At 44.7% G+C, this 71545-nt stretch overlaps 1 protein-coding gene and 1 non-coding gene across 3 annotated transcripts; one reads left to right on the forward strand and one right to left on the reverse strand.

The window, feature by feature from the left end:
• Positions 1-46356: 46356 nt before the first annotated feature.
• Positions 46357-50101, reverse strand: LOC125999472 (protein EOLA1-like). 2 transcript variants are annotated; one of them, XM_049767535.1, is made up of 3 exons: positions 50013-50101; positions 48092-48362; positions 46357-46985 (listed from the first exon to the last, which is right to left on the reverse strand). In XM_049767535.1, the coding sequence occupies exons 2-3, from the start codon at positions 48339-48341 to the stop codon at positions 46669-46671; spliced, it is 567 nt and encodes a 188-aa protein (XP_049623492.1). In that variant the 5' UTR covers positions 48342-48362; positions 50013-50101; the 3' UTR covers positions 46357-46668. The 2 variants fall into 2 exon arrangements, with proteins under 2 accessions (XP_049623492.1, XP_049623491.1); XM_049767534.1 differs by lacking the exon at positions 50013-50101 and adding an exon at positions 49679-49771.
• An 18395-nt stretch (positions 50102-68496) lies between these two features.
• On the forward strand, positions 68497-68598 carry LOC126000324 (U6 spliceosomal RNA). The gene has a single exon (XR_007492673.1). It is a non-coding gene; the product is annotated as a U6 spliceosomal RNA (small nuclear RNA).
• Positions 68599-71545: the final 2947 nt, after the last annotated feature.

The following is a 71545-nucleotide window of genomic DNA, read 5'->3' on the forward strand; positions in this document are numbered from 1 at the left end:
TGACCTTGACTGTGGACAGCATGATTAAACATGAAGGCCCAATTAGACAGTGTAGGTAAGAATGATTGCAGACTCATTTTAAAGTACAGAGTTTAAGAAAAATGTTCCCAGGTTTTAAATGTTTGCTAAAAATGAAGGAGTTTAAGCAATTAAAAATGATGTGCATGGAAAATGTGTAAGGAAAATAGAATATATATTCTGGAACTATAAAGGATGAGAGCTTCAAATTAAAAGAGATAAATAATTATCTGAAAGTGATGTTGAAATTGAGTGGTCCTAGTTAGAAGAAGACCCATGTGTGTGGCCGAAGTTTGCTGAGCACTTAGAAAGGGCCTCAGATCCTGGTTAACCTTGGCAAAGAAAGTCTTCAGGGGCTTTACATAACCAGGACAAGGCAGAAGAGGATGAGGAGGCAAGGGCGAGAAAGAAGGTCCAGCTGTTGCTGCTTTCATTAGGTCCCCGCTTCTTTGGAACTCACTCCAGGCCAACTCCAACATACCTGAAAGAGGGAGGGCTCCCCAGACAACTGACTGTTACCCCGGAGCTAGACTAAAGATGTGGAAGGCACCAATGTGCACCCCTGGAGAAACTGGGACCATGTCAGAGACTGTCCCAACCTCCCCGAATGTGGTGCCTGGCTGGCAGGCTCAAAAAATGTTCCCTGAGGCCAGCTTTCCAAATGGGGGAGACTCCCTCCTCCTGAAGAGGCCCAAGTACCCCCTTGATTGGCAGGTAGATTTCACAAGATTCCAGATGATAGGAGTACAGTATCTGCTGGTGTTTGTCAACACTTTAACTGGGTACTTGGGCCCTTTCCAGCTTGATTCAAGAAAGCCACATATGTCCACAGACTTCTGTTGAAGTTAAAAGGAAATAATTTCCTGATATCCCCCCGCCAAACTGACTAAGGTCTTCTTTATGGTTGCCTGATTATTTAGGATCTTACAACAACAGTGAGAAGAAGTTATAAGCTGCAACCCCAGATAAATGGAAACGGTGAGAGTTGAAGCAGGCTGTCAAAAAAGTCAGAGCAAACTTTGCTAAAAACAACTCTTACAAGAGCCTTTTAAAAAAATGTACCCTGTGGCCTTCCCCAGAATTTATAATATATCCGATAACCACCTCAGTCTCAGTCCTTTTGAAAGGACATTCAGCAAGCTCGCTCTCATGTGGCCCTTCAGCTGATGGGAACATCAATGACAAGCTAAAATTCTGGTAAACTTGGCTTAAGTTTAGAGGCTCATCTAGAGGAAGGTAGTAAAGTATGACCTGCCCCCACAGATGAAATGGTCACTGTCTGAGTTATTACAGAAGGACAGACTGACTGGAAACTTGAAAGGTGAGTTCACCAGAGGAGTCACCCAAAGGAAAGGGCCCTATCAGGTAGTCTTGGCCACACCAATGGCTGGCAAGCTTCAAGTGGTTCCTAAGTGAATATATCTTTCTAGAATATATCCTCTGGCCCATGAACATCTCAGTTGAAGGTGGAGGAATCTTGACACTCCTGGTAAAGTGTGAAAAACTTCCAATAGTTACTCAGAGAGATCAACTGTTAATGGCATCTTCTTGCTCATTCGCGTGTCTCTTCCTTATCCCTAATATACCCAGGTTTCTTACTCTTGTTTAGTCTTTGAGATGATCATTAATATACATATATAAAACTAACTTTGGCTTCCTTCATGTACCAAAAGACAAAGTGTTCTTAAGACTAAATCAGCTGTAATAAGTATTATAAGTTATTAAGTAATCGTCTAGAATAAAAAGATATCATCAGAAGAACTTTATGTTTTTGAATTCACTAAGTATTCATATCTTAAAAAGCTAAGATTTGAAGTCATAGAATTTTATTCTTTGGACCTCCTAAGTGGTGCTCATGAGGTCCAGGGTCCCTGTTGTTGAAACTTAGTCTTAATACAAAACAAACCCTAATATTTGCAACTTTGCAGTTTTATGGACCTCCCAAGTGGTGCTGAGGAACAGAGTGGGGGAATGGGAGGTGGGTCTTGGTGAGTCTCTACCAAGAAGGTCTAAGATTACTGCAGGGAGCAAGTATGTAACAGTGCTGGGGACTACTTTGGGCATCTTAGCAGTTCTAGGAGCCTCTAGGACCATACCTGGCAGTACTCAGGGGCCACTAGTGCTGCACGCAGAAATGACCAGGGGACCATGTGGTGTCAGGAATCAAACAAGGTTTGGGCACATGTTAGATATGGGCACATGTGTCCTTATTGCTGCTCTCTATCCTGACCCCAGCCATGACTTTTTTTATACCCATGACAGTATACTTCAAGGGCGGAGAAACCCTGTATCTCTTAGGCCAGGGGAATGCCCTTTCTAATCTTCTCAATTTTTACTATACAATGAAAAAAACAGCAGACATTAATTTTTTTTAATTTTTTTGTAATTATTGTTGCTTGTTTTTTTTCTTTTCTTTGCCTTTTATCCCCCGTGCTTTGATTAGTCTTTATTTCAGGACCGTGATTAGTGTTTGGTTGTTGTCTTTATTGCTGTGATGCTTTTCACATTTTTTGTTTGTTTTTGTTTTGTTTGTTTTTTTGGGGGGGTTGGTTTTTCTTGTATTATTTTTATGTTTTCTTTCCTTTTTCCCTTTTTTTTCTTTTTTTTTTTTTGTTTATGGGCCACACCCGGCGTTGCTCAGGGGTTACTCCTGGCTGTCTGCTCAGAAATAGCTCCTGGCAGGGACGGGGGACCATATGGGACACTGGGATTTGAACCAACCACCTTTGGTCCTAGATCGGCTGCTTGCAAGGCAAATGCCGCTGTGCTATCTCTCCGGGCCCTCCCTTTCTTTTCTTAAACTGATATTTATAGTCTCTAGAAGGACTCCTCCCATTTTTTGCTTGTTTGAATTTTTGCTCCCCCTTTTTTCTTTTTCTCTTACTTTCAAACAGAACCACATAACTCGAACCATATTGTTCTGCCTCACAAATTGAGGGGGAAATACTGGAGGGCACCAAGACCAAACAGTCATATGAACATTGAGTAGAAATAAAATATGATCAGACTTGAACACCAAATTCAAAGCCAATTACAACAGAATCAATACCCAATGTACAACAGGCTAGACACAGAAGGGACCACTTACACTAGCAGCCTGGGGGACAAAGGAGAGGCGAATGGGATGCATGCTGGGAACAGGGGTGGAGGGAGGACAACATTGGTGGTGGGAATCCCCCTGATTCAATGTCACTATGTACCTGAAATACTACTGTGAATTATTTATAATCTATTTTGATCAAAATAAAAATTATTACTAAATAAAGACATAAAAAGAAATAAAAATCTTTCTATCTTTAATTAAATAGGTAATAAAATATTATTTCATACTAATTTATTTATTTATTTTTATATAAAAATAAATTTTAATTAAAATGTCAAAACTTGCAATTATTTCCTTGCCAAAATATCCTGAAATCATAAAAGCTAAGAAAAAAGTCTTAACTAATTAAAAGAAAAAGGTATAGTCAATTTGGTGTTTGCCTTACATGATGCTGATCTGGGTTCTGTCCTTGGTACCACTTATGGTCCCCCAAGCACCACCAAGTGTTCTGAATACATATGCAGGAGTAAGCTCTGAGCATCACTGAGTGTGGCTCCAAACCCAAAAAAATGTATAAAAGCTCCTAAGGCACTCCATAAAACTTTTTTCTTTATGCAAAGAAATAAGTGAATTAAGCCAAATTGTTATGTGTAAAACATAGCACAGTAGTGGGGATTTGCCTGTGTGCAGCTGACCCAGGATGGACCTCGTTTCATTTCCCAGCGTCCCAAATGTTTTTTTTTTCTTTTGGTTTTGGTTTTGGTTTTTGGTTTTTGAATCACACAGGGCAGCACTCAGGGGTTACTCCTGGCTTTTTGCTCAGAAATCGCTCCTGGCAGACTCGGGGGACCATATGAGATGCCAGGATTCGAACCACCGTCTTTTTGCATGCGAGGCAAACGCCCTACCTCCATGCTAACTCTTGGGACCCAGGAGCGACTTCTGAGTGCATAGCCAGAAATGACACCTGAGCATCACCAGGTGTGGCTCCCCCAAAAAACAAACCAAACCAAACCAAACAAAAAAAATCTTGGTACAGGATCAGAGAGCTAGCTCAATAAGCAAAATATATACTTGGTATGTTGGAGCTCTGGGTTCTGTCCCAAGCAATCCTTGATTCCCTGAACACAAGCAAAAGCAACAGTTCAGCACTAAGTGTGACCCAACGTCTCTTCCCTCAAATAGTCAACTTCCTGGGAAGCATCACATAAGGAAAAAATATTAAACTTCTTAACATAAATGTGAAATCATAGTTTTCACTTGTGGGCCACATCCAGCAGTACATAGGACTTATTCCTGGCATTGTGCTTACCATCACTTCTGGTGGTCTCATGCAAAAACCATGGCCATGCTTATTAGAATGTAGTCAATTAGCAAATAAATTAATTTTACTAAATTATTCAGTAAAATTATAAAAACAGCAAAAAGTTCCAGTAAGTTATCTTTTGCAGTTACATTATTGTTAAACAGTGTTTAAATTTTTGCCCTTCACCAATGAACCTTAAAAAAACAAAAATTGTTCTTGTGAGTTGCTATTTCTTTCCAAGTTGGCCTTCACAATTTTAATTTTTGATTTATACTACTTAAATAGAAAGGCTGTGTTTTTCTCTAATTTAATAGTCTTGAGGTAGAAAATATCTTATACTTTACAAAAGTACCTCAATAATGGGGCTGAACAATATTCCAAAATTCAAAAAACTCTGTGAATATTGACAACTGACAGTAAGGTTTGTAATGCATTAAAAAGTTAAAATGTGGGGCCAGGAAGATGGTGCTAGAGGTAAGGTGTCTGCCTTACAAGCCGATGGACAGCAGTTTGATCCCCCAGTGTCCCATATGGTCCCCTAAGCCAGGGGCGATTTCTGAGTGCATAGCTAGGAGTAACCCCTGAGCGTCAAATGGGTGTGGCCCAAAAACCAAAAAATAAAAAGTTGAAATGTAATGGGCCTGTTATACTGGCAATCCAGAGGGCAAAGGTAGTGGTATAGGATGCATTCTAGGTCCATTGCTGGAGGGAGTTCGAAACTGGTGGTGGGAATGGCCCTGACTCACTGTATATCTGAAATTCAACTGTCAAGAACTCTGTATATCACAATTGTTTCAATAAACCAAAGTTCAAATGTACATTTCCAGCCATCAATATCTCACTCTACCTGATGCGCTCTTCTCTCCAAACCATCCTCCCTTGCCTACCTCTGGGAAGGGCATTTTACTTTATCATTCTTTCTCTCCTAGAAATGGAAGTAAGCCCTCAGAGTAAAAATTGTTAAACTGGGGGCCGGTGAGGTGGCGCTACAGGTAAGGTGTCTGCCTTGCAAGCGCTAGCCAAGGAAAGGACCACGGTTCGATCCCCCGGCATCCCATATGGTCCCCCCAAGCCAGGGGCGATTTCTGAGCGCGTAGCCAGGAGTAACCCCTGAGCATCTAACGGGTGTGGCCCGAAAAAACAAAAAAAATTGTTAAACTGGTACTAGAAGCTTCATATCTACTCTATATATTTTCTAGGTCTTTTGCTCGTCCATTTCTTTATTCCTTTCTCCAATATTAAGAGATAGTTCTTTAATTTTTTTTCTTTTTGGGCCACACCCTGCAGCTCTCAGTGGTTACCACTAGATATATGAGAAATAGCACTTGGCTAGCTAAGGGGGAACTCATGGGATGACGGAGAACAAAGCCGGGTTTCTCTCAGGAAGGCTGCATGCAAGGCAAACACCCTAATGCTATGCTATCTCTCTGGCCCCAGATTTTTCATTTTAAATTCAAAAACTTGGCAGAGGTAGGGCTGGGCTCAGAAGACTCCAAATGCAAAGACTTCTGTGTGTCTTCGACTGGTACGTTGGGGGCTCTGGGCAGGACAGCTAGCCATTGCCCCTGGGCTGAGCAGTTAGTCTAGGGGACTGAGAACCCCCCACTGTAGGCGGGGCTTAAGGGCCACTCCTAAATAATCAGATCCTGGCTGGACAGGTAGAGAAATTCCTCCCTGTGCATCCACAAACCATAGAGGCAGGGCTGCGCTCAGAAGGCTCCAAATGCAAAGACTTCTGGGTGTCTTCGACTGGTACGTTGGGGGACGCCCCCTGGGCTGAGCACTTAGTCCAGGGGACTGAGAACCCCCCACTGTAGGCGGGGCTTAAGGGCCAGGCCTAATTAATCAGACCCTGGGGGGACAGGTAGAGAAATTCCTCCCTGTGCATCCACAAACCACAGAGGCAGGGCTGGGCTCAGAATGCTCCAAATGCAAAGACTTCTGGGTGTCTTCAACTGGTACGTTGAGGGCTCTGGGCAGGACAGCTAGCCAATGCCCCTGGGCTGAGCACTTAGTCCAGGGGACTTAGAACGCCCCAGTGTAGGCGGGGCTTAAGGGCCACGCCTAATTAATCAGACCCTGGGGGGACAGGTAGAGAAATTCCTCCCTGTGCATCCACAAACCTCAGAGGCAGGGCTGAGCTCAGAAGGCTCCAAATGCAAAGACTTCTGGGGGGCCTTCGACTGGTACGTTGGGGGGCGCCCCCTGGGCTGAGCACTTAGTACAGGGGACTTAGAATGCCCCAGTGTAGGCGGGGCTTAAGGGCCACGCCTAATTAATCAGACCCTGGGGGGACAGGTAGAGAAATTCCTCCCTGTGCATCCACAAACCACAGATGCAGGGCTGCGCTCAGAAGGCTCCAAATGCAAAGACTTCTGGGTGTCTTCGACTGGTACTTTCGGGGACGCCCCCTGGGCTGAGCACTTAGTCCAGGGGACTGAGAACGCCCCAGTGTAGGCGGGGCTTAAGGGCCACGCCTAATCAATCAGACCCTGGGGGGACAGGTAGAGAAATTCCTCCCTGTGCATCCACAAACCACAGAGGCAGGACTTGGCTCAGAAGACTCCAAATGCAAAAACTTCTGGGGTCTTCGACTAGTACGTTGGGGGGCGCCCCCTGTGCTGAGCACTTAGTCCAGGGGACTGAGAACACCCCACTGTGGGCGGGGCTTAAGTGCCATGCCTAATTAATCAGATCCTGGGGGGACAGGTAGAGAAATTCCTCCCTGTGCATCCACAAACCTCAGAGGCAGGGCTGAGCTCAGAAGGCTCCAAATGCAAAGACTTCTGGGTGTCTTCGACTGGTACTTTCGGGGACGCTCCCTGGGCTGAGCACTTAATCCAGGGGACTGAGAACGCCCCAGTGTAGGCGGGGCTTAAGGGCCACTCCTAATTAATCAGACCCTGGGGGGACAGGTAGAGAAATTCCTCCCTGTGCATCCACAAACCACAGAGGCAGGGCTGGGCTCAGAAGACTCCAAATGCAAAGACTTTGGGGGTCTTCGACTGGTACGTTGGGGGGCTCCCCCTGTGCTGAGCACTTAGTCCACGTGACTGAGAGCCCCCACTGTGGGCGGGGCTTAAGTGCCACGCCTAATTAATCAGATCCTGGGGGGACAGGTAGAGAAATTCCTCCCTGTGCATCCACAAACCACAGAGGCAGGGCTGAGCTCAGAAGGCTCCAAATGTAAAAACTTCTGGGTGTCTTAGACTGGTACGTTGGGGGCTCTGGGCAGGACGGCTAGCCATTGCCCCTGGGCTGAGCACTTAGTCCAGGGGACTGAGAACCCCCCACTGTAGGCGGGGCTTAATGGACACACCTAATTAATCAGACCCTGTGGGGACAGGTAGAGAAATTCCTCCCTGTGCATCCACAAACCACAGAGGCAGGGCTGGGCTCAGAAGACTCCAAATGCAAAGACTTTGGGGGTCTTCGACTGGTACGTTGGGGGCTCTGGACAGTACGGCTAGCCATACGCCCCTAGGCTGAGCACTTAGTCCAGGGGACTGAGAACCCCCCACTCTAGGCGGGGCTTAAGGACCAAGCCTGGTTCATTGGGCCCTGGGGGGATGGGAGAGAGAAATTCCTCCCTGTGCATCCACAAATCGCAGAGGCAGGGCTGGGCTCAGAAGGCTCCAATCCAGGACTTCTGGGTGTCTTCGACTGGTAGGAGGAGGGAAACCCCTCCCCTATGTATGTACGACCCCCTGTTTTGTTTGCTATTAGTACTATTTTTCAAAAGTGTTCGTAGTAAATATACTTCTTATAGAATTATCCAAAAACTTTCCTGATCCTAGACTATTCCTAGGAATTAAATCAGGATGTCCAAGATTTTGATAAAACACTCAATTTGACCTTTATTGTCTAGTCTTTTATGTATTGCCTTTCCCCTCACCCCTGTGTCTCTCCTACCTTCTCATACCCAAACCCTCAACCATTATCTTCCCCTTATTCAACCCTCCTTCTCCTCAGTTCCTAATTGGGTAGGTACCAAGACTGACCTTTTGTCCCAACCCCACCATCCAACTCCTCATTGAAAGACACCCTCCTGGTCTCCATGTCATGCCTCTACAAATATCTACAACCAACAGGCCTGTTGACCCATTCTTGGTGGCCCCTCATGCCCTCATCAAACTATGGACTGTTGCATGATACCGGAATCAGCTTCAGCAAAACCCCTAGTTCAAGGACAATATCAGGTTCCGTAATGCTGCAAAACATGTCTCAAACTCAACTATCACCTGTTGTCTTCAAATACCCATGTTTTCTTTCTTTGTTTTCTTTTTAAACCACAAAAGGGTCACATGTATCTCTTTTGTATATCTCAGATGTATTCCCTTAACATCTATAACTCTTTTCGAATATCTTCATATAGTGACAATTTTATCCACTAGATTACTTATTTGATTGTTTGATTTTACCCCTGTGAGATATGTTTTATAAGCAATACTGGTATAAGAGTAACTCTGTATAGATTTCATGTTTATACCAAGTTACGGGAAATGTTGGACTTTATTCTTCGGCCCCCAGATGCACCAACAATATCTGTAGCATTGTTTCTATTTTGCATAGGCACATTAAAATGGGAAAATAATACATATGCAAACAAGTTCTTATCTAATAGAGATGGGAACACAAATTTGGTAATGTAATTAGGCCTTTTACTCTGAACATTGGCATAATGATTTGGCTCAGGCCTCAGAAGAATGGGCATCGCTTACACACAGCTGAACAATGGATACCATCTATGGAAACAACCACAATTGTCTTTAACACTACCAGGATCCAAGCCTCTACCAGAGAAGACCTACCACTGCTTTGGCATTGATTTACTCCAAAGAGTGCTCCCAACACCCAGGCGACTCAGCAATAGTCTGCATGCAGGGCAGATTGCTCTGCATTTAATGATATGCTGAAACTAGAGGATGCTCCACATCAGCCTGACATCGATGAAAGAAATGCACAGAATCCAGAGTCTTTACATATAAGAATCTGATACCAGGGCCCGGAGAGATAGCACAGCGGCGTTTGCCTTGCAAGCAGCCGATCCAGGACCAAAGGTGGTTGGTTCGAATCCCGGTATCCCATATGGTCCCCCGTGCCTGCCAGGAGCTATTTCTGAGCAGACAGCCAGGAGGAACCCCTGAGCACCGCTGGGTGTGGCCCAAAAACCAAAAAAAAAAAAAAGAGAATCTGATACCAACAATAGCTAAAGTGTGAAAAAGTTTCACCGGGATCTTGAGAATGACTGGAGTTGGATAGACTGGTATGCCTGGGACCCATAGTCTTTCTTATGCCAATAAACTTCTGGGGTGAGGCCTTTTTGTAATCAGGTCAAGGATTTTTTTTCCATTTTCTCCATTTTTCTGGACCTATGCAAACATTGGCGATTGCCACTATCACACCTTTACTATATTTTTTTACTCTTATCCTTTAAGGAAAAAATACAACTTACTGAACTTAAAAACAAATTACTGTAGTAGAATGCCTGTCTCGGGCCGGGTGGTGGCGCTAAAGGTTACCTTTAGCTATGTGCCTGCCTTGCCTGCGCTAGCCTTGGACGGACCGCGGTTCGATCCCCCGTGTCCCATATGGTCCCCCAAGCCAGGAGCAACTTCTGAGCACATAGCCAGGAGTAACCCCTGAGCATTACCGGGTGTGACCCAAAAATCAAAAAAAAAAAAAAAAAGAATGCCTGTCTCGAATACAGGCAGGGGATGGGAAGGGGGGAGGGGGGAATGTTGCACTGGTGAAGGGGGGTGTTGTGGTTATGCCTGTAACCCAAATATGATCATGTTACTTAAATAAAAAATATATTTAAAAATGCAAAAACTTTGCTTTACAGTACTATTAATAATGTTTTTTCTTGGACATTCTAATACCACATCTATGTGTTTAATATTAAACAAAGAACCAAGCATCAATGAGTAGAAAAACTATATAGATATTTTCTTGGATGACATCACATAGACCACCAAGTGGCTACACTACACAGGGTATTGTTTTAGAAGAATTGATTGGTGCACCCCCATTGACTATATCAAACCTCTGATTTCAGCAGGATTCAAAACCCATCAAGCAAGATGATTTGTAGGTGTTTCTTCTTAGATTTCTCAGCACAGAAAAAAGCATGTGTTTTCTGGCGCCTAACCCTTGTGTCTGCAATATTAGCCTTCAGTGTCAGGCAACTGATCCATATATTCTATAACAAGTGTGCTTTTTGTGACTCTGTGTAAATCAATAGTTGTCTTAAGTTACAGTAGTTAAACATCCAGAAGGGTCTGCCACTCATCCAGCCTCAGCTAAAGACTCTGTTGTTTTCAAATCAAGAACATGGGCCAGTCAGTGTTAGATCTAGGAAGTCCACACAGAACTCCTTTAGTACAGCTGTGTGCTTCCTTGTCTTTCAGTATATTGTTGCCCTCTCTAATGCCTTTCTTCCTGGCAGCACATAATGGTATAAGAACCCCCACTATGAGATAGGTGCTGAGCATTTGGGGGACTGGCCTGACACCCCATTCAGCATTACTTCCCAATGTGGTCCACTCCTTGCTTATATTCCGCAAGGTCATGTCCCTTGCTTTTGTCTTCTCCATGTGCTCAAATCTCACTTGGTCCTTTCCCCACTGTCCAGTAAGCTATGGAGATTTTGATTTTATCTCAAACTCCCCATCCTACCTCACTCCTTCTTCACATAGATGCCTCCTCCATTCCTCCCTACCCCCATCACAGATCTCACAAAACTATTTGTGACCCAGGTTGTTATTTATTAATTCAACACCCATTTGTAGTAAACATTGGCATCTGAAGTTTGTCAGTCATGCAATTCTAAAAGCCAGTACTCTAGAGTCAGTTTGGGTTCTTTTGCTTCTACTATAACCCATCTGGCTGCTCAGAATCTTCTTGACCTGATGGTATAATGCAGGAGCTCTCTGATCTCTCCCCAGGAAGGCTGAATTGCTCAGCTCTTGAAGTGGGGACACCCTCTGGAGTAGTGGAACTCTCATTCATCCTAGGGCTGGGCCCTGCCTGGAGCAACATTAGACAATTCTGGCACACTAGTGGTCTGCAAATAATGGTTGATTGGATGGAAGAGAGATTACTTTCAGGGGTTCTTTTCACCTTTCCTTGAAAGGACCTCTTAGCTCTCCTCTTTTGTTGGGATACCTGGAACGAAAACAGCACAAGAATAAGGCTCTAGTATGGTCGGACTCCAGGGGCCTCATGATAAGGGTGGTGACTATGGAGGGGGTGGGAGTCAGACAACAACAGGCAGGAATCCAGGGGGTCAGAGCATTACTGAGGAAGACGGGGATCTTGGGTGGCATCATCTCACCTTAACTCTCCTTCTGGGATGGGAAGGACCAGCTGCTCTTCTTCTTTCCTTTTTGGTCTTCGAAGTTGTTGGCTCCATGACTGTGGGCCTTGAGTTTCTTCTGGTACCTTTATTTTCTGGTGGTCTACCCAGGCCTCTGTACCTGCCTATATATACCATCCCAGAACAGTGGGGGTGGGGACATCACAATGCTGTGTGGTCAGCAGAACCACTGAGGTCAGTGCCCTCAGCCAAAGGGAGGGGCTCTGAGGACACAATGCATCATTCTGACATGTCCTGTAGGAGTAAGCAGAGCAATCAGGATATTCTGGTTAGATAGGGGCTATGGTGTATTTCTTGACTACCCCTAAAGAGTATTTTTTTGCTATCAGAGCTTTCACTCTGCTTATTGCCTTATGTCAATTCTGCAATTATGGGTCATATGGGTAGAGGATGTTTCCTTTAAGTCATTTGTCCTAGTAGGTTGAATATCACTCCAATTGGTTGTCAAGCCTCTTGAACACTGCTTAGGGGGTATTGTTCTCCCCGCAAAATATAAAAGTGCTAAAATTGTTTATTCATTTTTATTAAAATGCTTTATTATAAAATGATTATAATCTGAATAGCTGGTATTGTCATGACAAGAGAATACAGTTTCAGAAGAGAAGGGATAGTCTATAAATGAATCCATTTGTGACTAGAGATCAGGAAATAGAGAATATTGTAAGTAAAAGACATTTTTCAATATTTGGGTCTGAGAAATTGGATAAGCACTTGCAAAACAATACATATTTCAGACTCAGAGACAGTAAATAAAGTAAGTTGTTTCCTTTACATGTGGTTTGATTTTTCTGAGCAACACCAAGAGTGATTGCTGAAAACAGATACAGGAATAAGCTCTGAGTACTTCCAGGTATGGCTCCAGAAAATATCAAACAAAAAATAATATGTTATTTTGCATATTCTTTGCCATGTAAAACAACCTAAACTGAACAACAGATTGATATGTCAACACTAAATTTATAAAGTTCCCTGAACAATAGGAAGGGAAAAAGCATAGTTATCATGGCAAGTGTATTGAGGTTGAACCAGCAAGATACAGAACCATTGAGTCTGTAACACTCATAATACATATTGAGCAGCCACACAGGAGATGTTCCAGAGACAAAGACTATCTACCCTGAAAGGAAGTAAGATGAGGTAAACTCTCCAAGAGAGAAGAAACTGGAGATGGGATTCCAGATGCTTATTGGCAGCCAAGTGGGAGTCTGAGGGCTTTTTATATTTTGGGCTCCAAGAGACAATACAAGATCTGTCTTGGTTGGCTGATTGAGCGTGCTGTTGTAGGGCAGATAGGTTATCAATAGGTACCAATGTATCTTTTTGTACAACATCTAATTGTACAATATCTAGAATATTGCATATGTAATAACTTGAATTTGGTTCAGTAGATGTTGGGCTAGCCTGCTATGAAGAAGTCGTGACAAAGGAGTCTTACACCTTGGCCTGCTTTGATCCATTTTTAAAATTTTATTTAAAGACCTTGATCCATTGTTATAACAGTTCATCATTTATTCCAGTGGGAGAGTTATTTAAGCATACCAGGATGTGCTCAGAGCTTATTTCTTCTCTGTGCTCCAGAGTCACTACTAGAGGTGCTTTGGGATCTTACATGGTGCTAGAGATCAAATCTTTGCTGGCTACATTTAAGGTGAGCCACTGCTAGGTCTCTGCCCTCAGCCCATCATTTCTTAATCACAACACAAATGTTCATAAGTCACAATCCAGTAATGAAAACAATTGAGAGTGGATTTAATAAAAATTTAAAACTTCTTTCTTTTAAATGATACCATTAAAGGAGCGCAAAGACAGAACATAGAGTATACACATATACTAATATATACTTGTATATACATATTTTAGAAACCATGTTTGCAAATTCCACCTCTGATATCTCATGTTGTGATTATGCTGGAACTCTGAGATCTTTGTCAGAAGGAACCAATTAATCTAATACAATAGGAAATGACTGAACAGACATTTTTCCAATAGAGATGGCAAAACATCATATCACTAGCACTCAACATGACAAACCACTATGGAAATGGACACACACACAAAGTAAAACATCACTTACTACACACCTCGTGTTAAATTTTCTTAACATGAAGATGACAGGATGAGTGCAGAAACTCACACTCCACTCATGGTGAAAAGATGAGGTGCTACACTACCTAAAAGAGCCTGGCTCTTTCTCACAATGTAAGCACATTCACTCACTCACTCACACACACACACCCTGATGTGGGCCTTAAAATTATAATTATTAATACAAAACATATGAATTCTCATGTCTAGCATGGCAGAAAGCAAACCAGCAGTTCCTAGGCAGGGAGAAAGGGCTAAAAGGAGTAAGATATACAGAGGCTGACAAAGGTGTGTGAGAACCCTTCAGGGAGATGGGTTTACTCACTCTTATGCTGGGAGAGAAATTTCCATGGATGCATTCTCTATTCTAGAAGAATCTGACAATTTGCTATAATTGAGGAAGGTTAATTTTCTGAAAATGCTATTCACTCAGATGATTTCTTGCCACATGGGATGAGTGCAGCATATGAAATGGATCTTGCTAATGGGCATCCTTGATTAGAGCCTATGTAGGATAGAAGTACTCAGCTGTGGGTCACAGAGACCTGGGTTTTTATACCAGGTCAGCATGTGACTAGGCTGCTTACATCTCAGAGCTAGCACTTATTACTTCATTTGTGAGCTGAATAACATTGTCAGCCTCTTAGAGGGAGAGAGAGTGACATGAATTTGTCCATTTAAACTGCTCAACAGTCTGGTAGATAGTAAATCCTCAATTAGAGATTGTTGTTACTTTAAAGCATGCAAAGCTGGAGTGAAAAAGGTAAGGACAGAATTCCCTTGGTATTGTCCTACTTGTTTATACTTATTTTGCTGCGCTTGCTGTTGATTCTAAGTCGTCACTAAAAGATATCACTCAGATTGAGTTAAGGGGCTTACCACCTAAGTTTTCTTCTAAATGTGCTGTGGTTTCAAGTCTTCCTTTCAAATCTTTAATTAATTTTAATTAATGGTTGTGCATGGCATAAGAGAGAGGCCCAGTTTCTTGATCTTGCATGTGACTGTGCTGATTTTCTTTTTCTAACACCATCTGTTGTATTGGAGTGTTTTCTCATTGTGTATCCTGGGATCCACTGTTCGAAACGAAGTAATCATTTTTGTCCTTTAAAAATTATTGCTGAATATCTATCTGTATTTGGCTGAAATGAAGAATGAGGGAGTAGATTAGAGCCATCTATTGGCTATAGAGTGAATGGCTACAGAGTAAATGGTGGTCAAAGAGTATGGTGAATCCCCAGCTATATTCATTAGGCAAACATGTAAATGGTGAAATGAATAGAGGAGTAGCCTTTTAGGTAAGGAGATAAAGGTAAGTAGTTTGGTTTATTTCTGTATCAAGAGACTGAACCTGAGATGGGACATAGCATAATCAAAGGGAGCCTCCCAGAAGATAGGCAAGCTTGGGAGTGTAGAGGGGAATTCTATACTCACCCATATGGGACCTGTGAGGGAGGGCAAGAATGTGGGAGCATTATAAAAGAAGGGACATCAGCGATAGGGGAGAAAAACCACACTGACTGAGGCCAGTCAAGTGGTCAGGCAAGTGAGGAGAGATTCATAGTAGATTCATAGTGGGCATAGCATCTATGAAGTCTTTTTCTGTGGTCCTTCCAGGGAATGATGAAGATGGCAGCAAGAATACTATGGGCCAAAGAGGAAATAGGAACTTTGATAAAACAGGGTAGGATCTGGAATTCAAAGACAGGGGGACCTGGCTAAAAGAATATGAGGCAGACTACCAAGGTTAAACAGAAGCAGTGAAAGGGAGATACGAGACTTAGAAATTTTATGGGAAGCTCTGCAGGAGATTGGGTCTTGGAATTGTGAGATTAGCATCACACCCAATTTGAGAATACTTTGGGGAGCCTTTCAAGGGCCTTTCATGTCACTTTCCCACATTTCTCTAGCATGTGATATTTCATGATCATTTTGATTTGCATTTATCTGATACTAAGTAATAGTAAACACTTTTCTCATTTATATTGCATCAGTCTTTTGGAGGTAGGCTCCCAAGTGGTGCTCAGTAGGCCTATGGTTACCATTTCAGATTCTCACTAACTAGTCTAATAGTCCAATGCAATAATAGCCCAAGGATACCAGGCTGCTTAGGCCCTGTGATGTTGGGACTACCCAGGCCACCTGGTGGTGCTCCTGAAAGTGTTTGGTGCCTTTAGGGATTATGTGGTGTCAAGAATGGATTTGAATGCCTAGCATGCACATTAACCACTGTACTACCTCCCAGCTTCAACCTTTTCATCAGCTCTACACTATTCAGCATACATATATCACACATATTTTCTTAGACTTATACTAAGAATTTCTTTTCATGGTTTTTGGCTCTATTATAAATAAACTTGGTCATCTCCTACTTTCACTTTTAAAAGCTATGGCAGTAGATACAAATCTAATGGGTATTTCTATAAAGTCCTTGTGTCCAATGCTCTTGCTAGATTTACTTATTAGTTCAAGAAGCAATTTTTTTATGTTTTAAGTTCCTAGACATTAATGCCATAGACTAAAAAGGGCCATTTTGTTTTTCCTTTTACTATCCCTGTAATTTAAGTTATTTGCTCTTCTGTTTTACACTGTCCTACAATTTCATAAAGAGCTTGGTAAGAGAGGTCAGGATGGCCTTTTTCAGTCTTAGAGGGAAATCATTTTGTTCTTTACCATTATGTGTGATTTAAATTGTATAGTTTGTTTGGGATATCTTATATTATTTGAAGTGTTTCTTTTGTAATTCTGATTACTTTTTTTTTTACCAAGATTCAATATTTAATATGATTAAATGTCTTTCTTTAATCTGTGGATGTGATTCATTACAGAAATTAAGTTTTGATTCATCAATGAAGTAAGGTAAACCTCTCTTAATAACTGTCTTTTTATGAATTTCTGACTTTAATTTCCTAATATTTTATTCAGAGGTTTTGTACATCTGAAGCTCCACCTTCCTAGTTAACTGAGGCAGACAGAGCAGCAGCAGAATCCTCTTTGTGATTCATTCAGAAGAGGCATTTTCACACCCAGGTCAGTGTACCCAGAGGGAAAAAGAAACACCAGCATAAAGGGAGGGGTCTTCCAGCTGGGCTCTGCCAAGCGCATAGTCCATGAAACTGAGGCAAACAGACAGACCAGCAACGGGGTCTTCTTTGTAAGTTAGACTTTTTGTACTTCTGTCGTGGGAGATATTGGCCTTATTTCGACTTTATTTTCTTTGACTATTTCTGTCAGAGGGTACTGGGTGTGGTGGTGGGTTGTGTGGCTCACGCAGAAAGGTGACTATGACCCCACTGATTCTGAGAATGCTATAGCGGTATGAACAACCCAGACTGGACTACTGGGATGTAGCTGCATCCATTATTTTCTTTTGGAGCTTCTTAGAGGAGTTGGGCTATGTTTTTCTGCTGGGAAAATGTAAGATGTGGATAGAGGCTGCTGAATTTTCAGGTAGTGAGTGGGGGTTAGGCCCAATCCCATTCTGAATATAGATCCAGAGTTTTCAATCCCATAGTTCAGTCAAAATGAGCTATTCTTTTTTAATTTTCAAATATTCCTTATTGTGGGGACGGAGCGATAGCACAGTGGGTAGGCCATTTTCCTTTCACATGGTCCTCCCGGGTTCAATCCACGGCATCCCATATGGTCCCTCCAGCCTGCCAGGAGTGATTTCTGAGCACAGAGCCAGGAGTAACCCCTGGGTATAGCTGGGTGTGGCCTCAAAACAAACAAAAACATTGCTCTTGATATAATGTATATTTTCAATAAATATTTCCTGATTTAAAAAATAAATAAATACTTTAGAAAAAAATCTCACAAGCGACCAAACATTAAACCATAATAAAGACCATATAAAGAAAAGAATTAAACCCAAATTTATCAGAAGGAAATAATAAAGCGGTCTCAACTACAGGCAAGAGGTGGGAAAGGAGGAAGATGGAGGGCATTGGTGGTAGTAATGTTGCACTAGTGAAGGAGGTGTTCTTTTTTTAATAGCTAAAACCTAACTACAAACATGTTTGTAATCAGGATGCTTACATAAAGATAATAATAATAATAATAATAATAATAATAAGAAGAAGAAGAAGAAGAAGAAGAAGAAGAAGAAGAAAAGAAAAAGTCAAGACCCAATAAAAAGGGATTTAAAAAATTTAAGCAAAAAATTTTACATAAACTAAGACATTATAGAGGGCACCATAAAATTGATAAAGAAATATAAAGCATCATAGGAGATGATCATGAATAAACCAAATTGAAAACCTTAGAACAAATGGGTACATATGTAGAAATATACAGTCTTCTGTGGTTGAATCACGAAGAAACAGAAAATATAAACAGATAATAAAATAATTGAGTCAGTAATTAAATAAATATTCAATTAAGTAACATTCTAGACAATATGGCTTCACAAAAAGGTTTTGTCAAATATTATAGAAGTAACACTGACACTTCTCAAATCAGATTAAAATAAAGCAGAGGATCTACCAAAGAAAACATAGATGGTCAAAGGGTACGTGAAAAGTGTTAGATGTGACTAAGTAATCAAATGCATATAAAAAGCACAATAAGATTTTCTCTCAAATCTGTTAAAAAAAATTCAAAAGATACCAAATTATGGCTCATGAAAATGTGGAGTAAAGCAAATTCTTGTGCAGTGTTGGTGGCAATATAAATTGAGGGTACAAGTTTGTGAAATTCACTGAGATGATTAGAGACATTGTTGGGGATGGGACATGGGCATCCTGTTTTGTGAAAGAATTTACTATTATATGTACTGCCAGCAGAAAATGTTCCTCCTTCCTTCCTTTCCTCTTTCCTTCCTTTCTTTTCGTCCTTTCTTTCTCTCTTTTCCTTTCTTCTCTTCTTTCTTTCTTTCTTTCTTTCTTTTCCTTCTTTCTTTCTCTTTTTTTCTTCTTTCTTTCTTTCTTTCTTTCTTTCTTTCTTTCTTTCTTTCTTTCTTTCTTTCTGTCTGTCTGTCTTTCTTTTCCTTTTTTCTTTCTCTTTCTTTCTTTCTTTCTTTCTTTCTTTCTTTCTTTCTTTCTTTCGTTCTTTCTTTCTTTCTTTCTTTCTTTCTTTCTTCCACTCTTTTTCTTTCTTGCTTGCTTGCTTGCTTGCTTTCTTGCTTTTTCTCTTTCTTTCTTTCTTTCTCTCTTTCTTTCTCTCTTTCTTTCTTTCTCTCTCTCTTTCTCCTTCCTTCCTTCCTTCCTTCCTTCCTTCCTTCCTTCCTTCCTTCCTTCCTTCCTTCCTTCCTTCCTTCCTTCCTTCCTTCCTTCCTTCCTTCCTTTTGTTTCGTTTTGTTTTGCTTTGTTTGGGGGCCACACCCAAACTGGAGACAGAGAGCCCAGCTGCCTCCTGAGGGACCCTAGGTAGAGTTCTGGGGTTCCTGTTGCCTTTCCAGTTTCCTCTGAACTCGGGGTCCACATTCCCCTTCTCAGTCCCCCTCTGAGAGGCCAACGAGGGCCAGAGGAGAGGCCAAGGGGGCCACAGGGGAACACTTTCCGGGTCTGAAATTCAGCAGAACTGGCCGGGCAGAAGCGGGGCACCTCTCAGTTCAGCCTGCAGGGGGAGGGGCGTCCTGCTGGGCAGATGCGGCCTCCTCTCAGTTCTGCCTGCAGGGGGCGGGGCCTCCCGCTGGGCAGACAAGGCTTCCTCTCAGTTCCGCATGCAGGGGGCGGGGACTCCCGCTGGGCAGATGAGGCCTCCTCTCAGTTCCACCTGCAGGGGGCGGGGCCTCCTCTCAGTTCCGCCTGCAGGGGGCAGGGCCTCCTCTCAGTTCCGCCTGCAGGGGGCAGGGCCTCCTCTCAGTTCCCTCAGCAGGGGGCGGGGCCTCCTCTCAGTTCCGCCTGCAGGGGGCGGGGCCTCCCGCTGGGCAGATGCGGCCTCCTCTCAGTTCCGCCTGCAGGGGGCAGGGCCTCCTCTCAGTTCCGCCTGCAGGGGGCAGGGCCTCCTCTCAGTTCCGCCTGCAGGGGGCAGGGCCTCCTCTCAGTTCTGCCTGCAGGGGGCAGGGCCTCCTCTCAGTTCCCTCAGCAGGGGGCGGGGCCTCCTCTCAGTTCCGCCTGCAGGGGGCGGGGCCTCCCGCTGGGCAGATGCGGCCTCCTCTCAGTTCCGCCTGCAGGGGGCAGGGCCTCCTCTCAGTTCCGCCTGCAGGGGGCAGGGCCTCCTCTCAGTTCCGCCTGCAGGGGGCAGGGCCTCCTCTCAGTTCTGCCTGCAGGGGGCGGGGCCTCCCGCTGGGCAGATGCAGCCTCCTCTCAGTTCCGCCTGCAGGGGGCAGGGCCTCCTCTCAGTACCGCCTGCAGGGGGCAGGGCCTCCTCTCAGTTCCGCCTGCAGGGGGCAGGGCCTCCTCTCAGTTCTGCCTGCAGGGGGCGGGGCCTCCTGCTGGGCAGATGCAGCCTCCTCTCAGTTCCGCCTGCAGGGGGCAGGGCCTCCTCTCAGTTCCGCCTGCAGGGGACGGGGCCTCCACTGGGCGGGTATCTGTGTGAACAGGAGAGCTGTCACAGGCGTGAGGCCGGAGTCTCGAGGGCGGACACGGGGGTCCTGCTCCAGGGAGTCAGCAGCCAAGGTAAGGCTCTGAGGCAGGACAGAAGGGCCCAGAGAGCCCACAGAGTGACCCAGAACACCCCAAGGGGGGCCGGGCAGGGGTGTAGGGCACACGGTCCCCTCCCCACCTCAGAGTCACCTCAGAGAATCAGCTCGTGTCTGAAAGGAGGCCCTTCCTTCTTCTAGGGCTCAGAGGCAAGTTTCTGGAGGAGCCCTGAGCAGAGGAACTGTACCCCGAGCCCACCTCAGAATGCGCCCTCCGTGGCCCGGAGGGAAGGGAGGGAGCCCAGGTCCCCGCCCCTGCTGTGAGGGCCACAGCGCGGGACCCACTCGCTGAGGTAACTGGGACCCTCAGACGCCCCTCCGCTGTGCATGTCCCTTCCCACGGTGGGAGCTCGGGGTGTTGTGATGGAGGAGCAGTGCTTGGGGTTGCTGGAGAGGAGGCACAGTTGCTTTTCTGGGGGGCGGGGGTTCACCTCGAGTTTGCTTCCTTCCACCTCGTGACTCAGGCATGTCACCGACTGCCCCTCTGTGGGCTTCAGGCTCTTCCAGTGTCTCCCCCCACACACACACCAGTGACGCCTGCCCTCTCCCCCCCCCCCCTGCCTGATGCTGCTGCCCTGGCCTCCACAGTAACCACTTCAGCTACTGCTTAGAGTTTGGCCACAGGATTAAACTGGAGTCTCTCGCGTGGAATCTCGTCGTCGCCTTCCTTTGGTCGCCTGTTTGGTCACTGCTGTCTCAAGGCTGGCTCTGTGGACGCTTGTGCTGTCAGCCCAGGAAGCGCCACTGGCCTCCTCCTGCCCGAGGCCAAGGCAAGGCCGTACCTTCGCTGGAGACTCGCCTTTCCTTTCTTTTCTCTCCCTTTTCAGTTCTCCTTTCTTTTCCTCGTCTTTTCTTTTCCTTCCTTGTCTTTATTTTTCCTTTGTCTTCCGTTCCTTTTTCATTCATTTTTCTCTTTTCATTCCTTATTTTCTTTGCTCTTTTCCTTCATTTCCTTCTTTTCTCTTTTGCTTCCTTCTCTTTCCTTTTAATTTTTTTATTTTGCCTTTATTTTCTCCTCTTCTTGTCTTTCCTTTCATTTTCCTTTCCTTTCCTTCCCTTCCTTCCCTTCCTTTCCTTTCCTTTTTTCCTTTCCTTTCTTTCCTTTCCTTTTTCCTTTCCTTTCCTTTTTCCTTTCCTTTCCTTTCCTTTCCTTTCCTTTCCTTTCCTTTCCTTTCCTTTCCTTTCCTTTCCTTTCCTTTGCTTTCCTTTCCTTTCCTTTGCTTTCCTTTCCTTTCCTTTCCTTTCCAACCTGTCCTTTTTACTTTCCTTTCCTTTCCTTTATCCTTTCCTTTCCTTTTTTCCTTTTCTTTTCTTCCTGTCCTTTTTCCTTTCCTTTCCTTTTTCCTTTCCTTTTCCTTTCCTTTCCTTTTTCCTTTCCTTCCTGTCCTTTTTCCTTTCCTTTCCTTTCCTTCCCTTCCTTTCCTTTCCTTTTTTCCTTTCCTTTCCTTCCTGTCCTTTTTCCTTCCTTTCCTTTTTCCTTCCTTTCCTTTTTCCTTTCCTTTCCTTTCCTTTCCTTTCCTTTTTCCTTTCCTTTCCTATCCTTTTTCCTTTCCTCTCCTCCCCTCCAATACCCTCCCCTCCCCTCCCTTTTCTCTCCTCCCCTCCCGTCCCCTCTCCTCTCCTCTCTTCTCCTCACCTCCCCTACCCTCCCCTTCCGTTCTTTCCTTCCCTGCCCTTCCCTTTCCTCTCCTTTGTCTTTTCTTGTCACATCCTTTCCTTATGTTTCCTTTCCTTTCTTTCCTTAGTTTCCTTCCTTTTTCCTTTCCTTTCCTTTCTTTCCTTCCTTTCCTTTCCTTTCCTTTCTTTCCTTCCTTTCCTTTCCCTTTTCCTTTCCTTTCCTTTCCTTTCCTTCCCTTCCTTTCCTTTTTCCTTTCCTTTCCTTTCCTTTATTTCCTTCCTTTCCTTTTCTTTTCCTTTCCCTCCTTTCCTTAACTTTCATTTTCCTTTCCTTTCCGTCCATTCCTTTCCTGTTTCCTTTCCTTTCCTTCGTTTCTCCTTTATTTTATTTCCTGTTCCTTGCTCTTTTCATTTTAACTTTTTGTTCCTTTCCTTTCTTTCCTTTCCTTTCCTTTCTTTTCATTCCATATTATTTTTATTTGATGATTTCATTTTCTTAATTTTCTTTTATTTCCTTTTCTTTCTTTTGCTTTGCTGTATTCTTTCATATTATCTTTCCCTCTCATTACATTCCTTTTCTTTCTTTCTTCCTTCCTTCCTTCCTTCCTTCCTTCCTTCCTTCCTTCCTTCCTTCCTTCCTTCCTTCCTTCCTTCCTTCCTTCCTTCCTTCCTTCCTTCCTTTCTTTTGTTTCGTTTTGTTTTGCTTTGTTTGGGGGCCACACCCAAACTGAAGACAGAGAGCCCAGCTGCCTCCTGAGGGACCCTAGGTAGAGTTCTGGGGTTCCTGTTGCCTTTCCAGTTTCCTCTGAACTCGGGGTCCACATTCCCCTTCTCAGTCCCCCTCTGAGAGGCGAACGAGGGCCAGAGGAGAGGCCAAGGGGGTCACAGGGGAACCCTTTCCGAGTCTGAAATTCAGCAGAACTGGCCGGGCAGAAGCAGGGCACCTCTCAGTTCAGCCTGCAGGGGGCGGGGCCTCCTCTCAGTTCCGCCTGCAGGGGGCAGGGTCTCCTATCAGTTCCGCCTGCAGGGGGCAGGGCCTCCACTCAGTTCCGCCTGCAGGGGGCGGGGCCTCCCGCTGGGCAGATGAGGCTTCCTCTCAGTTCTGCCTGCAGGGGGCGGGGCCTCCTGCTGGGCAGATGCGGCCTCCTCTCAGTTCCGCCTGCAGGGGGCAGGGCCTCCTCTCAGTTCCGCCTGCAGGGAGCGGGGCCTCCTCTCAGTTCAGCCTGCAGGGGGCGGGGCCTCCTGCTGGGCAGATGCGGCCTCCTCTCAGTTCCGCCTGCAGGGGGCAGGGCCTCCTCTCAGTTCCGCCTGCAGGGGGCAGGGCCTCCTCTCAGTTCCGCCTGCAGGGGGCAGGGCCTCCTCTCAGTTCTGCCTGCAGGGGGCGGGGCCTCCACTGGGCGGGTATCTGTGTGAACAGGAGAGCTGTCACAGGCGTGAGGCCGGAGTCTCGAGGGCGGACACGGGGGTCCTGCTCCAGGGAGTCAGCAGCCAAGGTAAGGCTCTGAGGCAGGACAGAAGGGCCCAGAGAGCCCACAGAGTGACCCAGAACACCCCAAGGGGGGCCGGGCAGGGGTGTAGGGCACACGGTCCCCTCCCCACCTCAGAGTCACCTCAGAGAATCAGCTCGTGTCTGAAAGGAGGCCCTTCCTTCTTCTAGGGCTCAGAGGCAAGTTTCTGGAGGAGCCCTGAGCAGAGGAACTGTACCCCGAGCCCACCTCAGAATGCGCCCTCCGTGGCCCGGAGGGAAGGGAGGGAGCCCAGGTCCCCGCCCCTGCTGTGAGGGCCACAGCGCGGGACCCACTCGCTGAGGTAACTGGGACCCTCAGACGCCCCTCCGCTGTGCATGTCCCTTCCCACGGTGGGAGCTCGGGGTGTTGTGATGGAGGAGCAGTGCTTGGGGTTGCTGGAGAGGAGGCACAGTTGCTTTTCTGGGGGGCGGGGGTTCACCTCGAGTTTGCTTCCTTCCACCTCGTGACTCAGGCATGTCACCGACTGCCCCTCTGTGGGCTTCAGGCTCTTCCAGTGTCTCCCCCCACACACACACCAGTGACGCCTGCCCTCTCCCCCCCCCCCCTGCCTGATGCTGCTGCCCTGGCCTCCACAGTAACCACTTCAGCTACTGCTTAGAGTTTGGCCACAGGATTAAACTGGAGTCTCTCGCGTGGAATCTCGTCGTCGCCTTCCTTTGGTCGCCTGTTTGGTCACTGCTGTCTCAAGGCTGGCTCTGTGGACGCTTGTGCTGTCAGCCCAGGAAGCGCCACTGGCCTCCTCCTGCCCGAGGCCAAGGCAAGGCCGTACCTTCGCTGGAGACTCGCCTTTCCTTTCTTTTCTCTCCCTTTTCAGTTCTCCTTTCTTTTCCTCGTCTTTTCTTTTCCTTCCTTGTCTTTATTTTTCCTTTGTCTTCCGTTCCTTTTTCATTCATTTTTCTCTTTTCATTCCTTATTTTCTTTGCTCTTTTCCTTCATTTCCTTCTTTTCTCTTTTGCTTCCTTCTCTTTCCTTTTAATTTTTTTATTTTGCCTTTATTTTCTCCTCTTCTTGTCTTTCCTTTCATTTTCCTTTCCTTTCCTTCCCTTCCTTCCCTTCCTTTCCTTTCCTTTTTTCCTTTCCTTTCTTTCCTTTCCTTTCCTTTCCTTTCCTTTCCTTTTCCTTTCCTTTCCTTTCCTTTCCTTTCCTTTCCTTTCCTTTCCTTTCCTTTCCTTTCCTTTCCTTTCCTTTGCTTTCCTTTCCTTTCCTTTGCTTTCCTTTCCTTTCCTTTCCTTTCCAACCTGTCCTTTTTACTTTCCTTTCCTTTCCTTTATCCTTTCCTTTCCTTTTTTCCTTTTCTTTTCTTCCTGTCCTTTTTCCTTTCCTTTCCTTTTTCCTTTCCTTTTCCTTTCCTTTCCTTTTTCCTTTCCTTCCTGTCCTTTTTCCTTTCCTTTCCTTTCCTTCCCTTCCTTTCCTTTCCTTTTTTCCTTTCCTTTCCTTCCTGTCCTTTTTCCTTCCTTTCCTTTTTCCTTCCTTTCCTTTTTCCTTTCCTTTCCTTTCCTTTCCTTTCCTTTTTCCTTTCCTTTCCTATCCTTTTTCCTTTCCTCTCCTCCCCTCCAATACCCTCCCCTCCCCTCCCTTTTCTCTCCTCCCCTCCCGTCCCCTCTCCTCTCCTCTCTTCTCCTCACCTCCCCTACCCTCCCCTTCCGTTCTTTCCTTCCCTGCCCTTCCCTTTCCTCTCCTTTGTCTTTTCTTGTCACATCCTTTCCTTATGTTTCCTTTCCTTTCTTTCCTTAGTTTCCTTCCTTTTTCCTTTCCTTTCCTTTCTTTCCTTCCTTTCCTTTCCTTTCCTTTCTTTCCTTCCTTTCCTTTCCCTTTTCCTTTCCTTTCCTTTCCTTTCCTTCCCTTCCTTTCCTTTTTCCTTTCCTTTCCTTTCCTTTATTTCCTTCCTTTCCTTTTCTTTTCCTTTCCCTCCTTTCCTTAACTTTCATTTTCCTTTCCTTTCCGTCCATTCCTTTCCTGTTTCCTTTCCTTTCCTTCGTTTCTCCTTTATTTTATTTCCTGTTCCTTGCTCTTTTCATTTTAACTTTTTGTTCCTTTCCTTTCTTTCCTTTCCTTTCCTTTCTTTTCATTCCATATTATTTTTATTTGATGATTTCATTTTCTTAATTTTCTTTTATTTCCTTTTCTTTCTTTTGCTTTGCTGTATTCTTTCATATTATCTTTCCCTCTCATTACATTCCTTTTCTTTCTTTCTTCCTTCCTTCCTTCCTTCCTTCCTTCCTTCCTTCCTTCCTTCCTTCCTTCCTTCCTTCCTTCCTTCCTTCCTTCCTTCCTTCCTTCCTTCCTTTCTTTTGTTTCGTTTTGTTTTGCTTTGTTTGGGGGCCACACCCAAACTGAAGACAGAGAGCCCAGCTGCCTCCTGAGGGACCCTAGGTAGAGTTCTGGGGTTCCTGTTGCCTTTCCAGTTTCCTCTGAACTCGGGGTCCACATTCCCCTTCTCAGTCCCCCTCTGAGAGGCGAACGAGGGCCAGAGGAGAGGCCAAGGGGGTCACAGGGGAACCCTTTCCGAGTCTGAAATTCAGCAGAACTGGCCGGGCAGAAGCAGGGCACCTCTCAGTTCAGCCTGCAGGGGGCGGGGCCTCCTCTCAGTTCCGCCTGCAGGGGGCAGGGTCTCCTATCAGTTCCGCCTGCAGGGGGCAGGGCCTCCACTCAGTTCCGCCTGCAGGGGGCGGGGCCTCCCGCTGGGCAGATGAGGCTTCCTCTCAGTTCTGCCTGCAGGGGGCGGGGCCTCCTGCTGGGCAGATGCGGCCTCCTCTCAGTTCCGCCTGCAGGGGGCAGGGCCTCCTCTCAGTTCCGCCTGCAGGGAGCGGGGCCTCCTCTCAGTTCAGCCTGCAGGGGGCGGGGCCTCCTGCTGGGCAGATGCGGCCTCCTCTCAGTTCCGCCTGCAGGGGGCAGGGCCTCCTCTCAGTTCCGCCTGCAGGGGGCAGGGCCTCCTCTCAGTTCCGCCTGCAGGGGGCAGGGCCTCCTCTCAGTTCTGCCTGCAGGGGGCGGGGCCTCCACTGGGCGGGTATCTGTGTGAACAGGAGAGCTGTCACAGGCGTGAGGCCGGAGTCTCGAGGGCGGACACGGGGGTCCTGCTCCAGGGAGTCAGCAGCCAAGGTAAGGCTCTGAGGCAGGACAGAAGGGCCCAGAGAGCCCACAGAGTGACCCAGAACACCCCAAGGGGGGCCGGGCAGGGGTGTAGGGCACACGGTCCCCTCCCCACCTCAGAGTCACCTCAGAGAATCAGCTCGTGTCTGAAGGGAGGCCCTTCCTTCTTCTAGGGCTCAGAGGCAAGTTTCTGGAGGAGCCCTGAGCAGAGGAACTGTACCCCGAGCCCACCTCAGAATGCGCCCTCCGTGGCCCGGAGGGAAGGGAGGGAGCCCAGGTCCCCGCCCCTGCTGTGAGGGCCACAGCGCGGGACCCACTCGCTGAGGTAACTGGGACCCTCAGACGCCCCTCCGCTGTGCATGTCCCTTCCCACGGTGGGAGCTCGGGGTGTTGTGATGGAGGAGCAGTGCTTGGGGTTGCTGGAGAGGAGGCACAGTTGCTTTTCTGGGGGGCGGGGGTTCACCTCGAGTTTGCTTCCTTCCACCTCGTGACTCAGGCATGTCACCGACTGCCCCTCTGTGGGCTTCAGGCTCTTCCAGTGTCTCCCCCCACACACACACCAGTGACGCCTGCCCTCTCCCCCCCCCCCTGCCTGATGCTGCTGCCCTGGCCTCCACAGTAACCACTTCAGCTACTGCTTAGAGTTTGGCCACAGGATTAAACTGGAGTCTCTCGCGTGGAATCTCGTCGTCGCCTTCCTTTGGTCGCCTGTTTGGTCACTGCTGTCTCAAGGCTGGCTCTGTGGACGCTTGTGCTGTCAGCCCAGGAAGCGCCACTGGCCTCCTCCTGCCCGAGGCCAAGGCAAGGCCGTACCTTCGCTGGAGACTCGCCTTTCCTTTCTTTTCTCTCCCTTTTCAGTTCTCCTTTCTTTTCCTCGTCTTTTCTTTTCCTTCCTTGTCTTTATTTTTCCTTTGTCTTCCGTTCCTTTTTCATTCATTTTTCTCTTTTCATTCCTTATTTTCTTTGCTCTTTTCCTTCATTTCCTTCTTTTCTCTTTTGCTTCCTTCTCTTTCCTTTTAATTTTTTTATTTTGCCTTTATTTTCTCCTCTTCTTGTCTTTCCTTTCATTTTCCTTTCCTTTCCTTCCCTTCCTTCCCTTCCTTTCCTTTCCTTTTTTCCTTTCCTTTCTTTCCTGTCCTTTTTCCTTTCCTTTCCTTTTTCCTTTCCTTTCCTTTCCTTTCCTTTCCTTTCCTTTCCTTTCCTTTCCTTTGCTTTCCTTTCCTTTCCTTTCCTTTCCTTTGCTTTCCTTTCCTTTCCTTTCCTTTCCTTTCCTTTCCTTTCCTTTCCTTTCCTTTCCTTTCCTTTCCTTTCCTTTCCTTTCCTTTCCTTTCCTTTCCTTCTCCTTTTCTTTTCTTTCCTCTTCTTTAACAACTAATTCCAGAATGGATTTGCTTGAGCAACTTCAATAGGAACTCAAGGCTCTGATATGTGAAAAACCTCCAAAATCTCAATGTCCTTTTTTCCCTTGGCAAAATCTTAGCAACATATTCTTTTCTATGAAGTAAGCACCCAAGCTGGCACTGTTTGAAAAAAAAAATCCTCTAAAACCAGCTTTGCAAAACAAGCAGTGCAAATCCAACCCATAGTCATTGTATCCATCACTGGGCATGACACCTCTACCTGTGGAGTTTCCCAGGCCTCCTTCGGGCACAACATATAAATATAAAACTAGTTTATTTCACAGTGTATGTATATTCTCCAGAAATTCTTTTCTGTGACACACAACTGAATATGGGTGGAGATTGGAACTGTTTTGTAGAAAACTTGCAGAAAACTGAAGAATGGTGATTGTGAGGAGCTGGGTGGTTGGGGATGGGGAAATGTTAGTCATAGTGTACAAACTAGCATCTGCTAGATGAAGAACTTCTGAATTCTATGATGTCAAAAGATAAAGAACAGAGTAATAGCACAGCAGGGAGGGTGTTTGACTTGCACACAGGCAATCCAGGTTGATCCCCAGCATCCTACATAGTCACCCAAGACTGCCAGGAGTGATTTCTGAGCATGGAACCAGGAATAAGTTGAGTGCCACTGGTTGTGGCCAAAAAAAAAACCCCACAGCCTCCCAAAGAGAAAGATCTTCCCAAGCCCCACTATATAACTTATTCCTTATAGAAAACTGGAATTTTTAGGATGAAATTTCCCAAATGCTGACTGTTGGAGAAATATCATAGGAACCAACGCTTCATCTCTGACCCTCTATCCTGGGCATGGATGTGTCAGCTCCCCTGTAGCGTGTCTTCTGGTACTAAAGAACATTCTCTATCAGGTTCTCAGCTGAGAAATAGCAGAACTGACAGAGAGGAAGCATAGTCCAGCAAACACTTAATCAAAGAGCCATGAGCCAAAAGTCAGATCATCATAAATAACTAAGGTTCACCCTCCCTCAGGGTGCTGAGAAAATTCAGCTTTGGGCCTGATAGTTTGGAGACCTGGAATGGAGGTCATTAGTGGAGTACATCGGTGAATCTCTAGGTTCTACTTGTGACATGAGACAAATGTTGGGGAACCCAAGACATAGTGATGGGCCTGACTTTAGCTGAATTTCCTTGGGAGTGCGGAGAGGTGAAGTCTTCTGTCTAGGAATCTGGTTTCAGTTTTGCTGAGGAAACATACCAGGATATGGCAGGAGTCAGGTGAGAAGCCTAGGGAGGACCAGGGAGCACCAGAATACAGAGCTAAGTCTCTGCCTGGGAGACCCTCAGTCCAAGAGGAGCAAACTCAGGTCCATAAATGGATAGACCCAGGTCCTGTTTAGGAGTCAAAGATCCAGATACCCAACAACAGATAGGTGGGTAAAGAAGCTGTGGTACCTATGCACAATGGAATACTATGCAGCTGTCAGGAAAAGTGAAGTCATGAAATTTCCTATACATGGATAGACATGGAAACTATTATGCTGAGTGAAATAAGACAGAGGGAGAGATAGACACAGAATAATCTCACTCATCTGTGGGATTTAAGAAAAATAAAAGACATTATTTTAATAATAATACCCAAGACTATAGAGATGAGAGCTGGAAGGACTGACCCACAATATGAAGTTTACCACAATGAGTGGTGAGTGTAGTTAAGAGAAATAACTACACTAAGAACTATAATGACAATGGTAATGGGTGAGAGAAATAGAATTCCTGTCTGAAATACAGGCAGGGGAAGAGGGGAGGAGGGAGATCAGGAGCATTGGTGGTAGAAATTTTGCATTGGTGAAGGGGGGTATTCTTTTTTATGACTAAAAACTCAATCACAAACCTGTTTGTAATCATGGTGCTTAAATGAAGATACTATTATTAAAAGAGTCAGTAAATAAAAATAAAAGAAAAAAGATCCTGAGGGATCCTTAAAAATATTCATTCAAAAGGATATACACACTACTATTCATTGCTCTAATGATTAAAATAATTAAGATATAGAATCTATCTAAGATAAATGACAGATAAATGGATTATGAAAGTGTGGCACAAAAAAAAAGCCAGTCAAAAGTCCAGGCTGCAGCCTGTGCTTCTAACAATTGCTGTAAATTAAAAATTGCCATCTCTCTTTATCTGGTGAGAGATTCATACAGCTCAGAGGAACATTTTACTTGCTAGATCACCAGTTTATTAAAATGGACCAGCAGGCAGGAAATACCTGTGGGAGAGATGTTGGACAAGTTCTAGGGAAAGGGTAAGGAGCCTTGAGATTCTCTGACAGCCTCAGGACCTCCCCTAGAGCCAGCGCCCAGTAGCCCACTGGTTTGAGTTTGGCTAAAGGCTTGTCACACAGGCAGGATTGAAGAAACTGTGGCCATTATGCAGTGATTCAACCTCCAGCTCATCTCCCTCCCCAGAGGTTGGGGGCTAGACTGCACATTCCATCTTTAAATCACCAGGTTAGTTTCCCTAGCAACCAGTCCTCAGCCCTGGGTGCAAAGTCACCCATTCACAAACAATTCCTATCTTGATCTTTTCAACAAAGGAAATTCATTCGAATGGTTTGGGAAACTGAAGGAGGATCCTTGGAGGTCCTTCGTATGTAAATAGATGGATAGATGGATGTATGTGACAAACAACATTGTCATCCTCAGAAAGACCAAATGACATTTTATTCTTCTAAAGAACAGGATTAGATGTTGCTGTTTTCTCCTAGGACTCCAGGAACTGAGAACAGATCTTTGTCAGGTACCAGTCCTCAAAAAACCAGAACAAAGGAGGCCCAGACAGATGATCAGGTGAGAAACCCCCCCATGTGTGGATCCAGGGTCTCACATGTCCCAGATGAGACCCAAAATGCTGGTCCCAGTCCCACTCCCCTCCAGAACTAGAATCTCAGGCTGTGATAGCTGTTCCCTAAGGACCCAACTCTATCCTCCTTCAGGTGCATGGAGGTCATTTTCTGAACAGGACAGAGACTGGGGAGCTAAGAGCATCCCTTTAGGGAAGCCCAGTAAGACCCATTGGTCAGAATCACCAAGGTGCCCTTCTTACATCCCTTCTCTGTCCCAGGATATCATTGGCCACTTCTCACTACCTCAGGGACATATATCATTATGTCTTTCAGTAAAAGTAGAACCCCCTGATTTTATGTAAATATGTACCCATAATATTATTGTCAACAATATGTAAATCACTACAATCAAAATAAAATTATATTTAAAAAAGTAGATGGCTGGTTGGGACTGGAACTGTGGTGCAGCAGCAGTACGGTGTTTGCCTTGCATGCGGCTGACCCAGGACCTCAGTTCGATCCCCCAGCATCCCATATGGTCCCCCAAGCCAGGAGCTATTTCTGAGCACATAGCCAAGAGTAACCCCTGAGTGTCACCAGGTGTGGCCCAAAACAAAACAAAACAAAAAAGTATATGGCTGGCAAAGGTGAGGAGAAAAGTTGGGAAACTGAGGACTTGGACCTGGGAGAAGGGTAGGGCTATCAGGAGGTTACCTCCTCGTTCTTCTGGTTTTTCTTCCCATCCTTCTCTTCCATGAGATCCTCCTTATCCTTTTATCCCACTCCTCACCTACTTCTATCTTTTCACACTCTTCCTGTTCCAAGGCACATTGGGTGGAGACCACTTCCGATTTTCCTCCTGATCCCCAGGACTCTCTAAATATCTTCATCTCCTCTGCTCCCAGGACCATGGATAACACTCTGCAGAGTCAACTGGAGGAGAATGTCAACGGCTCAGAGAGGCCACGTACCCAGCAGGAGCCTGGAGAAAATGAATCTTACCTCCAAGACATGATTTATGAAAAGATGGTTGACCTGGTGGGATTTCTGCTATATAAGTACCGCTGCAATGAGCAAACCACCATGGCAGAAATGGTGAATATTGCGCTCAACAATAACCATGATTTTTTTCCAATCGTGTTCATTAAGGCATGTGAGTGCATGCAGCTGGTCTTTGGTGTTGAGGTCAAGGAAATAAACCCTCAAGTCCCTGTCTATGCCCTAGTCACCACCCTGGGCCTCAGTTATGATGGTATCTCAGGTCCTGAGTACATCCTGCCCAAGAATGGCCTGCTGGTCATAGTGTTGGGCATCCTCATTGGAGAAGGCAATTATGCCTATGAGGAGGAAATCTGGGAAGCCCTGAGTATGATGGGGGTTACTGAGGGAATTGAACACTTTATCTATGGGGAGCCCAGGGAGCTCCTCACCAATGTGTGGGTGCAGGAGCAGTACCTGCAGTACCGGCAGGTACCTGGGAGCTACCCTGCCCGCTATATTTTTCTGTGGGGACCCAGGGCCTATGCAGAGACCAGTGAGAGAAAAGTCATGGAGTTTTGGATCAGGGCCACTGGCATGAATTTTAGACGCTTTCCTGTGCAGGATGACAATGAGGAGGACGAGAGGGGTACCTAAGCCAGGGGTGCAGATTTAAGTCAGTGTGTTTGAAAGGCAATAAACATTACCTTGCCATCAGTATCTTGGTGATAACTTAGAAATTGATCTGTGCTTTCTTAGGACATTTCCATTGTTAATCATCTTACCAGCTTTAATTAACCATAGCATCTGACTTTGTGAAGCAATATTTAACACGCATTTTCAGTTCTCTACTTCAAAAGAACGAATTGTGATTCAGTTAAACAAATTGGAACAATTCCATCTTGGGTTGTGACTTCACACTATGTAGCATGACATACTATGTAACATGTAACATGGGGATGGGAATGTCTAGAATTGTGAAAGTAGCTATGACATAAGTCAGAAATAGACAAAAAGGCATAAAAGAGTAAATTCTTGGCGTTCTATCCATTTCATCTATGATAATAAAACATAAAAGTTACATGAATCAAATGTACCTTGGATCCATTTGTATTATTTGTATTTGTATTATTGGAGAAAGTAAGAAGAATCTGGAAGTTTGGCAGCACACTCCTCATTGCTCATGGCTAACTCCTGGCTCTGTGCTTTGGGATCACTAACTGGTGGGGAACAACATGAGTTTAGGGATTACACCTAAGTCTATCTCATGGAAGGAAAGCACTGAATCCACTGAACCATTGTTCCAGAATCAATTAAGATGAATTGGATCGGGCCGGAGAGATAGCATGGAGGTAAGGCACTTACGTTTCATGCAGAAGGACATTGGTTCGAATCCCAGCGTCCCATATGGTCCCCCGTGCCTGCCAGGAGCAATTTCTGAGCACGGAGCCAGGAAAAACCCCTGAGCACTGCTGGGTGTAACCCAAAAACCACACACACAAAAAAAATAAAATTAAATTAAAAAAAAAGGAAAACAAAAGTTTTGGGGCCGGCGAGGTGGCGCTAGAGGTAAGGTGTCTGCCTTGCGAGCGCTAGCCAAGGAAGGACGGCGGTTCGATCCCCCGGCATCCCATATGGTTCCCCCGAGCCAGGGGCGATTTCTGAGCACTTAGCCAGGAGTAAGCCTTGAGCATCAAACGTGTGTGGCCCCCAAAAAACAAAACAAAACAAAACAAAACAAAATAAGAAAAGATGAATTGGATCTCTGACCTAGCCTATTTCCCTCACTGGCCTATTTCCCAGTCACAGGGCCTCTTCTCCTCAGAGAGCACTGAGGGATGAGTGGGGACTCCTGATGAACAGGAAGTAGCTCACCCTACTTAATGAGCAATAGTTAGGGGCCCTGCTCATTGAAGGAGAGTGGTCAGCTGTATCAAAGACAGGACAGGTAATGAGACCCAGGAGAGACATGGAGTGTGAGGGACTGAGTCCAAGCAGGGCTGTTCTTGTTCTCCCTGCCTGAGCCCCCTTGGGCTTGCTTTGCTTGTGCCTTCACAGGACTCCAGGGTGTCAGGCAAGGTCCAGGCTCAGGAGTCAGCAGGCCTGGGGAAGGAAGGTGGCCAGCGGGAGTACACACATGTGGGACTGGTTGAGTTCAGATGCTTTCAACCACAGGACAGCATGTGGTTGGTATGCCTGTGTGTCCTTGTGTGCCCTGGAACCTGCTTGATGATCTGGTCCCTGTGCAATGAACATGGACTGCAATTCCCTGCTCTGCCTGACAGTACCTGGGAAGATTCATAGGCATAATTCCCTCCTCCATACCCTGGATGGCCACAGCCCCCAAGATGGACAGAGCTGGGTGGCCAGGGATGTTGAGTAAGTGGTACCTGCTGCTTAGGAGTATTTAACACATTGTTACTACAGTCTGATCAGCCCATACATAATGGGGTCAAGAAGTGTGACCCTGAAATTGCACCCAGGGAATTGCAGAAAGTCTTTACCTGGCTTTGTGTTGGGCCAGGAAGACTCATACATGGTAAGGTCAGAGAAAAATATCTCTGCATCTGTGGAAGCCCAGGATTGAACATTCTCAGGAGCCCAATTCTCTGAAAGCCTGTGTCTGCCTCAGGGACAAGAACTGACTTCTGCAGGACAGCACAGGGCGTTTCTGAACAGGAGGTGAACCAGGGCCTTGTTACCTTCTTTCAGGTGTGTTGCTGGCTGGAGGTGATCCCAGGGCAGGAGAGCAGGTGCTCCCTCAATGTAGCCCAGAGAGGGAGGAGAGCAGAGACTCATGGGTCAGTGCTGTGCTCTGCAATCGTCAGGACAGGAGGACTCTCAGGAAGGGATGATTCTCAGCCTCCCGGATAACAGGCATGTGGCACAGGTCGGTGAGCAAAATGCCACACTGCTAAGAAATCGAACCTTCCCTACTGAGAGGGAGCAGCAACTCAGACAGATAGCAAAGGACCCTAGGCTCTCACAAGCTTGTCACACACAGCAGGCACCACAACCTTCAAAAGGTTTAAGAAAATCTGACCTTATCACAGGCCTGTCTGAGCCACATACAGGAATGTTGTCCTAGCAAAGTGCCATTGATTTTCACTGGGAACCTCATCACCAATGTCCTCAGCTGGACTCTGCAGTGTGCAGGTAGTCAGGAGGGGTCCTGTGTCCTTGTCATTGAGGCAGGAGCAGAAGTGCACATCCTGGCCTTACAAGCCATTGTGCCTGTTCTGTGCTCACATCCTTGGGTCTCAGCAAACAAAGGAACCCCAGTGGAAATGGAGGGATCACAGATGGAATAGTCTGAACTCCAGGTTTCCTAGAGAGGAGAAATGAAGCCCACCATGTAGGGACTTATGCTTACACACACACTGCCTCTGAGCCTTCAAATGACAGGCTTAGTCTTCAGCATCTGCTGGTAGCCACTCTGGTGGACATGCTGCTGTTCCTCTTGTCAGGTTCCAATAAGTCATTTATGATCTCAAGTTCACAATGTGTTGTATCTATTCTACATACGCAACTTATATTTTCTGCAATAAAATATAACAATCAGTACATCAAACCTTTGCCATCTTGAAATTCCTCCCAGATCTATCTCACTATCAGGGATCCCCACAAACAACATACAGGTGTGTATTCTTTTCAGGTTAATTGTAGGCATTTCCCCCATATGATATATGAGAGGTGTGGTTTTTATTGTCTTGGGTAACTGTAGAGTGTGGCCTGTCATATGCCTTGGCCTTTCTCTTTAGGAGATGAAAGCAACATCTTCTCACAGCAGTGCCTAATGATCCACCTACTTCTTCAGAAATAATTCAAGTAGCTTATTCTTCAGAAAGAACCAAACATACTTCTTCCAGAACACATAGATCTTAGGTATGCCTCAGTGACAGACACCCACCTTCTAGGCACAAAGCCTCAAATTCAATCCTTGCACTGTCACACATGTGAATGCCATTACAGGACCACAACACGAGTGTGTCATCTCCAGCATAAGGTCATCACTTTGAGCCCTGGGAGCACTACAATGGTATAGTCCCCAGAGAGCAAATGCTCAGGCTCTCGCACCACAAATGAAAGTGTGTGAGCCCCAGAACCAAGTGTAGTTATTCCCTGATCAATGCTACAAAAATGGAATGGCATTGGAAATGGCAGTGTACAGATCACTGGAATAGATAAGCACCTAATTAAGGTCTAGAAACAGCTATGAATCTCTGACACAGGGCTCTACATCATAGGTCTCTATGGAAATGCACATTCAGTGTGCTCTGGGATGTCACCTATTATTGCCTGTATCAACCATATGCTAACTACTCTCACCCAACCCCACTATGATCCCTGGAACTGCACAGTACCTGGGTACCACTGAGTATAGCCCTGGAAGCCCAATAGAGCCACAGTTGAGTACCCTTGGGTCCCAGCATTCCATTGTCCTGCCTGGTTGGTAGACAGTAGCCAGAAGTGGTACCCTGTACCACTGACACCACTTGGGAACCCCCTCTCCACTAACCCAGAGACCAGCATGTTGGTGAGGGTAGGAGAAATTGAAAGTTAGGGGTCTGTGTGGGATCATAGATAATACACTGCTGGGAAAACATCAGGGCAGATCCTCAAAATATGAAAGACAGAATGTGACCCAGGAACCCCACCTCTAAACATACACCAAAGTCAACTGAAAACTGGACCTCAGGTATTTCCACAGATGTGGTCATGATCATAACATCATTCACACTAGCTCCAATGGGAAGCACCCAAAGAGTTGTCAATAGATAAGAAAATATGATACTGGCTCACAATGACCTGGTATTCCACTTACAAAGAAAGGGCATTCGGACATAATGTCAAGTGAAACGAGTTTGTTAAAAAAGAGAAATCCACTTACAGAAGTCCTCAGAAGCTGTCCAATTTAGAGCCAGAAAGTAGAATGCTTGGGGTCAGACATAGGAGGATGGGAATAAGCAATCTATATTTAATGGATATAGGGGTTCAATTTAGGATGTCAAAGACAATTTTGGAGGAGGTTGGCAAAGTAGTCAGAACACTGAACATTTCCAACAGCAAGGAAGGGAGCATCTTTAATTTCACTTCAGTCAAACCTGTATTTTATTAGGTGGTCCCTATGATAGATAATTATCTTCAATGGGCTCAATCGGTGAATGAAAACAACCACAGAATGGTAAGAATATCCAGGAAAAATAGAGATGAGGACCAAGAGGACCAATCCATGGTTGGAAGCTTGCCACAAAATGTAGAGCTGTGCAGTTAGGGTAGAGAAGGGAACAGTATAACAATAATAGTTGGAACTGATCACACTGAACAAGAACTGGGTGCTGAAAAAAGAACTATCAGCACAGTTACTTTTTTTCCTTAACTAACAATAGTGGAAATGACAGTGTCTAAAAGGAAAAATGGAAGGAAGTGGGAGTGAATGTGTGAGAGAGAAGTAAAAAGACTGCTCCAGAGGCAGGTCAGGGTAGGGGGGAGAAAACCTGGGACATAGGTGGCGGAATTGTGCACTGATGAAGGGTGGTGTATATTGTAAGATTAAAACTCAATAAAGAACAATTTGTAACTATCCTGTTTAAATAAACAAATAAAAGGCAAAAATAAAGAAAAAGCAGTGAGAAGGGTGTGGAAAAAAGCAACCTCAGAACAGTTTCAGTGCGAATGTAAATTAGTACAACCTATATAAGATAATTCTTTCAATGACCAAAATGGAAATCATCACATGACCCAGCAAAATCCCTTGTATGTATTTATTTGAAGTACTTAAAACTCTCTATACTCTGTAGCAGTATGGTTCACTACAGTCAAAATATGGGATCTGACCCAAATACCCATGAAAAGAAGACTGCATAAATGAGAGACAAACAGCATAGCTCCTGAATGGAATACTCACATACTGAAGAAGTTACGCATGCCTTTTGGAGGAAGAGGGATGGAACGTGAAGTGATCCTACTTAGTGAATAAAGGAAGGCAATAAAAGGTAATGAGTAGATTGATAGACTCACTCACATGTAAGTAACCCAATGAAGTGTACTGGCCAAAGGCAACAAAATGCTTAGTCTCTGAAAACAAAGGTGTTTATCTGCAGTTCAGCAGTTGGGGAGGTTGTAGGAATTATAAGGGAAAATGTTATGAGATATGATTGCACTAGAACTTTGGTAATGTATATGGTGAGGTCCGCATACAATTAGAAGTAGAAAAATATACCCCTATGGAAATTAATATTTAAATTAAATGTTAAAACTATAAAATAAGGAGAAAATACAGAGTTAAAATAACAAAATAAATTTATGTAATAAAAATAGAAAACAGAGAGAATGAGTGAGCTTGAGGAAATACCACGAGGAAATTCCAAAGGAAATGCAGAAAAAAAAACAGCCTGGAAAAGATAGAAGAAATTCTTCATGAACTGTGACACAACAAGAGTAATGTGGGCTGGAGAAACACTACAGGGGTTAAGGGTCATGCTTTATATAAGGCCAACCCAGCACTATTTTTATGGGGTCCCCTGAACACCTCCAGGAGTGCCCACAGAGCACTGCACCAATAGCAAGCCCTGTGTGTCTCCCTTTCAAAACAGATGTAATATGTAAGTGGGCACCAGAGGAAAAGAGAGAAAGAAAAAGAATATATACAGTGCTCTTGGAAGGGCTTGGAATTTTCCAAAACGTTTTATTGACATAATATTCAGGCTTAGGAAATTCATGGAGAACCAAGTTGGAACAATGCTCTAATAAAGGAACTATGATCAAATAAAGAAAATTTGTGTCGGGCCCGGAGAGATAGCACAGCAGTGTTTGCCTTGCAAGCAGCCGATCCAGGACCAAATTTGGTTGGTTCGAATACCGGTGTCCCATATGGTCCCCTGTGCCTGCCAGGAGCTATTTCTGAGCAGACAGCCAGGAGTAATCCCTGAGCAACGCCGGGTATGGCCCAAAAAACAAAAACAAAAAAAAAAGAAAATTTGTGTCTAGGAATGTTGTGTTCATGTTCCAGTCGATCAAAGAGAATAATTCCTGGCAGAAGCAGCAGAGCAGGACATCAAAGGCAGCCTTTTTCCACTCTGCTCCTTGGGTAGCTGTCAGGTGCCCTGAGATCCAAGGAGGTCAGTGAGGGTGACTGAAGAGCCCCTTCATGCAGCTGAGCAGACTAGAAACTCCTGGAGTATGTGCTGGAGAGCAGGTTTGGGGTGGGGGCCAGTATGGAGCATCCTATGAGCCTGCAAGCCTGTCACTCTGGATTGCCTCCTGGAGGGACCATCAAAAACAAAATTCACCACCAGATATCAGAGAACACAAGTCAGCAAACTACTGACAAACCCTTTCACATGTGGGGAAGAAGAATTTGACTCAAGCCTGGCCCATTCCCATCCCATCGCATACTCTCATCTGTTTTTCTCCGTGTCTATCTTCAGGCCATTGCCTTGGGGATTCTAGCTAGTCCAATCAAAATTTCCTGGGCATTCTGGAAAGCAGCCTTTGAAACATTCACAGGTAAAGCTACTGTGAAGATATCAGCAAAAGGGAAGAGTAGCAGGTTTGGGCAAAGAAAAGTAGTGTTGAGGGGGTAGATCAGTGAAATGCTTTGTTTCAGCACAATACAATTATACTGAATCCCCAAACCACCATTTAAAGGGGCAGTGTCCAAGGAGACTCCCTTTGGTTGTGGGAGGCCCAAACCACCCTCAAGAACTAACGGAATCATGCTCTAAAGAAAGTAGAAAAAGCTGAGCCCCAGGGTCAGGGATAGGTGCTCTGGAAGTGAGGACTCCTGGGGCTCAGATAAATTCTTCTGAAGAAAAAGAAACTACATGCACCCTTCTTGTGATCGGAGAGAGAGGAGATGGGAATGCAGAGCACCTGGGGGGGTCTCAAGACACAGAGGAGGGCATGGCCTCCTGCTGCCCACTGAGTCAAGGTGCTCTGCGGAGCACCCCACTAAGCTGGAGCACATTTCTGCTCTGGGAATAATCTGAGAAAGGGCCAAGAAGTTTTTTCCATTTGAGCAAAACCAAGCAACCAGCAGGGGCAGACTAAGCAGAGCAGAGCAGAGCAGGAGGGGACAAAGGGATGACAAAGTTAATTACACTGGGCCCACCACATCTTCTAGGGGTTTTCTGTCACTCAGGGGCTCATCTGACCCAGACAGGCCTGGTGGTACCCCAACTAGGAGCAAGAGACACCAGCAACAGATCTCTGTTCTCCTGAGTCTGATAAAATGCTCTTCTGATAAGAGCTCAGGTCAAAATCTGGGCACAGAGACAGCATAGATTGTTATTTTTACCCCCAAGTGCACCAATAATATAATATGGCATTGTTCCCTTTTGCATAGGCACACTAAAATGGGGAAATCTTATGAGTAGAAAGTTCTTACGTAATAGGAATAGGAACCCATAAATTTTATGATGCAGGGGCACCTTCCACCCTGAACATTTGTCATGGGGACTTGACTTGGGCCTCAACTGATGGAACATCAACCGTCCAACCTCAGACTGTGTATCTCAACCTTAGAACTGGCACAGTTTCCTGCACCAGCACCAGGAATCAAACTGTCCCAAGGGGAGACCTTAATACCACTCTTGCACCAACTTGCTCCAGGGTAGGTTAACGTGACACTCTAACAATGAGGAAAAGCGACAACTTGATCTAAGGGCAGGTTTCCCTACCTTACCACCTAACCGTGAGATGAAATCAGAAGACGTTTCATCATAGTATCTGTGCAAAAACCAAGATCTCTAATTACAGAAGACTGACTGAAAACTACGACTGAGCAGAACCTTCTTGGGACCATAAAGAAAGACCTTAGGGTTTGACATCTAACATATCCACAGTCTGTAGTCACTCTTCTGACAGTATGGTTCACAGGTAGAGACACCTTGAATCTCTTAGGCCAAGGGAATTTCCTTTCTAATTTCCCTCTTTATTGCACCTATGCAAAAACAAACAAAAATAACTCACCACATCTGCCCCCCCTTTCTTCCTTTATTTTTATTTAAAGCTTCTAGTTAGGGGCTCCTGCCCTTTTCATAGAACCTTAGGATATGAATCAGCTTTTTCTACCACATATTTCTATGTCTTCCTACAAATTGAAAAAAGAAAAAAAGTGGATGGGACCCAGAGGCCAAATGGTCTCAGGAGCATTGAGTTAAAAATGGCCAGATCTAATTGACAAAGTCAATGACAATAGAATCAAGAGACCCAAGCTATAACAAGCTAAACACAAAATGAATCTGTTATACTAGCAGTCCAGGGGGCTAAGGGTGGAGGTATGGTATGCATGCTGGAAACTATGTTGGAGGGAGGTCAACACTGGTGTGGGAATGGCCCTAATTCACTGTCACTATGTGCCTGAAATACAAATGTGAAAGACTTGTAATTCACATTGGTCTCAATAATTTTTTTTAAAAAATACTTTCCTGAGAAGTCAAATTACACTTTCTGATGCTTATTGAAAAGAAACTGAGTAGGGCCAGGTTCTCTCACACTGGGTAGGGCCCCCTCTGCAGGCTGCCTAGGAGCCCCTTTATAACCTCAATTATTACACATAAAGAGGTGAATGATTTCAGTCACTGGTTCCAGAATCCTGGGTGGGGCCAGAGGCATTTTCAGCACATAGACCAGGGAGAAGGTCTGAGTCTAAAATATCTCTGATCTAATCCAGGCCAATGGAGAATCAGAACAAGGAGGAGCTATCCAAGTCTTTACTCATTGTAGGCTGGTCCAAAGAACCAATAACAGAGTTCCCATTTGATTTATTCCTTGATGGTATTGTGGATTCAGAGAACTTTAAGGAGAAGTATATCAACCAATACCTGAACTCAGATCTTGGCCTGGAAAAGAGCATACCAGAGGAGATTAGGGAAACAGATAATCAGCAACCGATGAAGCCATCTGTGGGCCTCACAGCAAATTCATCATCATCATCAGAGAAAGTTTTAAAGGTCCATTATTCTGAATATATGAACCCAGACCAGCAACAGCTGCATGATGCAGACTCAAGTGCCTCCAATTCAGGAGATGGTAACACCTTTGAACTCCCTTTTCCTCTCAAGCTCTGGATGCATCAGTATACTGGAGTGAAAATGGAGACAGCACCATCATTGAGAAAGAGATATTTCAAGGAGAAGTTCTTCAATGTAATGACATCAAAAGAATATTTGGAATAAACAACTTAAAGGCATTCATCCAGCTGCTTCATCTACATGGATTCAGAAAAACATGCTTGAGTTCTCTGTCACTTCCCAGGGAACAGGGGAAAGAAGGTAATATAGATAGTCCCTCCCTTCCCTCTGCCCAATGTTTCCAATGGTAATCTGGTGGTCCCAGGTGCCACAGGCTAGGGTTTGACAACATGTCCAGTCTGTAGTTGTTCTTCTGACAGTATGGTTCATGGGTAGAGACACCCTGAATCTCTTAGGTCAAGGAAATTTCCTTTCTAATTTCCCTGTTTACTGCATCTATGCAAAAACAAACAAAAATAACTCGCCACATCTTCTTTGAATTCTCTTTTGAATTCTCTCAGGAAAGTGGATGCACAAATGGCATATGAAGAAAATGAGAGACCATACAATTCTCGGTTTAATGTGAAGAATAAGGGGTATAAATGAGGGATTGGTCAGCCACAGTTTTTTCTATGGCATGAAAAGAATGCTCTCCTATGTTAAATTACAACGTAACTTTCTTGTAAATGGAAAAATAAAACAATTCCATGGCTCCTAATGAGTAGATACATTTCAAGTAAGAATCCAGAGTTAAAAAGAGAAGATAATTTTAATATCTTAAAGCAGTTCCTGTCTGGATAATCCTGGATGTCAATACTGATTAGGGGAATTTTTCAAGGAGCCAGTTTTTCCCATTTTCTGAGGGAACAGGTTTTCTTTAGGGGCCATACAGATAACTAACTTCCTACGGTCTGACTAAGAAATAGTTTTAGGAAAAAGCCAACTTATCTGAAAGAGATACCTGTGAAGGTATTATCAATAGCCCAATGCTATTTCCTGGACAAAACTTTGGATATAAGTTCTGAGGCAAGAATTAGTTAGCAAATGCTCAAAGTCTTTTAGAGATGTCCAAAAAGCAGAGTATTCCATTCTGTTTAAAACTACAAAGGCATACGGAAGACAAAGAGAAAGGCAGTTGTATTAGGGTATATTTTGGTGCTGAGTTTTCCAGGGAAAAAGAAATTAATCAAGTCTAGAGTTGCCTGAAAAGATCTTTATGTTTGAAAGTGAAAGGTTCAACTATATACACTTAATACAGCAGAAGGGAGATTTGTATATAGTCCAAACAACTGTATTAAGCATAAGAAATATCACCTTTCACTACTAAAAATCTTGGTCAGCCATCCACGTTGAGGGAAAAAAATCTCAGTGGGCCTTCTGACAAAATTCATTAGATTGAGTGGTGACACCCAGGTGAATGACATAATATATATAAAGACCCATTCAGATGAATAACATGATAAATGTTTATTTTCCAGATTAATTTATTCACATTTATCAAATGATGCAGATATAGACCTTCACAGTAGAGCTGTTTTCTTCCACTATAATCCCTTAGCCTTTACTGAGTTCTGACTCTAAAGGATCTGCCAGCTCTTACCTTGACAGTAAGTCAGGATGAATTTTAGGATTTCAGGGTGGGATAAAATGGACCTTAACTTCCAATATCACTGCCATGATGAATTTTATTCCAGATCTACCACAATGCAAACTTCCAGAGAGACCAGCCTTAGCTCCTCATTAGCACCTAGAGGAACGGCACCCTGAAAACCACCACTTGCCCCAAGACCAGAACTCCCAAGAAAAAGATGTTCTAGACCATCCCAAGATGTGCACTTCTATTCTGCCTAAGCGATTTACCCAAGAAAGTAAACCAGAGGTCCAGGAAGAAGTTCTCATTTGGAGCTCCAGAGATTCAAAGTCAGCCAAGTCATCTGGTGGTTGTTTTGTAGCAACTGGTGCTGAATCTCTGAAGGAAAATTGCAGGCCCAGTGAGGGAGGCAGCCTAAATGGGGAGAGCACATCAAGGAATGATGTTCAAAGGCTTTCAACAGTTAGGATGTGGGGCAGAAGGGAAGTGTACAGCGGCCAGAGAGAATATCCCAGTGTTAATTCAATATTGGGTCTCTTCTGCACTTGTTATTCCATGCTGCTGGCTCCCTTTACAGCCAGATCCCCATATAAGAATGAAGAGGAGGAATAGGAGGAGGACAATAATAGGGAGAAGCCAGAGGACAGTGGCAGGGAGATGGAGCCTGAGATCACTGAGGGGGAGAGGGAGCCTGAGGACTCTGATGGGGAGAGGGAGCCCGAGGACTCTGATGGGGAGGAGGCCCAAGATTGTGCATCATGTTGTAAGTGCACAACTCTGTAAGCAACTCAAGAAAAATGCCATAATCAAAGAGTGAATGACCGACCAATCACTCTAAACTTTGAACGTGCTCTTTGCCTTAGACAAGGTAATCAGTTCTTTGGGTAGTAAAGAAACAATCTGCTGATAATCATAAATTTATATTCTTTTAAACTTTCAACGTCGTACACATCTTACCCATAAGCCCTAGAGGTAAGAGGTTCTGGGCCAAGACAGATTTTGTTCCCATGTTCTTTCCATTGGAAGTAGCTGCATTTTCCTAACCAGGTCAAGACTTGGCTGGAACACTGAGGTGAGCTCAGTCAGGTCCAGTCCCTGAACCTGGCCTACAGCTTGGGAGACACAGCAGCCCACTCAGGCAACTATGTCTATATCATTAGGGAACCTACCAACAGGAAGGTCTCTCCTCAAAGGATCCCCAGGATGTTCAGAATCAGTGAGAATCCCTAGGCTCCAGAGAGGTTGGTCTTTCCTTCATGCAAGAAGTATAAAATGGTTCAGCCTGACACAGAAGTCACTGTAATCAACATCTGGGGAAAGGCTTATGATTAGAAATGTTGCACACCCAAGATTTCTTACAAATACTACATATTCGTCAGGGAGGGTGCCTACACAAGAAGTAGTTGTGCACTATGTTAATACCTAAGCCTGTTGAACCAGGACTGACAGCAAATCAAAGTTGTTTTAATGGATAAACATATGTAATTTTATTCTCTTTTATTACAAAGTTTTTGGACAATATTGAGCAGTGTTTATTGACTATTCTCAGACCAGGGCTCAAGGGTTGTTCCCAGTTGTACTCCAGTTACCATGCAGTGCCAGAGATGGAACTCAGTCCACAACACATGCAAAACATACACTCAGAATCTTGAGTTATATGTTCGGTTCAATCAGTGTTATTTCTTGTGGGGGGGTTCGGTCACACTTGGTGGCACTCAGGGGTTACTCCTGGCTCTGTGTTCAGAAATAGCTCCTGGCAGGCTCAGGAAGCTTTATGGGATACCAGGAATTGAACTGGGGTCCATCTGGGGTTGGACGCATGCAAAGCAAATGCCCTACCACTGTGCTATTACTCTAGCCCCCAACAGATGTCATTTCTAAGGCAGAAGCTGCTGGTGGCCTTGTAACAAGCAGAGAACTTTTCGAAAAGCAGTGAGCCCTGAGAAGTACGTTTTTATGTAACCATTTAAGGCTTGAACAGACAATGAGAACATAGAATTGTAACCCTGGGAAATTGAGTCTAATTTATCTGAAGTCCATGTTATCTGTACATTCCGGCCTACTGAGATGGATCCCTTTATCTGTATTCAGCCTGCCCGAGATAGATCCCTTTATCTGTACATTCCATCCTACTCACAATGGACCCCATTATCTAGGTATTTCTGTCTGTTCACTGTATCTACACCATGCCTGCATGGAGAATTCTGCCCGCAGAAAATTAGCCCGCTCCTCAAAAATGTATTTAAACTGAACATCTTCCTTCATTAAACAGACTCTTCTCCCAGTTACTTTCTGTCTCTTGTCTGTTATCTGTTCTGTGTTTATTTGTCTTTACTTGCACGACTGCCCCGAGAAATATCCACATTGAAAGTGTCCCACAGGCCGGGACACAAAGCCTCTTGATTGATTGTGAATGATGCCATCTACAGCTGGTTATTGTGGTCATTGCTTAGTGCAGGGTCCTCAAACATTTTAAACAGTTCACTGTCCCTCAGACCACTGGAGGGTCTGACTATAGTAAAAACAAAACTTATGAACGAATTCTTATGCACACTGCATATATCTTATTTTGCAATGAAGAAACAAAACAGATACAAATACAATATGTGGCCTGCGGGCCATAGTTTGAGGACCACTGGCTTAGTGCCTGTTTTCAGTGTCCATTGGAAAGTTTTGGCCAAACCAAAAGAAGGGGGACATAGAAAGGAGCCCCATCACTGATTACTTCTCTTAAATCATATTTCTTGGATGCAGGTGGAGCTATAGTACAGCAGGTAGGGAGCATGCCTTGCACGTGGCCAACTGAGTTATATCCCTGGTATCCCATATGGCCCTCTGAGCACTGCTAGGGAAATTTTTTTGAGTGCAGAGCCAGAAGTAACCCAGTGTGGCCCCCAAACAAAAACCAAACAAAAAAAACATACTTATTGGAAGAACCCAGAAATCAGGACCAAACTAGAGGTCATGTCAGAACACTGACTAACTTTTCCTCTATTCTATAACTCTAAGCACTTGAAGCCCTGTGCATGATCCTAGAGAGGGGCTCACCAGGAGGGTCCCTGACCTGTTCTCTTGTGTGAGGAGAGCCGTGAATAAGACATGGTGGGTCAGGCTTGGCACTGTAATAGGGTTCAGGCTCTGTGAAGTGATGGAGTGTTAACAGGGTCGAGATATAACTGGTCTCTCCTTCCCCTTCTTCATCAGCTAAACACTGGATTCCTGCAGTAGGGTTCAGGTTGAACCTGGATGGCTGCTCTGTGAAGTGATGGAGTGGTGACAGGGTTGAGATGTAGCTGGTCTCTCCTTCCCTTCTCCATCCCACTCACTAGCCTCCTGCCCCAAAGGGATGAGGTGCTCTGGAATGTCCACCTGGAAGATGCCCTTCCCGCCACGTCTGCGGATGGGTTCCAGTAACCACCTGGGGTTGGAGAGTATAGTCAGGTACTTGTGTTTCAGGCTGCTCAACACAGCTTGATTTTCCAGCTGCTCCTCCTCTGCAGGAACTAAGTCTTCTGGGCACTGGAATGTCTCCCCAATGTCCACAAGTCCTGTGAAAAGAGAGAAAATATCTAGATGTTTTACTTCCATAAATCAAGCCCTAAAGACAAAACAGGAGCAAAGGATCTGAGTGCAGGTGCAGCCCGTGTGCGAACATTTACAACCCCTAGAGATGAAGATGACATCTCCAGATAGTCACAGAGTAAGTCACATGGCAAATTCTGTTCAGGGAATTTATGGGGGAGGGAAGCCAAGTAGATTGAGAAGTGAAGAGAAGAAGGCCTTCCTCCCAGTGACCCTGCTAAGTATTACTAAGGCCCAATGCTTTAAGGGGTGGTTCTTAAAGAAAGATGGGCCATGTGGCCAAGTCTAATTCAACCTCCAACACCATAAATGGTATCTTGAGAACTCTCAACAGGAGTGATCCCTAAGCACAGAGGCAGAGTAAATAAACCCTGAGCACTTCTGACTGAATATGGGCCAGAAACAAAGGAAAAAGAAAACAAAAAGGTCCAAGTAATAGTACAATGGGTCAGGCACTTGCCTTGCAGCTGGCTGAACTGGTTTCAATCCCCAGCACTATATATGGTCCCCCAAGTACTACCAGGATTGACTTCTGAGCACAGATACAGGAGTAAGCCATGAGCACATCCATGGGTGGCCTAACCTTTCCTCAAAGGCCACAACAAAATAAATAAACAAATATAGGTCCAGAGACAGAGAGGGAATAGGGCTGAAGGCATTGCTTTAAAATGGCAAATCCCTGGCACTCCCTATTGCCTTTCCAAGTGTTACCAAGAGTGACTCATAAGCACTTCTGGGTGTGACCCAAATATCCCACCACAAGATTTCCACAGACCCCACACTAACTAAGCACATGCACATGCTAGGGGTCTAGAGAGTAAACCTTGAAGGCATCTCAAAATGTGAACTTTGTTTTTTTTTGTTTGTTTTTAGTTTTTTTTGGGCCACACCCGGTAACGCTCAGGGGTTACTCCTGGCTATGTGCTCAGAAGTTGCTCCTGGCTTGGGGGACCATTTGGGACACCGGGGGATCGAACTGTGGTCCATCCAAGGCTAGCGCAGGCAAGGCAGGCACCTTACCTCTTGCGCCACCGCCCGGCCCCTAAAATGTGAACTTTGTACAGTCACTTACCAGCTATCACTCCACGGCCAAACTTGTCCCCTTCATGCAGCAATACCTGAATCTGAATGGGGTTCATGCCAAGCCTCGCCAGCAGCTCCCTCCAGGCAGAGTCTTCCCAATCCCTATGGGCTATATGGATGGCAATGGTACCATTCTGATGCTCCCTCAGCAGTGGCTGCCAGCGCGTTTCCAAGGTCTTGACACCACTGAGGACCAAGCCTGCATAAGGCTGGCGAAAGGAGAGGCAGTTGAACTTCATTTTCCAGAGTTCTTTGGGGGCCTAGGGAAACAAAGAAGGAATCTCAGTATGTACCAGGGACCAGAGAAGTGGGCCATGGAGAGGGCCTGACACCCCCGCTGATACTGACATGGAGCATGGGAGGAGGTGAATGTGGGCCCTTCTGTCACTATGCTTTTGGCAGGCCCAGCAAAAGAACACAGAAATTGGGAAGATTCTTGCATCAGCTCCTGGGAATCCTGAGTCTTCACTCCAGGGCTGGTGAGCACCATATGAGACATACCCTGAGGATAATGTGCCATTTTCTCATGGGGAATCAGAATTCTGCCTCTGGAGAAGCAGGACTCTAGCCAGAAGCTCAGGCAGGAAGTCAAAACCGGTGAATTTGCCTCACCTCACTGCCAGCGCAGTAAGCCCAGAGTGTATCTAGTCCAGGCCTGACACCAGGAGTCACAGGTGGTAACAACTTGGCATCAGGGGCCCGGAGCCTCAGCTTTTCTCTGTACCTACCCATCAGCACCCCACTTTGTCTCCCCATCCAGAGTCCTACCTCAACAGTGACCTTTTGTGGAAAGAAAGCTGGGCATTCTCAAGGCAAGGCCCTTGAGACTAGATGCTGCTATCATGTGCTCACCCCTCATGCCCCACTTTTCTGCCATTTCCAGTCCCTTCCATATGTCTACTGGGGAGAGGACTGCAAGCGACCTGTGGCTCCCTGGGCCAGCCTCTTGTCAGCAGGGAGATGCTACCCTAGAGCTGAGCCAAGGGCTGGGTAGGAAGGAGGCTCATTGCCCTCCTGCCTCCTGCTGCAAAGACCAACTCAGTGGGTTCAGGGGAAAATGCTCTTGACTCTTCTCACCTCTACCTATCAGCTGCAAATGGACAAGAAAGGAGCATGCACAGGAGGTGCCAGCCAAGATGCTGACCCTCTCCCCAATGTTGTCTCCTCAAGAGACTAGAAACCACAGGATTCAGGAGGTCCCAATATGACAGGGAGAGCCACCCACAAGGGCTATGACTGTGTACTGGGGGTTAATTCCTCCCTGCCCGGGGCCATGGGAGCCGCCAGGTCTCAACAAGCACAAAAAATGGTCAGAGAGCCTAGCTCCTAGAAACAAATGAGTTCTCCTGTCATCTGATCCCCTGGGAACAGACAGGCCGCCCCATCTCCTTCAGTACTTTCAGGCCTGAGCTTGGATAGATGCCCAAGGGGGATTTGGATCCAACTAGGTGTCCCCTGGAGGGCACTCGCGTTTCGGAGAACACACGGACGGCGAGTGTGGCAGGACAGACCCTATGGCCTTTGCCGTCCTATGGGCCCGCAGCCCTAGAACCTGGAACCTGCAGCTCAGAGGCACCTTATGGAAGAGTCTGCAGGACTGGCCGGGCCCGGGGATGGACAGGATCTGCAACACTGCTTTCCCAGGGCGAGGAGTCGACTCGGCAGCCGACTTGACCTAGCGCCCGACCAACTTGACCCGGACATCGAGCCACAGGGCCCCGCCCCCAAGCTTCCGCATCCGGCGGCCCCAGCAGCCCCGATTGCGTCATACGCACACGCACGTCCGTGCTCACGTAGTACGTAACCCCACGCTGGGCCCAGGGTGATCCGCGGTCCCGCTTGTTTTTAAGTCCAAAGCGGAGCTGCAGCGGGGCACACGGGAGCCGAGAGCCCGGGGAGCCCCAGGGTACCTGGCCGCGGAGAGTGGCGGCGAGGTAGGGGTCGAGGGCAGGGTCCAAGAGTAGTGGGGGACAAAGGAGCTTTGGCAGAGCTGACGGGAGGGGTCAGGGTTGAAAGGCAGGAAGTAAGGGTGCCCAGAGAAAACCAGAGGAAGGAGGACCCGGGCGGGGCTTGGAAGGAGGAAGGTGGGGTTACAGGGAATAGGCGGGGCCTTGCAGGAATCCGGAGGAGGGGGGACACTGGGAGGAAACTGAGGACGCGTCTGAGCAGAACCACAGAAGGAGAGGGTTAATTGTGACCAACTTCTGCAGAGTGGGAGAAAATCCTGAGGACGAGTATTTGGGACAAGGGCTGAACCTGAGAGGAAGGAAGGGTCAAAGTGGGTGACAGTCGGGGGGGGGGGGAGAAGGCGGGGTCAGGGAGTGGTATATTTAAGGGTGGGGCCGCAGAGGAGGCACTGAAGGGTGATTGATGGATGGGAGGAGGAACGAGGAACCAGACTAGAACCTGGATTGGTTGAGGAGGGGACAGCTGTGGCCTGGAGCATGTTGGGGTGCAGAGGGGGCAGGGCCACAGAGAAGGTGCTGGAGGGAGAGGGGTGGGGTTAGGAGGAAGAACTTGAAGAAGCAACTGGATGGACTAGAGAGAAAGGCGGGGTGCAGGAGCAGACCTTGGCTGGGGGTTGGCTGGCAGGTGGAGACTATGGGGAGAGTACCTGGGCTGCTGGAAGGATGGAGTATACAGGGGTGGGGGGATCGGAATGGTTGGATGGCTTGGCAAGGATTATCTTGAGGCCCCCAGGACTTGGTATGCCCTGCAGTCAAAGCCTGCTCAGCATCCTTCAAATATCATGACCAAGACCCACCCAGTCCTAGCTGTGCCCCTTGGTTATATTCCAGCTCAGAAGATCTGGCCCGAAATGGCCCTGGGTTCAGCATGGACCCCTGGGGACACAGGAGCAGGGGCAGGCCCTCACCAGTACACTCTGCACTGAAGGACCCAGGTCAGGGTTAGAAAGACCAGTGCCAACCGGGTGGGGCCGTGATTGTTGCCATGGCCTCTTTAAGGTGGTTGAGTCCTGGGCAAGGGGGCCTGGAGATCCTTGAGAAAGGGAAGGAGGCAGGACAACGCTGAGTCCCTGCTTTCCGACCTAGAAGCTGTAGAGACACCAGGAAGATCCCTGACTCAGGTGTCTGGTCCATGTGACCCCGTGGGCCCAGTGCATGTTTCCTCACAGGCATAGCTTTCCCCTCCTGTCTCTTGGCCTGGGCTTGACACTGTGCCTGGAGGTCAGCCCTTGTTTGCAGGCTTGGCTCCAGAGTTAAGGGTCCAGGTTCTGGGGCTCCTTGTACTTTTCACTCTGGATCTCCCCCTGCCCACCCATGCATGCCAACTCTGTCCTGAGAACGATGGACCTCTCTCTGTGCCTCAAAGTGCCCCCCTGCAGGTGGCCCAGGCAGTGTTGTATTGAGAGAGTCCTGGGGATCCAGTTGGGGTCCTGGCCATCACCCACCATGTGCTCAGGCCCTGGAAAGGGGAGCAGTCCCCTTTTATCAACTGTCTCGGGATTTTTCTGCAACCAGTTGGGGCAGGTTGTGACCTTCTGGGTATGGACACAAACTGAGGGGAACAGCATTAGGGGTGCAGGCAGGCATTCTGAGTGGGTGGTGTCCCCTGTCACCAGGAACCCAGCTGACCGTCTCTCCGGAAATCGACCTCCAATACTGGACCCTTTGATCCTGCTGACCTAAAGGGTCAACTGGCACCTACTGCCCCTACTTTATTCACTTCCTACTTCTACCAATCCTCTCCCTCCTCTTCTTTCTCTTCCTTCCCCTCTTTTTGCCTCTTCCTTTCCCCTGTTCCTCCCCTTTCCCTTCCCTTCTCTGCCTCCCTCTCCCTCTTTTCCTCCCTTCCTCCTCCATTTCCTTCCTCCTCTCCTTTCTCCCACTTCCTTTACTCCTACTCCTCCTTGCATCTCCCATCCTCTTCCTCCCCCCACACTTCCTCTCCGTCTCCTGTTTACCCACCTTTTCCCATTTCCCTTCCACATTCTCCCCTTCTCCCCTTCTTTCCCTTGTTCTCCCCTTCTCCTTCCTTACCCTATCCCTCCCTTGTTCCTTCCACCCTCCTTCCTCTCCTGCTCCTCTTCTTCCCTCTTCCTGCTCCATACCCCTTCCTTTCTCCTCCCGATACTCCCAAAGGTTGCCAAGAACAGAGCCTGGTTTTAGAAGGCAGTTTGCAGAGATAATAGATGGTCTCTGGCCTGAGATGTGTGTGATATCATCAGGAAACCTGGGGCCGACTCATCAGTTGTGCACTGTACAAAGGGCCCAGTTTCCAGTGAGTATAGGATGTCCAGGGATTAGAGAGGTGTCAGGAAATCCTTCAAGACTCAGCTTCTTGGTGTCTGTATGGTCAGTCTCCCCTCTTGAGCCCCCTCCCAGATCTGGAACCCTATATCATGAGCCAGGCCTTGTCTCCCCCTCTGTGGGGTCTATATCTCTCCCCCCCTGTGAAGCTGAGCACTGACACTCTAATTCTGGGCCACTGACAGACCCTTCTTCTGCACACCCCATGCCAACCCTGATACTGGCCTCAGGCCCCTCTGTCCAGGACCCCAGAGTTCAGGCAGTCCCCCGAAGCTCTGCTTTCTTCCTGGCCTGAGAGTTCCACCATCCTGGATGCCCAGGCCCTTCCTGTTCATGTGGGAACTCTGTCATGTGTTCCCCTTTGTGACTCCTTTCCCAGCCCACAACCTACAACTCCCATATGCAGATGCTGGCCATGAGTAGAAGCTGCAGATCTTGGGGGTCCTCAGCCCTGGACATGTCTCTTCCTGTTCATGCACTGGCTCCTGCTTGCCTGGAGTTGCCCTGGAAAACTGGCCACTCACTTCTTCAGGTAGCTGTTCCTGCCTCGCAGTACCAGAAAGGCTCCCTCCACCTTGCTCAGAGCCTCTCTTGGGGAGGTTGCCTCTAACTCTGTTTCAAGCAGGCACTGTCTACAGTGCTGAGTCAGTCCACCCTGTTTGCCAGGGTCTGTGGCCTGGGGTACATGGACCTGGAGGTCCTTCCCTTAGGGGTCATTTCAGTGTCTCTTGGCTGGGGTGATGAGGGGGCTGTATCCTGTCTCAAGGTACTTACTCAGGATTTCTGGGTATGTGCCTAGGCTGTACTAAGCCTGAAAAACACGACAGATATGCCGATTCATTGTGTGGATGAAAATAAAATACCTCTGCACAGAGGAAGGGAACTGGAATCCCGGCTCACAATTACACTTGAGGGCTACCCAGAGGAAGAATCCATCACAGAAAGTGGCAGTTAGCTGCACATCCCTCTATTGGCCCAGGGCAGGTTTCATCTCTTTAGCTGCCAGACCACGTGGGCAAGGTGCAAAGGGCACTTGTTTGATTTAACTTTTGGCATTTTGGTCCCACACCTAGTGGTTAATGAGCCAGCCTCATGCCCTCCTGCGTGGGTTTGATGCCTTGGTTTTTCCATGTGGCCTCACAGCTTCCCCTCATCCAGATGGCAGGCTGGGATTTGCCAGGGACTGACTCTGAAGCTGTCACTCTCCTTGTGCCCAACTCAGCTTTAGAAAGTGTCTTCTTCCCTTTCTTTCCTTTTCTATGGGTCTTCCTCTGGTCCCAAGGCTAAGGGCCAGCAGCTGGATTGAGGCCCCTAGTGTTATTAGAGGCCCAACCCTGCTGTATTTCCTTGAAGGACCCATCCAGAGAACCCTGCTTTGGCTCCTGGTCTGCACCCCATCGATGCGCCCCTGAGGGCACATGTGTGCCCTGCTAGGGTATCTATGTGCTTGGGGTGCAGTGGAGTGAGGGCACTGGGCTGGGCAGGGCGCCCCTGGGGTATGCAATGAAGCAGCTCTGGGTGGCCTTGACATCAGCCCCGCCTGGTGGCCTCCTCTCGGGCTGCCTCTCCACCCAAGGACACCGGCACTTGAAATGCCATTCACATCACTGAGCTGTTGCCAGGACACAGCTGCGCCTGTCCTGTCCTCCCACTGTGAGGCTGCAGCTCAGGGTTGGTTTCTCAGGGTGCAGCTTGGCAGTGATCCCAGCAGCACCTGGTCTGTGCTCTTCAGGGGATCCTGTGTGTTGGGGTCCTTGCATAATGCTGCATTGATAAGCAGGGAAATATGGTCACAGGTCTGAGGTTGGAGGCTGAAGTCTGGAGCTGGGAGCCAGGACAAGAGCTCCAGAAACTCCCTGTTGCTGAGCCCAGGTCGCTGCAGCTGACAGTGTTTGTCGAGAAGACCCAACAGGCGACCTTTGGTGGTGTGGACAGTAGTGGAGCAGCTCCCATCTAGATCAGTGGAGTCAACCATCTTACTTGTGTGAGCCCGGCTCTGTCCTGAGGACAGTCCATGGACCTGAGTGGCTGGCCAGGGCAGCAGACCAGTGGTGTCCAATTTTTCCCACCGTGGGCACTGGCTGCGACTGTGTTCAAGGCCTTTCTATCCTGCTAGGCTTCTCTGTTCTGTCCTTGGAGAATGGCCAGTTTTGTCTCTTATCTGGGACAAAGAGTCAATAGTACTTCTATCACCATCCTGAGGGAAAGCAGGACTCTGAGTACTAGATGAGATGAACCTCTGTGAGGTAGTGATAATGGTCGGCTCCAGGGTGTCACAAACCCAACAGAAGACAGTGTCAAGGACAGTGGTGAGGCAAGTTTAGTGTCTGCTTACATGTGCTCAAGGTGCTGGGAATGCTTATGCTACAAAGCAACTGTGTGTGTGGTCTCACACTAGGGCTCCCATGTGCTCAGCTCATAGTGCTCTCCCAAGAGGTTTCAGGGATACCCTAAGGCCCTGTAGAAGCAGTCACCAGGCTTTGGGTTTAGTCGACGAGATGCCCAGTCCAGGGTCCCTTGGAGACAAGATCCTCAGCCACAAGACCCAGCTCATGGCCAGTGTAGATCCCAGGGCTGACTGACCAGCCTGAGGGTCTGTCAGCCCCCCTGTTTCTGTCTCCAGTTTGCTCTGTTGTGTGTCTGTGAGGGCCAGGGAGAGGGTAGAGGGTGGGGTCATGGACTATGTGCTCCCCTAAGCACCACTAGACCCACATTCCTGGGTCCTCAAGCTCTGTTTAGGAGGCTCTCTTTTCTTCCTCATCCTCAAAAACACCCCCTAAGTATCTTGCTCCTACCAGGTATCTGGCATGTTTATTAAGGCACATATTTCTATCCCAGCCCACTTGGTAAGTTTTTATTTTTGATTCATTTTTGGCTTGGGGATAACAGCCAACAGACTTTAGGGCTTTCTCCAGACTCTGTACTCCAGAATCCAGGCCTGGCAGGACTCGGGACCATAGGGTTTTGAATGCAGGTTTAGCTGCATACCAGACTAGCACCTTTGCAATTCTGTCTCTTGGGCCAAGAGGGACAGTATTTAGCTACCACCTTGATTTCCTGCACTGTTATATCAGTTTAGTGCCCACTTAGCACAGCTTCTTTCTACCGGTGGTTCAACATGCCCGATCCTTTCAACTTTATTTTATTTCAAGCATTGTGATTTGCAATTATTCATAGTTGAGTTTTAGCCATACAGTGTTTCAGTACCAGTGTCAAACTCTCCACACCAGAGTTAATCCTATACCTCCCCTGCCAGCCTGCCATTGGAACAGGCATCTTTTAAACTTTGGTTTTAATAGTGTAGGTCTCATGATTTCAGTGTTGCTGACTCTGTGGTTTAGATGTTTGGTTCTGTCCTTCCTTACCACCACCAATGTACCTGAGTCCCCTTGACCCCGTCCCCTGTTATTTCACATCTGTCTCTCTCCTCCCCATTCTATTTCTTTCCTTAGCCTTGTATACTCTGGGGCCAAGAGTTTCTATACAACCCCCACTTAAACCATTGTGTAGTACCATGCAGTTATCATAAATACACAGTGCTGTGAGTCTGCTGTTCAATCCTTTGTTGGGTGTTTGTGAATCCCCAAATAGTTCCCAGAATGAGAAATTACTTCCCATCCCCTTGTCCCCTTTCGGGGGGAGATCTTGGTAATACTTATCTGCAGCAAATAGTAATCCACACAGACAAGAAGGTTAGGGTGTAAAACAAGGGTCTCAAACTCAATTTACCTGGGGCCGCAGGAGCAAAGTCAGGGTGAGGCAGGGCCGCATAAGGGATTTCGCTTACCAAATATTCTCAATAAAAAATCTCATTAGTAAAAAAAAAAAAGGCTCAAAATACCGCATTAAACATTTGCATACCCTGAACGGAACTGCTTGGGGTATGCGAATGTTTAATGCGATTTTTTCTTACTAATGCGTTTTTTATTGCGATTATTCAGTAAGCAAATAATCACAAATACTGTGATATTTGAAGGCCGGCCGCGGGCCACAAAATGTTGTATGGAGGGCTGCAAATGGCCCGCGGGCCGCGAGTTTGAGACCCCTGGTGTAAAAGGTTGGGCAGAGAGAGTCCTTTTGCAGCCTGCTCCCAGCTCTTGCAAAAAGACCCCCTTTTCCCTGTCCATCAAGCTATGTATTGCCAACTCCACAGTGCCCCAACCTACAAGGTCTAGGTGGGGCAATAGTCACAGAACAATCCTAAGAAAAAAAAATTTTTTTTTTGGTTTTTCGGGCCACACAGTTTGATGCTCAGGGGTTACTCCTGGCTAAGCGCTCAGGCTCCTGGCTTGGGGGGACCATATGGGATGCCGGGGGATTGAACCGTGGTCCTGATCCTTGGCTAGCGCTTGCAAGGCAGACACCTTACCTCTAGCGCCACCTTGCCAGTCCCAAGAAAATATTTTTATATACAACAATTCCAAGAATAATCTTATGGAAATATTTTCATATACTACACACAGAAGCCAGATTATCTTGTATCCTTTGAGCTGATTTGATTTACCACGCTGTTTTCTAGTTCCATCCATTTTGCAGCAAATTGAACATGCTCGTTTGACCTGTTTAAACTTCTCTTTTGCTAATGCCTGTTGGACCTCAGCTGTATTTCTCAGGTCCTGGCACATATAGTTCCTGTCCTGCTCATGTGATCCCAAGAGCTGGGCTCTCTGGTTCTCTGGGGCTCATCTTTCTTTCCTTACTCTTAACTTCTGCTTATTTACCCCATTCTCTTGGTCCCCACTATTTTATCCCTGTATTTTCCTATTGTGTGACTTTTTTCCCTAATAGTTTCAGATGCACAGTGCCATAAAATTTTTAATAAAGCTTCAGGGGAGTTGATAGCATGATGGGTTTTGTCTGTAAGATTTACAGATTTATTTCATGGCCTCTGTCCTTCCTGTTGTCTCCATGACTCTTGCTTTTAGGTTGGATGGCAATGTAGTGATCCTGGGCATATTTGGAATCTTGCTATGTTGATATTACATTGGGATACGTTTGGTTTGGATTCGGAGAGACATATTTAAGAGGTGCACAACCAGTTCTGTATACATCATTTAACTTGCTTTTTCATCTTCCCGGAATTGAACTCTCTTTTAGAAAGACCTTGCCAGCCACCTCTTGTGAGGACTGGAGATGATGTCGCTATGCTTGTAGCAGAGGGTGCTGCAAGTATGTTGACAGTGGAGGAAAATTGCATCGCAGTTAAGTCACTAAGGTCAAGGTTACTTCTGCAGAGAGGTCGCCAGTCATAAGTCAGATTCAGTGTTGATAGTCAGCTGTGCTTTTCAGATCAGAAGTAGAGATGGCGATGAATGTTTTAAAAATCCAAATTCAACTTTCGTTTATATTCCAATTTCTCTGGCATATATGTGCCACGGCATTCTTCAGGATTCTTGTGATGGCGGGCATAGCTCTGGTAGGACTAGACCCCCCTGGTGTGTGCAGACAAAAGCTCCCCTGGCAGACCCAGACTTCAGTTCTGAGAAGAAATCGCTTATGCGGGGGCGCCCTCTAGTGGTATCTGGGAGCTGAGCTCTGAGCGTTTCCTGTAAACCTGGGCTTGGACTAATTGAAAAGTGCTGTGTTGAATGCTTGCTTTCCTCTGAGGGTCTGGGGTTTGGGTGCAAAACCTTTTTTTTTTAATTGAATCACTGCAATGTGTGTAGTTACAAAGTCACAACACCCCTCCCCCATCAGCGCCCATTTCTCTCCACCATGCATAGTTTCCCTCCTGGTATTGTTTTCTTTTTTCCTTTCCCTCCCCTCCTTTGAGCGCTGCCTTTGACCAAATTGTTATATGCGTAACCTTTTCTCTTTACAGCACCTACCTAGTCTTGTCCAGAGTGATCCCTTCCCTCTATCATCGTCATGGTGGCCCCTTACCTGACTTATCCCACTTTTCTACACACACACACACACACACACACACACACACACACACACACACACGCAATAGGCATGCTTCCTATTGAGGACCAATTCCCCTGCTCTTTGCTTCCATTGCCTTCAGATATCAGTTATTCCTTTACAGTGTTTCTTTATATCCCTCATATGAGTGAGATCATTCTGTGTCTGTCCTCTGTCTGACTCATTTCACGCTGCATGATACTTCCCATATGCATCCCTGTGTCAGAAAATGGCATTGCTTTTTCGTACTGCTGAGTAGTATTTGACTGTGTATAAATAGTTACTTTATTCTCTCATCTGTTCTTGGGCATTTGGGTTGTTTCCATCTTTTGGCTACTGTGAATAGTGCTGCCATGAACACATGAATGCAGATATCATTTCTGCATTGTGTTTGGGGTAGATTTTCAGGAAAGAAATTGCTGGGTCATATGAAAACTCAATTATTTTTATTGTTGATGCTTTCTGCTTATTCCTAGCTCTGCTCTCAGGACCACACCTGGTAGGCTTGAAGGACAATGTGTAATGAGAATCCAGACAAAGGCAAATACCTTACCAACTATACTATCAATCCAGATGCTCATGTACTAATTTTTTTTTTGGTTTTTGGGTCACATCTGGCGGTGCTCAGGGATTACTCCTGGCTCAGAAATCGCTCCTGGCAGGCTTGGGGGACCATATGGGATGCTGAGATTCGAACCACAGTCCTTCTGCTTGCAAGGCAAACACCCTACCACTATGCTATCTCTCTGGCCCCAAGTCCTAAATTTTTTTACTTTATAATACTTTAATTATGATTGTGCATTTATAAAGTTTAATGTGTATTTAAAGTTGATGAAAATATATTATATTTACTAACTTCAAACCAGAGAAAAATCTTATATACTCAAGTAAGTGAATTCAAATAGTGATGTTAAATTCATTGGATCACTTATAAAATATTTTAACTCAACCACATGGAGTTGTCTGACTAGACAAATAAAATATTCTCTTTAATATAATTCTTATTCATCTTCAAATGATGATACATTAAACATAAATACTTGTCAAATGTTCTAAGTATATATATGTATACATATATAAAGATAAAGAATATTTTATAACCAGTAATATATAAAACAATATTATTAAATACTTTGTAAATAAAATATGACTTTTAGTATAAAACTTTACTCTTTTATAAGAAGGATAAGAATAACTTGAAGATAATCTAAGTTAGATATTGAATGGAAATATTACAGTAAATATATTCACAGCCAAGTCTAGAACTTAATAACTGTCATCCTAAATTTTTTTATTAATTTTTATTTTTAATTATGAGAACAAAAGTGCAAAGAAAGAGGACAAGGTAAAGTTACAGTGGAAGGACAATCACCCATAAACAAAATTCTCAGTAGTCCCATTGCTGATATCTTAACTTTGAACTTTCAGCCAAAGAATATTAAGAAAAATAAAACGGAACCCATGTACAATTACTTTGTCCCTCAAGTCCCCAGGTTATAGTACATAATATTTCTTAGCAGCACACAAAGCAATCTAAAGCCATAAAACTTATGTAACTCCTTAAACATTGAAGGCAAAGTACTTTTTACATTTCCATGCACATGCATATTAGTTTAAGTTAACCTCAAAAGTTTAAGTGGGTTGCTTTTCTTAAGGATTAGAGTCAAAGGAGCACAGTAAAAATGGTGTTAGAGTGGCACTTATTGTTTGCATAGGCCCACCAAAATATGAGGGATATGGAAAGGAAAAGCATTGGCCTAAATACCAGGAGACCCTATCCCTGAAGTTTCTTGGCATAAGACCAACTCTAGGCTCCAGGCAAACTAGTTTGTCCAATCCAGGTCATTGTCTGTAGTGCCAATACACTTTTATTTTTCACACACTCTCTGTTGTTGGTATCATGTTTCTGTATTAAAGATCCTGGAATCTGCATATCCTACATTGCAGTCAGGATGGTGCGGAGCGTCCTCTCATTTCACCTCACAATGCAGAGAACCCTGTCCTATAAGCAGATCATTGTTGTCAAGTCTTCTTAGTGTTAAGGGAAGTCTCTTTTGAGCAGGTCGATATCAGAGCAGTGGTAGAGTCTTCCCTGGTAGAGGATTGCTTCCAGGTGTTGTTATAAAAAACCTTGGATGTTTCGCAGATAGCTTCCCTGGTTCAGGGGTGAATGGAGGATGCCCATTCATCTGAGGCCTGTGCCAGGTCATTATATCAATGTTCAGGGTGTAAGGTCCCATTGCACTACAAGATTTGTGTGTTCCAATCTCTATTAGATAAGAACTTATTTGTATGTGTAGTATTTTCCCATTTTAATGTGCCTATGCAAACAAGGAACAATGCCACGTGGCGTTATCGGCGCATATGGGGGCCATAAGAACAAGTCTAACAATCCCCATGCCATGGTTCAATCATAAGCATTAAACTGAGGGACTCTTCCACCAAAATTCCTATTGAACAGCTCACAAAGAGAAGACAAGATAAAAAGTGGGTAGAATCTTCATGGTAAAAGATTATTTAGAAAGAGTTATAGCTGTTAAAGAAAATACACATAAAATATTCAAAAGACGTATGTGTCCATTTTATGTCTTTTGAAATAGTTGGGGGTTGTTAAATTCAATGTACGACTTTGGTCTGTGATTAGGACTGTGTAGTACTGAAGTTAAAAAGGGTAAATGTGGGGTACTAATTGTTGGGGGTGAGAGAGTTAAGGAGTAATAATGAGCTTTGTAGGGGTGTGCGAAAGGGCAGAATCTGTTGGGGCAGGAGGTCGGTCTTGATGCCTAACAAATTAAAGAACTGAGGGTAAAGAGGGTGAATTGAGGGGAAGATAATGAATCCGGATTGGGAGATGAGGGAGTAGAAGGGGTTCTGGTGGGGGGGAGGTGAAATATATCAGAGGGGCTATATACATTATATAGATGAATTGTTTATGGATTAGGCTTGGCAGTCAAAGAGGACCACTATATAGTAAGTCACGTCTACATATACACTGATTTTAGAGACCTATTTGAATATTATCCTCCAAATCTAGGGAATTCCATCTTTTTCCCTAGAAACAGTCGAGAATTAAGAATATTTTTGGGTGTTGTTAAAAAGTATGTATGTCGCTGCAGGCGCATTTGTGCCCGCATGCTTTTGAAAATGAATACTAGTAAGAAAAAAAACTCCTGAATGGGGTCCAGTATGCATAGGGGAGGAATTTCTCTCCCCCCACCCTCCCCCCAGGGCCCGATTTACCAGGCGTGGCTATGAAGACCAGTCTGGTGGGGGGGGGATCTCAGTCCCCTGGATTAAGTGGTCAGCCCAGGGGGCCTATGGCTAGCTGTCCTGCACAGAGCCCCCAACATACCAGTTGAAGACACCCAGAAGTCCTGGGATGTTGAGTCTTCTGAGCCCAGCCCCTGCCTCTGTTAAGTCCTAAATTTTTTAAGGGAATTCCGCATAGTCTTCCTAAAAGACTGGGCCAGTTGACATTCCTACCAACAGGAAATGAGGATCTTGCCCTTGTCTGTTCATATACTTAATGTTGGTTGTTGTTCTTTTTGATATGAGGTGATATCTCAATGCTGTTTTTATTTGTATTTCCCTGATGGTTATACAGAGGATTTTTTCATGTGCTTTAACATCATATGTATTTATTCTGTGAAGAAGTTTCTATTCTCTTCACCTCTCCCTTCTTTGGGCAAAACAAGGTAGTTTTTTTTATTGAAACTTATTTAGAAATATATAAAGGGAGAGAGAGAGGGAGGAGTGCATAGTTTTTTTTAATCCCTGTTGCTTCCCATCCATTCTCTCATGTGTCCTCACAGATCCTATCACCTCTTTTATTTTTTTATTTTTATTTTTTAATATTTGTATTTAAATGCCTTGATTACAAATATGATTGTAGTTGGATTTCAGTCATTCACCCCCCCTTCACCAGTGAAACATTCCCACCACCAATGTCCCAAATCTTCCTCCTCCATAATCCCCTGCCTGTATTTGAAACAGGCTTCCTACTTCCCCAATTCACTCACATTGTTATGATAGTTGTCAGTGTAGTTATTTCTCTAATTACACTCACCACTCTTTCTAGTGAGCATCATATTGTGAGCTGGACCTTCTAAACTTCATCTCTTTTGTCTCTGAGAATTATTGCAAAAATGTCTTTTATTTTTCTTAAAACCCATAGATGAGTGAGACTATTCTGTGTCTATCTCTCTCCCTCTGACTTATTTCACTCAGCATAATAGATTCCATATACATCCATGTATAGGAAAATTTCATGATTTCATCTCTCCTGATGACAGCGTAATATTCCACTGTATATATGTACCATGTATCTTTAGCCATTTGTCTGTTGAAGGGCATCTTGGTTGTTTCCAGAGTCTGGTTATTGTAAATAGTGCTGCAGGAAGGGACTTTTGCATTGTATTTTTGTGTTCCTAGGGTATATCCCTAGGAGTGGTATAGCTGGATGATATGGGAGCTCAATTTTCAGTTTTTTGAGGAATTTCAATATCATTTTTCATAAAGGTTGGACTAGCTGGCATTCCCACCAGCAGTGAATAAGAGTTCCTTTCTCTCCACATCCCCCCAGCACTGATTATTCTCATTCTTTGTGATGTGAGCAATCTCTGTGGTGTGAGATGGTACCTCATAGTTATTTTGATTTGCATCTCCCTGATGATTAGTGATGTGGAGCATTTTTCATGTGTCTTTTGGACATTTGTATTTCTTCTTTGACAAAGTGTCTGTTCATTTCTTCTCCCCATTTTTGATGGGATTAGATGTTTTTTCTTGAAAAGTTCTGCCAGTGCATAATTTGGATATTAGCCCCTTATCTAATGGGAATTGAGTGAATAGTTTCTCCCACTCAGAGGGTGGCTCTTGTATCCTGGGCACTATTTCCCTTGAGGTGCAGAAGCTTATTAGCTTAATATATTCTCATTTATTTATCTCTGCTTCCACTTGTTTGGAGAGTGCTATTTCCTCCTTAAAGATGCCTTTAGTCTCAATGTCATATAACAACCTACTGTTGTTCTTTATACCTTATGATTTCAGGTCTGATATCAAGGTTTATAATCCATTTGAATTTTACCTTCATACATGGTGTTAGCTGGGGGTCTGAGTTCTCTTTTTTGCAAGTGGCTAACCAATTGTGCCAGCACCACTTGTTCAAGAGGCTTTCTTTGCTCCATTTAGGAATTCTTGCCCCTTTATCAAAAATTAAATGATTGTATCTCTGGAGAATATTCTCTGAGTACTCAAGCCTATTCCACTGATCTGAGGATGTGTTTATTCCAATACCGTGCTGTTTTGATAACTATTGCTTTGTAATATAGTTTAAAATTGGGGAAAGTAATGCCTCCCATATTCCTTTTCTCAAGAATTGATGTAGCTATACATGGGTGTTTATTGTTCTAAATGAGTTTCAAAAGTGTTTTCTCCACTTCTTTGAAGAATGTCCTGGGTATCTTTAGAGGGATCACATTAAATCTGTATAATGCTTTGGGGAATATTGCCATTTTAATTATGTTAATCCTGCCAATCCATGAGCAGTATATGTGTTTCCATTTTTGTGTGTCCTCTCTTATTTTTTGAAGCAGGGTTTTATATATGTCTTTGTATAAGTCCTTCACATCTTTAATCAAGTTGACTCCAAGATTTTTGAGTTTATGTGACACAAATGTGAATGGGCTTGTGTTCTTAAATTTATTTCCTATCATTATTGGGGTATAAAAAGGCCATTGATTTTTGTGTGTTCATTTTGTAGCCTGCCACATTGCTATATGAATCTACTGTTTCTAGAAACTTTTTGGTAGAGCTTTAGGGTTTTCTATAATATCATGTCATCTGCAAATGGTGAGAGCTTGACTTCTTTCTTTCCTATCCATATTCCCTTGATATATTTTTCTGGCCTAATTGCTATAGGAAGTACTTCCAGTTATATGTTGAATAGGAGTGGCAAGAGAGGACAGCCTTGTCTTGTACCAGAATTTACAGGATAGGCTTTTAGTTTTTCTCCATTTAGGATAATATTTGCCATTGGTTTGTGGTAGATGGCCATAACTATATTGATAAAGGTTCCTTTCATTCCCATCTTGCTGAGAATTTTTATCAATGGGTGTTGGACCTTATCAAATGCTTTCTCTGCATCTATTGATATTATCATGTGGTTTTTATTTTTTTGTTGTTGTTGATGTTGTGTAGTATGTTGATGGATTTACGTTAAACTATCCTTGCATTCCTGTGATGAAACCTACTTGATCATAGTGAATGATCTTCTTGATGAGGCATTGGATCCTGTTTGCCAGGATTTTGTTGAAGTTCTTTGAATCTGTGTTCATCGGAGATATTGGTCTCTCTCCCTGTTGAACACAGCAGGAGCCAGACACCTTCCCTGCCTTCACAGACAGAGAAGTGTACCTTTCTGCTGGGGCCCCTCTGGGAGACAGTTTTTGTTGGGTTTTTCTTGGCCTTCTTAGCAGAGTTTCAGGAGACAGAAAACAAGAGGGATAGGCAAAGGAGACAGATCATTTTCAGTCTCTCTCCCTGTTGCTAGGCACAACAGGGGCCAGACACCTTCCCACTCCTTCACAGACAGAGAAGTGTACCTTTCTGCTGGGGTGCCTCTGGGAGACAGTTTTCATTTTCTCTGGATTTTTCTTGGCCTTCTTAGGAGAGTTTCCAGGAGTTCATACTTGAGAAAGAGCACAGGCCTCTTCAGAGTGGGGCTAGAGCATAGCAGTTAGAGCACATATTTTGAATGCAGCCAACCCAGCATCAGATCCCCAGCATCCCATATGGTACCCCCAAGTAATGCCAGGAATAATTTCTGAATACAGAGTCAGGGGAAACCCATGAGCATCACCAGGTATGACTCTAAAACAAAAAATTACAAACAACTCAAACCAAAAATAGAGTGGAAACAAACAAACAAACATAGAAACATACAAGAGAAATAAGTATTCAAGGACCTCTTCTGGTTTTTTTGATGAGCTTGAATTTTTGTAAAGTTCTACCCATGCTTTATATAGCTTAGATATTAACCCTTAATTGAACAAATACCAGACAAACAATTTCTCCCAGTCTGTGGGCTAACTTTGTCTTCTCTTTTTTTCTTATTCCCTGAACTTTCTTGGTTCCTCCTCCTAGAACTGGTGAATTTGAAATTGAGCTTTTTTTTAAATCTAATTCAACTTTTATTCTGTGTTTAATGTTAATACCGTAGGCATACATTTGAGGCATGAGTACATTAGAGTGAACGTACATATTAATTGTAAGCTGTACCCTGAGTAGAGTAGTAGTCTATATTGTAACTTGGAGGACTTTTCATTAGAAAATTGATTTGAGGAGGGAGGATTGTGACCATTTTTTTCTTTTATTTTTTTGTGCATGAAAAAAAGGTTTATTCCTTTGAAACTTAGAATGTTGCAGTCTTATTCTCATAAGCCCCTACTCTCTAGATGCTAGTTATTTTTACATTTTTATTTTTATTTAAACATCATGATTAGAAGGTTGTTCATAGTAGTTGTTTTTTCACAGATAAAGTTGTTCATGATTGAATTACAGTCATATAATAAAACCTTCACCAGTGCATATCTCCCACCACTAATGTCCCCAGTTTCTTTTTCACCCTTCCAAATCCCTTCTCCTCTTTCTCTCTAAGGCATAAATTTTTATTCTCTCTATTTCTCTCTCTTCCTTATTTTTTTATTTTAAACACTCTTGTTTATAGTATAGTGCAAATTTCCTACCACCAGTGACCCCAGTTTCCCTTCCACTCATCCTTCCCCACCTGCCTATGTGGAAGGCATTTTAATTCTCTCATTCTCATTATCTTTCTTTTCTTGTTGAATACTGTGGTTTGCACTATTGTTGATTGAGATGTGTATCACTTTATCCCCTATCAGCACCCAGTTCTAGTCCAGAATGATCAGTTTCAACCATCACTATCACAATGGACAATTCACTACCCTAACTGCATTCACCACTCTTTGTGGCAAGCTTTTGAACATGGACTGGTCTTCCTGATCCTCATCTCTATCATCTCTGGGTTATTATTACCATACTATTTATTATTTTTCTTAAACCCCACAAATGACTGAGGTTATTCTATGTCTCTCCTCCCTCTGAATCATTTCACTCAGCATAATAATATCCATTCATATTTAAGCAGATTTCATCACTTAAATTTTTCTAACAGCTGTGTAGTATTCCATTGTGTAGATGTACCAGTTTCTTTAGCCACTCATCTGTTCTTGGGCACTTGGATTGACTTGACAGTCTGTGGGCTGTCTTTGGATTCTTGTCATCATTTACTTTGAAATGCAGAAGCTTCTTAATTTGGCTTGATTGGTTTATCTTTGCTTCTACTTGACTGATCAGTGGCATTTCATCCTTAAAGATGCCTCTAGATCCAATGTGGTTGACCAGTTTTCCAAACAGCATTCACTGAAGAGGATTTCTTTGCTCAACTTCCTATTTTTTCTTTATCAAAGATTAACTGACCATACACCTGAGCAATTGTCTCTGAATTTTCCGTTCTTTTCTATTGCTCTGTGGGCCTATCTTTTTTTTCCAGTACCATGCTGTTTTAATTATTACTGTTGTGTAGTATATTTGAAGTTGGGTAAAGTGGTGTCTTCCATTTTCTATTTTCTGAGAATTTTTTGTCCATTTGGGAAGTGTATTCCATATTAATTTTGGAGTATTTGACCTATTTCTTTGAAAATATATCATTTTTTTCTTTTTAAAATTGTCTCTTTAGGGATTGCATTGAATATTTATAATGCTTTGGGAAGTAAATGGCACATTTTTTGACATTGAGTTTTTGACATCAAATTCTCCACTTAATTCTCTGTACCTAAGATGTATTTCTTTGCATGTTCTTCCTATTCTGTTCCTTTCCCAGTAGTGTTTTGCTATTACTAGTTACTAAAATGTATTGCTTAGTAATTTGGGGAATTGGGAGTGGAGACAAATGCTATTTTGCTTAAGCTTCAGCCTTAGGTAAGGCATCTCTTGGTTTTAGAAAATATCTTTTCTCCCAGGTTCAGTTAATTTTCGCTATGGCCTAAGTGTGGTCCGGTTTGTCCTCTGCTCCACAAAGAAAAGAGCTTTCTTCTAGAAAAGAAAGAATAAATGCTTGGAATGGAGCTGTTTTTGTTATTTTCCCCCAAAATCTAGCAGTGCTCAAGGCTTACTCCTGGCTCTGTATGGAGGGATCACTCCTGAGAGGTTCAAGGTACTGTATTTGGTGCCAGGAATAGTACATGGGTCAGTTACATGCAAGGCAAGCAGCCCACCTGCTGTATCATCTCTCCAGTTCTGGACTAGACCTTTTCATCTCTATGTGCATGGCTAATGATCCTGTCTCCTGTCCCGTCCTGCAGGACTCTGTTATTCCTTGGGTGTATAGAGGGGTCCCAGCCTGTAAAGAGAATGGGGGAAAGAGAGACGGAGACCAAGTAAAGTGTCTTATCAAGGTCACGCTTTATTGAAGGGTACAGGCTCTTTTAAGCACAATTAAACAGGGGGTGGAGAGGAAGCAGAATGGAACAGCCAGTATTACAGACAGTCTCCACAGGGAGCATCCTGTGAATAAACTTTGTATGCTATCTTTACACAGGAACCATTTTCACCCTAAGATAGTGAAGCTTCAAAGATGTCTCAAGCTTCCTGGAATGTGCAACTGATAGAATGCTGCAGCATTTCTTTGAGCTCTTGGGCTAGTTAATAGCTAATGCCTTAGGTTACTCTTTCAGGCTACACAGGGTAGCTTGTCTTGCAGAATTCCATAACAGAGTTTGGTCTCTGGCAGTCTCTGACAGTCTCCAAGGTCTGTATTTTAGTAGTTTAGTCTTAGGGTTCCTTGTGAATACAAATGTGCTCATGTATGATGGAGCTCATGGAGAAAGATGATACAAAGGGGTCCACAATTCTCCAGTTTTTTAAGTCCCGCATATGCTTCTCAATGCCTTGTCAGTTTTACATTCTGCTGTTACCAATATTCTTTAACTGAGGTGCTAAATGATTTTCACTAATCCTACTTCAAGTGTGTATTCACATCTCTTCTTAAGGAATTCCTCTGTTGCAAGGTAACTGTTCTGTAGCCTCAGCTCTTCAAGGTTTTATAAACAATTCATGAATTTGAAGTTAGTCTGGTTTGATTTTTTTGTCATGATGGTAGAAATGGTAGTACTTAAGCTTATTATCAAGAATGATAGTCGTGTTCACTTCGGCAGCACATATAATAAAATTGGAATGATACAGAGAAGATTAACATGGCCCCTGCGCTAGGATGACATGCAAAGAATGATAGTCATCTCTTGGATGGAGTCATGAATTTTAAGATAGCTTCAAGATCACATTGCTCAATTAATTACTCAGCCTTCATAGTTGTTCACTTGTGACATTGTTTTCAAAATATTATGCAATTCTTTGATATAAATAAATGTTAATGATGTGGTAGTACTCTGATATATATTCTGTATATATTTTAATTTTTTAAAGTTTTTATTGTGGTCGATGTGAATTGCAATTTTTTCACAGTAATTTTTGAGGCACATAGTGACAATGAGCGAGGGGCATTCCCACCACTATTGTTGTCCTCGCTCCATCCCTGTTCCCAGCATGCATCCCACATCTCCCTCCTTTACCCCCGAAATGCTAGTACAACAGTTCCCCACTTGTACAGCTTGTTGTAGATTGGGTATCGATTCTGTTGTCGTTGACTTTGGATTTGGTATTCATGTGTGATCAGTTTTTATTTACACCAAATGAACATTCGATTGTCTGGTTTTGGTACCATCAGAGGAAGAAAAAAAAAGGCAAACAAAAAAGAGAAAAAATAGGAGGAGTCCATTTAGGTGTTATAAACATCCATTTAGAAGAAGGAAGGAAAAAAGAAAAAGTAGTAAAACAAAACAAAGCAGAAATAAAATATCAATAAGGGAGTATTAATAAAATTACAAAAAATAAACAAAGAATAAACAAACAAAATAAACAAACCCCTGAAAACTTCTTAAAAAGGGGATTGTGTTTCTTCTTCTTCTTCTTCTTCTTCTTCTTCTTCTTCTTCTTCTTCTTCTTCTTCTTCTTCTTCTTCTTCTTCTTCTTCTTCTTCTTCTTCTTCTTCTTCTTCTTCTTCTTCTTCTTCTTTTTCTCCTTCTCCTTCTTCTTCTTCTTCTTCTTTTTCTTCCTCATCCTCCTCTTCTTCTCCTCCTCCTCCTCCTCCTCCTTCTCCTCCTCCTCCTCCTCCTCCTCCTCCTCCTCCTCCTCCTCCTTCTTCTTCTTCTTCTTCTTCTTCTTCTTCTTCTTCTTCTTCTTCTTCTTCTTCTTCTTCTTCTTCTTCTTCTTCTTCTTCTATGTTTTTCTGTTTTGTTTTTTAAATATAAACACACCCCATACATATACTTGTCAGGGTATTTTAAAAATACTTTAGAAGAGAACATTTTAAAGTCTTTTATTAATTTCTTTATTTAAACACTTTGATTATAAATATGATTGTACTTGGGTTTCAGTCATGTAAAGAACACCCCCCTTCACCAGTGTATCATTTCCATCACCAATGTTCCGAATCTCCCTCCTCCCCACCCCACCCCCACCTGTACTCTAGACAGGCTTTCTACTTCCCTCATTCATTTACTTTGTTATGATAGTTCTCAATGTAGTTATTTCTCTAACTGCACCTATCACTCTGTGGTGAACTTCATGTGAGCTGGACCTTCCAGCACTCCTCTATTTTGTCTCTGAGAATTATTGCAAAAATGTCTTTTTAAAAAAAAAACCCATAGATGAGTGAGACTATTCTGTGTCTATCTCCCTCTGACTTCATCCATTTATAGGAAAATTTCATGTCTTCATCTCTCCTGATGGCTGCATAATATTCCATTGTATATATGTACCAGTTTCTTTAGCCATTTGTCTGTTGAAGGGCATCTTGGTTGTTTCCAGAGTCTGGCTATTGTAAATAACGCTGCAATGAATATAGGTATGAGGAAGGGATTTTTGTATTGTATTTTTGTATTCCTAGGGTATATCCCTAGGAGTGGTATAGCTGGATCATATGGGGGCTCAATTTCCAGTTTTTGGTGGAATCTTCATATCACTTTCCATAATGGTTGAACTAGATGGCATTCCCACCAGCAGTGAATAAAGTTCCTTTCTCTCCACATCCCCCCAGCACTGCTTGTTCTCATTCTTTGTGATGTGTGCCAATCTCTGTGGTGTGAGATGGTACCCCATTTGCATCTCCCTGATGATTAGTGATGTGGAGCATTTTTTTCATGTGTCTTTTGGCCATTTGTATTTCTTCTTTGACAAAGTGTCTGTTCATTTCTTCTCCACATTTTTTGATGGAAGGTTATAAGAGTCCAAGAACTTAACCATTTTTTCCACGTTCTCATGTTTAGCGGCATCGTTTCTCAAAGTAGTCTTAGATTACCCTTTGAATCTTTGCAATATCTGTAGTAATTTCCCCCTTTTCATTTATAATATGGGTTATCAAGTTTCTCTCTCTTTGTGAGTTCTTGTTTTTAAAAGAACCAACTTCGACTTTCGTTGAATTTCAGATTATTTTTTGGGTTTCCTCTTCATTGATTTCTGTTCCTTTTTTTTTTTTTTTTTTTTTTTTTTGGTTTTTGGGTCATACCCAGCAGCGCTCAGTGGTTACTTCTGACTCTATGCTCAGAAATCACTCCTGGCAGGTTCAGGGGACCATATGGGATGCCGGGATTCGAAACAATGACCTTCTGCATGAAAGGCAAATGCCTTACCTTCATGCTATCTCTCTGGCCCTGATTTCTGTTCTAAGCTTTGTTATTTCCTTCTGTCTCCCTATTTTTAGTTCCTTTTGTTCATCATTTTCTAATTTTATAAACTGTACCATTAAGCTATTTTTTTCTTTTTTTTCTTTTTTTTTTATGCGGCCGCTGGCCCGCCCGCTTTGCCGCCCTCCCGGCCCCCTCCCCGCGCTCGCCAGCCCCCACTCGGGGGGCCGCTCCGGCCACCCACCCTCAAGCGTGGGGCCCCGACTGCCACCTTTAAGCTATTGAGGTATGCCCCTTCTTTCTTCCTGATATGTACTTGCAAAGCTATAAATTTTCCTCTCAGGGCAATGTTGAGGTCTCCCACTCTTATTGTGTTATTATTGATGTCCTCTTTCAAATTTATTATTAGATATTTTGCTGATCTCTCATTGGGTATGTATACATTTAGCAGTACAATTTCTTCCTGCTGCACATATTCCTTTATTAGTAAGAAGTGTCCATCTTTGC

Source organism: Suncus etruscus, chromosome X (genome assembly GCF_024139225.1).
Source record: "Suncus etruscus isolate mSunEtr1 chromosome X, mSunEtr1.pri.cur, whole genome shotgun sequence".
In the NCBI taxonomy this organism is placed as follows: domain Eukaryota; kingdom Metazoa; phylum Chordata; class Mammalia; order Eulipotyphla; family Soricidae; genus Suncus; species Suncus etruscus.

Coding starts and splice junctions, on each gene's coding strand:
- LOC125999472 (XM_049767535.1), bottom strand. CDS start 48,341: ATGAAGTTCAACTGCCTCTCCTTTCGCCAGCCTTATGCAGGCTTGGTC. Junction 46,986..48,091: donor TGGCCGTGGAGTGATAGCTG/GTAAGTGACTGT, acceptor CTCTTTTCACAG/GACTTGTGGACATTGGGGAG.